The sequence below is a fragment of the Mytilus galloprovincialis genome, unplaced genomic scaffold, assembly GCF_965363235.1.
Source record: "Mytilus galloprovincialis unplaced genomic scaffold, xbMytGall1.hap1.1 HAP1_SCAFFOLD_57, whole genome shotgun sequence".
Taxonomy (NCBI): Eukaryota; Metazoa; Mollusca; class Bivalvia; order Mytilida; family Mytilidae; genus Mytilus; species Mytilus galloprovincialis.
In genome coordinates this window covers 34,979-107,067 of record NW_027468000.1, presented here as the reverse complement: position 1 = coordinate 107,067, position 72,089 = coordinate 34,979, and the positions used below count along the sequence as shown (strand labels likewise).

The window sequence follows — 72,089 nt, the reverse complement described above, 5'->3', positions numbered from 1 at the left end:
TTTACAAAAACCAAAAATAAAATAATATGCCAGACATGAACCAACGGCAACCACTGAACTACAAGCCACTGACTTGGGATTTTCACAGAAAGAAGATGATGTGATAAGCATGCATGTGTGTGTACGCTCAACCTCCTAAACTGAAGTGGATGTAAGCAATTATAGGCAACAATCAGGCCTTCAAAAACAAGAAAACCCCTTCCATATAGTCGACCGATCACTAAAAGGCCCCGACTGGAAAATGTGATTTTTTTTTAAACTCTAACCAGAGTGCATGTTTATCAGCTTACAGAACTTGAAAACCAAAAAAATCAGTTATAAATAAAAATACGGATAAACATTTTTTTTAAGCTATCTTAATCATAAACAAGCTTCTGTCCTAGTTTATTAGAAATCCAGGATAGTTAAGAAAGTAATTTAAGTTTCAAACACTTTACCCACAGAGTAATTTTTTGTGGTTTGTAGATAGCTATTGCAACAAAAGTCGGAAGGCTCAACAAAAATGTAATAAACTATTATACTTTGCGAAATATGTGTATCTTCTATTATATCAGTATGTGTTGGTTAAAATAAAATCTCTATACATTTTTTACTATTTCAAAATATCTTTATAAAACATTTCAACAGAACTTAAAAAAGTGAACTTACGGAACAAGCAAACGAACTTAAAAGAAACAAAAATAAGAAGAAAATACACTCTTACATAGAAGTAAAAACTATAACAGTCAGAAAAGCAAAATAGATATGACAGTAATAACTATACCATAAAAAAACCAAGAACAACATGAAATAACATAACATATATATACATTCTTTATAAGTATACTAGTGTATTCAAAACGGGTCAAGGTTGAATGAACATGAATTTCTATATATTACTGTCAACTGAGTGTGGCGCGTGTTGATAAAATATAAAATAACTTTCTAAATGTGATTATAAAATTGTTTATTTTTAAAACGTTGACTTATATATGCAATGCCTTTTGTGTCAATTGTATCATTCCATCAGGTCCTTTAGTGCAATTTTTTGTTCTAAGTGCACTAAGGGGGACTTTTGCGGTATTTTAACGGACACCCCAAAAAAGAATTAAAGGACAAAACGTTATTATGTGGATTTTTTTTCGGAAAATGTTTCATTTGTCAAATATTTGAGAACAAATCTATTCTTTTTCAATTCAATACATTTTAGGTAAACACTTAGAGTTACACATACACGACCCTACATTTTTGATAGAAAAAAATGCATTTTCAATATCGTATAATCTTTTTAACTATATTAAATTTGCGGTTTTGTGATATGTGCATGTAGTTTGAACAACGTCGTCAATAGTGTTTGAAAGAAGCTATAAAACATGATTTAAAACCTTATACACCACATACGGAGGTACATGTATGATACCATTACGAGTGAACGTATGATATAAATGTGAAATAGCCATTGTAATTGCCACGTTATTTTATGGATCGTTCATTTTATTACCTTTAGATTATTAACAAGTGCCATCGAACTTAATCTTTATAGACCGTATATTCAACGCATACATACGCTAATTTTACAGTTTAGAGGTAGAAGACGAAGAAGAATTATTTATAATAGTGCAATCTGAACAAGCAAATAAATAAATACATATTTATATTTATATTAAACAAGTTTTTTATTCAAATGAAAGATAGGATAAGCGCATTTACAAACAAATGTACATATACTCAGTGCTACACTTAAATTTAGGTCATACATATGTATTGTTTAAATCTATGAGGATCTTGACGGGGTCCTTCATTTCTGTTTTTATTATAGTTTTATCACTCTCACTTCACGGCCTAAGAGCAGTTTCAGAAGCTTAGTTCAAACGGAGACACGGTTCCTTGATGCGGCCTAAAGAGGATAACGAAATTAACTATATAAATGATCTTACATATAAAATATTTGTATTTTGCGTTATTGATCGTTTCTGATGAAGTAAAATCCAGAAACGTGAATTGGACGTATGAAATTTATAAGATAAGATAAGATAAGATAAGATAATTTTATTAACCAATCAAGGTGCCCAAAATTTGAGCTATACAATTAAATGAATGAATTCCTTTTTTTTTTTAAAATAATATCAACGAATGATTTTATGTTTCATAATTAAAAATAATATACTTTTTTTATTTTAGCATTTATAATACAATGTATCTTCCACATAAAAGGGCGTAACTCCTAATATCATTCTGACACACTAAACGGATCTTGACCCGATCTGAAACTTTTAAACGTTACTTTTTATGATTTGTCTAGGTTTGTCCAAAACAGTCTTAACAGACTGGATTTAACGCTAGAGCATATCAAAAGGCGTAAGAGAATGCCGACTAATAGCCAGTCAAGATCGTTTAACTAAACCTACCCGTTGTTATCGCAAACTAAAATTTATCTCATATATACAGGATACATGTTCATTTATTACAAGAATTTTTGTACGTCAAGGTGTATGATAGCACGATAATATACGAATCGTAACAACGCTTCAATATGCTCGTCTACTATATGCTCTTCCACAATTTACGCCTGTTTTGCTCCAGCGACCGGTATTACAGTTTAACATAGTTTAAAAGCTCATTGATCTGTTACTTTATTTACAATTTTGAGCAAGACTTAACTGTTTATTATTAAAATTCAACAAATGTCAACATTATCTTCATCAATTTTATTATTTAACAAAACATTGTTTTTCATTACAAACAATTTCATATATTAATATACAGCTAGTGAATATTTGTTGTCTACCGAAAATATAAGATTTAAATTATATACGCAATCAATAATTTCTGTGATGTTACTTTTATTTCCGTTACATATCTAATTTACGAGTACAAAATAGTAAAACAGAAAAATAGAAACGATAAATATTCAGGAATACCTAAAGTTTCGTAAGCAATTGCAAGGTATCACACGTTACTTAGATTCCACGAGTTTTCATAGCAATTAGCAATTTTTAAAACGAATATGTGAGATAAAGATCTACTGCATTTTGGCAAATTCAAATTATGTTATACTACTATTTTATTTTCAACAGATTCACATTTCTAAAACCGTGCATCAATATTTTAATGTGTTTATCTAAATTTCTTTTATTCATTTGTTAAAAATTGTGAAGCATGCGACTTAACTGAGAATACACGCATATAACTAAATTCGATTAAATTTGATGAAAAAAAAAGATAAATAAATGAAGTTTGTCTTGCTTGAGTGATTTACCTGTACAAAGCTCGGGTCTCAACGATGTTTAAAACGAATTGATGCCAGTTTGAAATAGTTTAACGGGGGCGTGGCCTAATAGTTTGACGTACATTACCAGCAATTTGATTTTAATTGATTCACCGCAAAGAAATCTATTTGACTGGCGTTAAAATGAATTGAAATGAATTGAAATGAATTAAAAATATTTTTTAATTTTTGTCAATCTTTATCAAATAACAATTAATCTCATTTAAATAGCGTTAACACGTTTTTGTCCGTTCAAGCTAAATTCGGGTTACTAGTGATAGTACTATCTTTCTACACAATAAAAACCAATTATACCAAGCATGTTTCATTAGATAGACCATCTAACATCATAGTACTATCTTTTTACACAATAAAAACCAATTATACCAAGCATGTTTCATTAAATAGACCATCTAACATCATAGTACTATCTTTCTACACAATAAAAACCAATTATACAAAGGATGTTTCAATAGATAGACCATCTAACATCATAGTACTATCTTTCTACACAATAAAAACAAATTATACCAAGCATGTTTCATTAGATAGACCATCTAACATCATAGTACTATCTTTCTACACAATAAAAAACAATTATACCAAGCATTTTAAAAAAAATAGACCATATAACATCATAGTACTATCTTTCTACACAATGAAAACAAATTATACCAAGCATGTTTGATTAGATAGACCATCTAACATCATAGTACTATCTTTTTACACAATCAAAACCAATTATACCAAGCATGTTTCAAAAGATAGACCATCTAACATAATAGTACTATCTTTTTACAAAATAAAAACCAATTATACCAAGCATGTTTCATTAGATAGACCATCTAACATCATAGTAGTATCTTATGTCGCAATAAAAACCAATTATACCAAGCATGTTTCATTAGATAGACCATCTAACATCATAGTACTATCTTTCTACACAATAAAAACCAATTATACCAAGCATGTTTCATTAGATAGACCATCTAACATCATAGTACTATCTTTCTACACAATAATAACCAATTATACCAAGCATGTTTCATTAGATACACCATCTAACATCATAGTACTATCTTTCTACAAAATAAAAACCAATTATACCAAGCATGTTTCATTAGATAGACCATCTAACATCATAGTACTATCTTTCTACACAATAAAAACCAATTATACCAAGCATGTTTCATTAGATAGACCATCTAACATCATAGTACTATCTTTCTACACAATAATAACCAATTATACCAAGCATGTTTCATTAGATAGACCATCTAACATCATAGTACTATCTTTCTACACAATAAAAACCAATTATACAAAGCATGTTTCATTAAATAGACCATCTAACATCATAGTACTATCTTTCTACACAATAAAAACCAATTATACCAATCATGTTTCATTAGATAGACCATCTAACATCATAGTACTATCTTTCTACACAATAAAAACCAATTATACCAAGCATGTTTCATTAGATAGACCATCTAACATCATAGTACTATCTTTTTACACAATAAAAACCAATTATACCAAGCATGTTTCATTAAATAGACCATCTAACATCATAGTACTATTTTTTTTACACAATCAAAACCAATTATACAAAGGATGTTTCAATAGATAGACCATCTAACATCATAGTACTATCTTTCTACACAATAAAAACAAATTATACCAAGCATGTTTCATTAGATAGACCATCTAACATCATAGTACTATCTTTCTACACAATAAAAAACAATTATACCAAGCATTTTAAAAAAAATAGACCATATAACATCATAGTACTATCTTTCTACACAATGAAAACAAATTATACCAAGCATGTTTGATTAGATAGACCATCTAACATCATAGTACTATCTTTTTACACAATCAAAACCAATTATACCAAGCATGTTTCAAAAGATAGACCATCTAACATAATAGTACTATCTTTTTACAAAATAAAAACCAATTATACCAAGCATGTTTCATTAGATAGACCATCTAACATCATAGTAGTATCTTATGTCGCAATAAAAACCAATTATACCAAGCATGTTTCATTAGATAGACCATCTAACATCATAGTACTATCTTTCTACACAATAAAAACCAATTATACCAAGCATGTTTCATTAGATAGACCATCTAACATCATAGTACTATCTTTCTACACAATAATAACCAATTATACCAAGCATGTTTCATTAGATACACCATCTAACATCATAGTACTATCTTTCTACAAAATAAAAACCAATTATACCAAGCATGTTTCATTAGATAGACCATCTAACATCATAGTACTATCTTTCTACACAATAAAAACCAATTATACCAAGCATGTTTCATTAGATAGACCATCTAACATCATAGTACTATCTTTCTACACAATAATAACCAATTATACCAAGCATGTTTCATTAGATAGACCATCTAACATCATAGTACTATCTTTCTACACAATAAAAACCAATTATACAAAGCATGTTTCATTAAATAGACCATCTAACATCATAGTACTATCTTTCTACACAATAAAAACCAATTATACCAATCATGTTTCATTAGATAGACCATCTAACATCATAGTACTATCTTTCTACACAATAAAAACCAATTATACCAAGCATGTTTCATTAGATAGACCATCTAACATCATAGTACTATCTTTTTACACAATAAAAACCAATTATACCAAGCATGTTTCATTAAATAGACCATCTAACATCATAGTACTATCTTTCTACACAAAAAAAACCAATTATACCAAGCATGTTTCATTAGATAGACCATCTAACATCATAGTACTATATTTCTACACAATAAAAACCAATTATACCAAGCATGTTTCATTAGATAAACCATCTAACATCATAGTACTATCTTTCTACACAATAAAAACCAATTATACCAAGCATGTTTCATTAGATAAACCATCTAACATCATAGTACTATCTTTCTACACAATAAAAACCAATTATACCAAGCATGTTTCATTAGATAGACCATCTAACATCATAGTACTATCTTATGTCGCAATAAAAACCAATTATACCAAGCATGTTTCATTAGATAGACCATCTAACATCATAGTACTATCTTTCTACAAACTAAAAACCAATTGTACCAAGCATGTTTCATTAGATAGACCATTTAACATCATAGTACGTTCTTTCTACACAATGAAAACCAATTATACCAATCATGTTTTATTAGATAGACCATCTAACAGCATAGTACTATCTTTCTACACAATAAAAACCAATTATACCAAGCATGTTTCATTAGATACACCATCTAACATCATAGTACTATCTTTCTACAAAATAAAAACCAATTATACCAAGCATGTTTCATTAAATAGACCATCTAACATCATAGTACTATCTTTCTACACAATAAAAACCAATTATACCAAGCATGTTTAATTAGATAAGACCATCTAACATAATAGTACTATCTTTCTACACAATAAAAACCAATTATACCAAGCATGTTTCATTAGATAGACCATCTAACAGCATAGTACTATCTTTCTACACAATAATAACCAATTATACCAAGCATGTTACATGAGATAGGCCATCTAACATCATAGTACTATCTTTCTACACAATAAAAACCAATTATACCAAGCATGTTTCAAAAGATAGACCATCTAACATAATAGTACTATCTTTCTACACAATAAAAACCAATTATACCAAGCATGTTTCAAAAGATAGACCAACTTATATCATAGTACTATCTTTCTACACAATAAAAACCAATTATACCAAGCATGTTTCATTAGATAGACCATCTAACATCATAGCACTATCTTTCTACACAATAAAAACCAATTATACCAAGCATGTTTCATTAGATAGACCATCTAACATCATAGTACTATTTTTTTTACACAATCAAAACCAATTATACCAAGCATGTTTCAAAAGATAGACCATCTAACATAATAGTACTATCTTTCTACACAATAAAAACCAATTATACCAAGCATGTTTCAAAAGATAGACCAACTAACAAATACAGTAATTTTTTCATTTGTAAAGGGGCATAACTCTAGAAAAGTAATAGTAGAACCATCAAAATTTGAATTTCATCTGTATTTTGTTGCAATAAAAATTGTGTATAAGTTTTATAACGTTAGGTTGAGGGAAACTTAAGTTTGAGAAAGAAAACGACGAAAAATTCAGCAATTTTTCAATATGTTAACAAGCATACATTTATTTTTGGCATTGCACAAGTCATGTCTTCTTTGACTGTTCATGACGTTGAAATACTAAATCTCTGGGATCTGTTTTAGTTGATTTTAGTCTCTGATGCATGATTTTTTTTTAATTAATTGTTTTTGTCTTTTCAGTAACTAAGAGTACTCTCAAATCGTACTTTCTTGTTTATTTGACCTGTTGATACTATTTGTAATGCTCTTTAGTTATTTAATGTTTACTTATTCAGGGATGTAACTGTTCTATATACCAGCTTTGATAAGTGTTTGATAGTACTATACATTTTCTCTAGTAAGGTTAAAGTTATGCCACTAAAATTCAAACTTGATCCGTGTTTTGCGTAATAAGCATTGTGTATAAGTTTCAAACATTTGGTCGAGTCAAACTATAACATCCATAGCTAAGGCTGCGGCATAAAAATGTTGGTTATCCCCATTATTATTCAATCTATTGATAACTTACGTTACTATCCTTATAAATCTATCTATAATCAGCTTGCATGTTAAATAGTCTAGAGCTGTTCCATTGAATTCGTCTTCTTTTTCTGTTTCTTGAGGAAGTTAAATCAACCTGTTCAGTCACTATAAAGTGTTACAATTCATATTTAGACGCAACACATAAATAGTGACCAAAAAGGTACCGCAATCTCAGGATGAACGCTTAAATAAAAAAAAAAAAATGAACACACCTCTTATGTCTCACCCCGCAACATTCTGTATGTATGTTTCTATCCCTAGTCAGGAGTCGGTCATTCAGTGGTTGTCCTTTGTTTATGTGTTACATATTTGTTTTTGATAGATTGGACTGTTAGATCTCTCGTTTGAATTGTTTTACAATGTCATTTCGGGGCCTTTTATAGCTGACTATACGGTATGGGCTTTGCTAATTGTTGATGGCCATACTGTGCCCTATAGTTGTTAACTTCTGTGTCATTTGATCTCTTGTGGAGAGTAGTCTCATTGACAATCATACCACATCTTCTCTTTGACATAGAATATTTTAACCTTCGTTCTAAAAAACACATGTCCAAAACTGGAATATGATTTGATTGCGTTAAAGATCTGAACACAGACAGAAACACTAACATGACTAAATCCATATATTTTTGTTCAAGCATAATTGATTTGAAGTCATACTCTCCTCGTACATACTTGAATTTAACACGAGATGGATTGTATGAATAAATGATATCATTATTTTGAAACTTTCGGATGCACAATTAAATTTCCTAATGGTGCACATGCGCAGAAGCATAACCAATTTGATTAAGATTAACCCGAATAATCCAGTTGTTTCATTCGGATTATTCCAATTATTAATGTATCAAAGGCAATTATAACAACAATCAGTGAGAATTATTATTATGACCTATTAATGCTCCAAAACAAGCCATTAACTTTTAATTATTTTCATGTGTTTTCAAAATTTTGAGAATTTATACCATTTAAATATCTGAAAAGGTTTATTTAACTTAAATACCCATAATATTAATATTTTAGTATTATGCGTCCTTGATAAAAGTAAGGAGAACGAACCCAGGGCCTTACTGCTGATTAATGTTGATGTTTGAGTTCTTTTATATACGTTATAATATGAATATACCCAATAATCTAGAAAACTTGCAATAAAAACATAATCAACCTAGTTGTTTTATACTCATCTAAAATAGATATTTTTCAAAGGTCTTTTTTATTTTTTTACCGTACACCTTTTACATTTATTGACATTATAATAAAAATCATAAAAATTTATGAATTACAATTAATATATATCTTTATTTTTATTTCTTATATACATGATAAATATATTTTTTATTGGGGCCGGATCGATTTTACATATGGGATGGATCGACGTTGGGCCGGATCGACTTGGGCCGGAACTACGTGGGGCCAGATCGACCAAAAAGCTTATTCTTGCTGTGACACTTTCCTGTCGCAGAAAGGGATCAAGGCAAGAAATAAAATAGCCTTTCATGACTTCACAAAAATAACATATTTTATATTTTTCCAGCACCAGCAATAATTTTATCCCTCTATACAGGTTTAAACACCATATAGAGGGTTTGTTCCCAACCGGATAAATAAAACTTAGATATGATGTCTTCTCCTTGTACATTTTTTGTACTTAGCTACAAAAGGACAGCAGGAGTCTACATGCCAGTTTGTAGAATTTGAAGCGTTTTACGTTTTTGTGGTTTTATCATACGTTTTTGTGGTTTTATCATAGAGTATTGACCCTTTGACTGCCATGGCATTGAAAAACGTTTTACCTTTGACTGCTAAGAATCGGCCTGGCTTCGAACTTTATCAAACAGCGCCATGGCAACCCTGACAACAATTGATAACGTCACGCTATTCTGCATGGTACCTGTATATGATTGCTCGTGTGGTGACACCACAGTATGTCTGCTTCGTTCATTTATCACTCTCAAGTGTCGAATGTTTTTACTGTATTTGTGTTTTTTTTTATATTTGATCAGTCTTTTAATTGGTGTTAATTGCAATTTATTAGTATTTGTAAAAACTGATAGCCTCATTGACTTTAATGGTATTCAGAAAATCTGTGCCACATGGCCAATATTTTGGCCTTAAAGTTATTTCTCAAAAATGCCACGGCCCATTTTAAATCGTTTGTGTTGTATGAAATAAACCATAATTAGTTATGGTGACAACACCAGTGTTTAGTTTAAAATATTTAACGGTTTTACTTTGATTGACATCAGAAGAAGTGTGACGTCTTTTGCATCACTTTTAAATTCACGACAGGCTCCCGTTCTAGAACAAACTCTATGTGTAATATGCTTTATTAAACTCAAATGTTCGGATTTGTGTATCAAATTCCATTGTCAAACTTTTGAAGAAGAAAATAAAAACAATAAAAAAACTTCGGGCTTTGGAAAAGTTTTCTGATTTTGTTCTACATGCCTTTAGTTTGTATAATATCAAACATCGTCACAGCAAATGGGTATTTCGTCAATTTCGGTAAATGATAGAGCGAGAATATAAATTTATTTGTGAAAATTGCCACTGTGTGAAATTAAGTTCCTACAATTACAGACAGGCAAATTTTCTTTGTCTTGTTTTACTTTTTAGTTGATGATAAAATTGAAAATGGAAATGGGGAATATGTCAAAGAAACAAGAACCCGACCAAATATGTTAAAGGATGGCTTCTTAAAGTCAAGTGGCAAATAAATATGCATATATTAAGGACGTGAACATGCCACTTCTTCATTTACCAAGACCTAATTCTGATTTTTTGAAAAGAACATTTAAACATTCTGGTCTTATTACCTGGAATAATTTACCAAATAATATTAAAGAAATAGATAATTTAGATACATTTATGACCAACTGTTCAAACTATTTTCTAACTGAACAGAATAAAGATGCATGAAACTAATGTATTTCTTTTTCTTCTTCTACTGAATGCATATGTGCTTATTTAACTGTATTATGTATTTTATATTGTATGTATTTTTGTACGTTTTTTATTTGTATTGATAGTTTTTGAAGATTAACATGTAATTGTTAAATGTTTTACCTTCGTTAAATAAAGAATTTTATTATTATTATGTAAACAATCGCCATATTGCTTTGTGACGTATTGGAATTTCCACAACAATATATATTTTCGAATAACAGCCACTTTAACTCGCTTTGTAACTACGATGTACACCTTATCTACTAATATATATAAATAACGTCACATAATCTGTATATCTGTGTGGACCTAATCTACCATGTACCTATCTGATCATGTGACATGAATATTAATACACAAATTCTTGTTCAAATGTATAATTCCATAATATTTAAATAAACACAATTTCTTTTATGGTTGTGAAAATATTGAAGTTTCAAATATCAAACTCATGCAACACACATTATTTACATTTACCACAATTGATATTCTTTACAAAACAAAATCGAATAATACTGCATTCTTTTATACTAAATAAAATATCTGATATATAGATTCACTTACGTTTGCATGCATTTTATTCACATTCGAGAGATATTTTCCTTTTCGTGTTTCAACACATCATCTCATTGTCAACTCATTGTCAACATTGATGTAAACAATCACCATATTGCTTTGTGACGTATTGGAATTTCCACAATAATATATATATATATTTCGATTCACAACCACTTTAACTCGCTTTGTAACTACGATGTACACCTTATCTACCAATATATTTAAATGACGTCACATAATCTGTATATCTGTGTGCATCTTATCTACTATATGTATGATAACTTTTTAATTTACAGTAATTTTTGGGCCGAATAAGGGCCTTATTGCTCCTACTCCTTTGATTGGTTAAGTTCCAATGATGGTTATTTTCTTGTATGCAATCAAATGTTATGTTAAATTTTTTCTATAGTACTGGACAGGATAAAACTTTATCCATGCCAAGTATATCTTTATTTGTAACAAAGATAAATTCTGCACATTTTTTCTAAAAGTGCAAATTTAACAAAGACTATGGGCGAGTTGTTGTCGCTTTGACACATTCCCCATTTCCTTTTTCAATTTTAATAGGGAAAAATCAATGGTGGTATTACACCTAGAGCAAATCTGACATGTGTGGGTAATCTTCTTTTATTGAAACTACTGAGACACATTTAACCATACTTGAACATAATAATTAATATGTTTTTTCTTTAAAAAATGTATCAGATGACCCTCATGGCCCACATGAATAAAAATGGAACATAGGGGTAAAATGCAGATTTTTGTATATATCTCTGAAACTAAACCATTTGGAGCAAATCAGACAGGGGGCAGTTGATGGTTTTCTCAGAGCATGGGTCCTGTGTAATTTCGCGGAGAAGATTTTTTAAAAGTTAACGGACATTTAATATGGACGACAGACAACAAGTGCTGCCCATTGGACCAAGATCGTTTTTAACCCTTAAAGTACACCACTTACCATTTTGTGTACAACATCCCAGGAAATTAATAATATTTTCATGGCATCCTATTAATTTCATCACTTCCATTTCTTGCATTAAATCTGTCAATTCTCTATCGGTTGCATCCTCTAAAATATTTAAATAATATTGACAATTATTAATGGATAAAACCATTGGTCACATTCAAAGAATACTGTGGATTCATTCATTTTCATGGATTGCTTAAAACTTGCATAATCGTGGATATTTGATTTTGTAATTTTTCCAATCTCTGTATTCAAAGCCTATTCAAAATATGTTATTCAATGAACATTTGAATTCAATGTTCACCTGTACCCACGAAAATTGGTATCAAACTAATGTTAATGAATCAAAAGTAATTTGTCCCAACCCAGGACTATATGTCCCCATTCAAAAACATTGATCAGGAACCCTCCCCTTGCAGTGGCATAGCTTGCATGTATGCTCAGATGCTCAAGCATCCACATCATTTTGACAAAACAAAAATAAAAAAAACAACAGTTTAACTCGGAAGTATCAAAATGTAACAAGGCTGAGGATATGAGGATAACATCCAGTCATTTTCGAAGCAGTATGCCTGGTCTTTCATTTAGGATAATTTAGTTTGATACATGAATCGCAGAATAGTGTTTCAAGTTAACTTTTCTTCGTATAAATAGTCTATGTCATCAGCTAAGGCAAGCGGAGAGGACTGATACGCAGACCCGTGGACATGTTTCATCTGAAATTGAACCTAGTGGAGGGATGGCTTCTCATTTGACTATAGTAACTAACAACTAAAACACCATATCCTGATATCGTTTCTTGCGACATTGTAAACGACGTGATAAAACAAATCAATTTGTAATAGATCGTGATAAGTCCTAGGCTTATGAATTCCCGTTTCTATTTAGGTTCAAATACTAATTTTATTTTTATTCAGTAAAGAACAAAGATCCAATATTCCCCGCCATGCACATTACATGTCATATTTTATCTATCAAAGGCCAAGGAACAAGGGAATAACTAAAAAAAACTTTTATTTCTTTTTCTTTTTTATTTTTAATATCTAAAAAGAAATAAAAGCTTCACAGCAAATGAAATGGGATTTCCATTACAATTTATATTTCAAAGGGACATTACTAGTTAAAAATATTTGATTACGAATTATTTTCAAAATTGTCAAAGACATTGCTTATGATATGAGTTTCACTTAATCTGACATGAATTGTACACATGAGAGTGCTAACAATACCGGACGATCGGACGCCCGGTATTTTTATGTCTCCTGCATGCGTTTAGCTCAGTAATAAAAAATCAAAGGTTGTAGACTCAAATTCCTGGAAAGAGAAGTCACTTCAGTTCCTATACTCAGAAGTTCCTAAATTATACAGAAGTGCCGCTGTAATGGAGTCCGTTTAAACGGTTTTTGATATGTCAAATAGAAGATTGGGGGGGAAACTTTACATCAAATATTTATGAATTGAATGATGGTAGTTTCAAGAAAACAATAAAATTTGGTTAAAAATATAAATATATGAATTGGTGGGTATTTTGAATTTAAACAAAAATCTAACTAGTGTCGGATTCTGGGGGAGTACATGTGCTTAAATAAAAAATATTTTCTGCACAAAAAGGTCCAAAACATTTTTCGGCTCGCTCGACTCGGCAAAACATCCACATCATTTCAACCCTGGCTACGCCACTGCCTTGGATCCCCAATAGAACAAGCAGAGCTTGCATTGCTCACAAGTTTGTTTTTTTGCTTAAATCTTTCATCAATGACTGTTTTTGCTTTTCAATTTATATTTAATAATAAGAGGCTTACAAATGCCAATACAATGTTCATTGTATCTGTCATATTTTCATTAAAAGCAAATAAATGCATTTTACCCATTTGTTCCATTTTAACCATAGTGTCTTTGTTTCTTGAAGTACAAGGAAATAAAATACAAATTTATACTAAATTCATTTGCGAAGATTTATATAGTTAAAAAAAAAATAAAACAACTTGTGTAATTTTCCTTAAAGGTCAATAACTCCGTAACGGGTCAATTGACAATTTTTGTCATAAAAAACATTTTTGAAGATGTTACTTTGCTGAACATTTTTTGCTGTTTACAGTTTATCTTTATCTTTAATTAATTTCATACAAAAACTAAAAAAAATCCTTAAAATAACCAATTTAGTGGCAGGAACCCAACAATGGCACCCATGATTGTCGATGGATCAAAACTTCGGATACAATTTATAAGCATGATACCAGATAATTAAGGAAATTTTTGTTTGTTAAAGTTTGAAATCTTTGGCCCAGTAATTTCAGAGAAGGTTTTTTGAAATAGTTAACAACAGATGATGATGGACGCCAAGTCATTAGTGATAACATAAGCTCAAATGGTTATAGCTAACAAGAATGTGTCCCCAGTACATGAATAGCCCATCCACACTATCATTTTCTATGTTCAGTGGACCTTGAAAATGGGGGAAAATTTCTAGTTTGGCATAAAAATTACAAAGATTATAAAATAGAAAACATGAGCCCTAAGTTTCAAGTTGATTGGACTTCAACTTCATCAAAAACTACCTCTACCAAAAACTTTAACCAATCCTTTAACCTGAAGCGGGACAGACAGACGGAAGGACAAACGGACGGAAGAACGAACCAATGGATGGACAGATGAACAAATGGACAGACAAAAGAACGAATGAATGGACGCACAGAACAGAAAACATAATGCACCAAAATGGGGCATAATAAATGGGACATTAAAATGGGTTTTAATCGATCCTACAAACTATCCATGTTTATGTAATAAGGAGTACTGTCTTTTGGTATGTATAACAAACACATTTACATTTATACCCTGTGTGTTATACATGACTACAAATATTTTCTTAGTTTTTTTTCAGGTCCAAAATTGGACCAAGAAATTTCCAATTGAAGTGAAAAGTAAGGATTTTTTTTGCTCAAACCTTGATTGTTTTTTATGTGTTATAATATTAATATTCTTGATTTGTCATGTTTTATTCAAATAAAATACATTTTATATCTTTGTTGTTACGTTTTTCGTGTAAATTTGTCAATATGTTTTGCAATCCGGAAATTTGCCAATTGTCTTAATATTGAAGACACAATAAAGCTTTTGTTATTGGTTAAATCAGCCTAGAGTTGTGTTCCTTGTTGTCATAACTTATTGTTTTGTATGTGAAGAGTTGAAGAAAAGTGTATGAAAATTGAATAAACAACACTCATTTTGAAAAGATAAACCATATAATATATCAGGTGATCACAAGTCATGTTGGTCAGTCATGTGACATAATATTGTAAAGTGATGATTTATTCTATGAGAAGTTTATTTTTATAAATACGTTTTTACTTTGTAACTTTTCAACTTTTAAACAACTGTTTAAAACCTTTCAAGAAATTATGATTGAAAACATGATTATCACATAATTGTAACCTGAACAAATTTAATTAGGAACAAGGTCAACCTGTCACTGATTTGTTTTGACATTCATTAGACCTGGGGTTGAAGTCATAAAACTTTGCTCAGTGCTCGGAGCACAAAAATCTTGCTCAAAACATAAAATCCAGCATTTTGATTGGTTTTTATTTGTTTAAGTACAAAAAACTGACTCAAATATTTATTACTTCAAGGCCTGTTGATTGAGGTGGGATAATCCAGATTAACAGCTAGAATCATCAAACACAAAAATAAAAGTATTGAGATTTTAACAATTCATTACAGCACTAATGACATTAATTGATTTGTAATTATTTCATGTATTTTATTGTTTGAATCAGAACATTAATTGGATATTTATAATCTTGTCCTTTATACTCAAACAATTCATCCTTTTAACTGTGATTTTCAAAAAATTATCAAAGTTCAAAGCCCATAATTATAGCAAAAATGAGCCAAGCGAAACAAAACTGAAACTTAACAATTCCTAGTTGTGGAATTAGGGAATGACAGAATGATGGAATGACGGAATGACAGAATTACGGAATGACCGAATTACGGACATGGATAAAACTATATGGCACCGACATCTTTGTTGCGGGCCATATTCGTTGCAGGGCCATAACAATGCAAATTTTTCAATAAAGATAAAAAAGATGGAAAAAATTCAATTCTTATTTCCCAAAATTTTATGCTTGTCTAATAAAAAAAGAAAACCTAAGCATAAATCCAGTTTTCATTAATACTATTTGATTTTTGATCTAAAATATATAAGTAAATTTTACCCTTCAACATCTTGACTGCTATGGCAGTTGTTGGAGCTTTATTTAAACCAACAGTTTCTGCTTTAAAAACTTTACCAAATGCTCCTTCCCCAAGAGGTTCACCAAGTGATAACCTATAACAATAAATAAATTATTTCATCTCATATTCATTTAGATATTGAGATACTGATTGATGTAACCATATATATATAACTAAATAAAATTCTAATAGTTGTACACATTTTCTTAGATATAAGAAGATATGGTATGAGTGCCAATGAGACAACTCTCCATCCAAATGACAATTTATAAAAGTAAACCATTATATGTCAATGTACGGCCATAACACAGAGCCTTGGCTCACACTGAACAACAAGCTATAAAGGGCCCCAAAATTACTAGAGTAAAACCATTCAAACGGGAAAACCAACGTTCTAATCTATATAAAACCAGAGGCTCTAAAGAGCCTGTGTCGCTCACTTTTGTCTATGTGAATATTCAAGGACATGACAAAATTGTGTTTTGGTGATAACTAAGATTTATGAAAAATGGTTAAATATTGACTATAAAGGGCAATTACTCCTAAAGGGGTCAACTGACCATTTCGGTTATGTTGACTTATTTGTAAAACTTACTTTGCTGAACATTATTGCTGTTTAGTTTATCTCTATCTATTATAATCATGATAATATTCAAGATAATAACCAAAAACAGCAAAATTCAGGGGTAGCAACCCAACAAAAGGTTGTCCAATTCATCTAAAATTTTTAGGGCAGATAGATCTTGACCTGATAAACAATTTCACTCTATGTCAGATTTGTTCTAAATGCTTTGGTTTTTGAGTTATAAGCCAAAAGCTGCATTTTACCCCTATGTTCTATATTTAGCCCTGGCGGCCATCTTGGTTGGTTGGCCGGGTCACTGGACACAATTTTTAAACTAGATACCCTAATAATGTTTTGGCCATGTTTGGTTAAATTTGGCCCAGTAGTTTCAGAGGAGAAGATTTTTATAAAAGTTAACGACGATGGATGACGGACGCCAAGTGATGAGAAAAGCTCACTTGGACCTTCGGGCCAGGTGAGCTAAAAACAAGAAACGAGAAACACATATAAATTATATAAACAAACTACAACTACTGTACATCAGATTCCTGACTTAGGACAGGTGCAAACATTTGCAGTGATGGATTAAATGTTTTAATGGGTTAAACCATTTATTACTTAATGATTTACAATTTTCAGTGTTTTTGAACAATTTTGTACCGAGACACATGTTTTTTTTTATCTAGGTAATGTGAGAATGTTATATTTGCTCTTTTAAAAAATTACCAGAAAATCAAGTTTCTCACATTGTATTGCATGATCAGACCTCTACAACAACATTTTTTTCAACTTGTTTAGGAGGACTTTGCATTATAAGTTGATTCAAGGAACAAAAGAAATTTAAAACAATAGAACAGAAGTTAGTTTTATATCTTTTGAAATATTTTTCAAAAATTATGAGTCAAGAAAAACTGAAACTAGTCATGTCACAGAACTTAGGATCTACTTTTTAACAATGCCAAGTCAAATCAGACTTGCATATGAGGCACCGTCTGATAGGCATGTCAATGTAAATTCATTGGATTTGTATCTTGTTTTTATTTTAAAGTCGAATTTTTTGTCAGCTTTTTCTAGTTTTATCCATTTCATACAGTAAGTACAGAGTGAGTCATGGATGATATTACGACACTCATTCCAATTTATAATTGACTGGGGAAGATAATTAGGTCCTTTACTGAGGAATTATTTTAACTCTCCGTCTTGAAATATGTTAAGATCTCCTGTTATAACATGGGAAATTGGTCCATAAATGTATTTGGAATTACTGCAATTACATGAAGTAGGTGTATTTTCACTGATATTAAAATCTTTACACAATTGGCTATAATTTAACACAAATTTCCATGTAGATTTCTTGTAAATATAACAAATAAGAGGGAGCTCAGTATTATCAAAATATCCAGGAATTTGTTCTTTAACAGAATGGTTGTTAAAAATACCAGCAATATTTACAAAATCAAAACCTTTATTGACATACTTTATTTTAATAAAATGTTTTTTATGATCTTCAGGACGATCAATTTTAGGAAACAGTTTAGAATAACAATATGCCATTATAATTTGAACAATTTCGTACTTAGGACTGCTATATGAAATTGAGTTGCAATCCTCTAAAATTTTATTTATCTTATTAATCGGTAATGAACAGAGCTTTGTTAACAGATAATGTCTGCTGTTGTTTTTTGAAATAGAAATTAGGTCCGAAATATTGGTGTGATTGGTCCGAAATTTTCTTTGATTGTGATTTTTTCTACGACCATGAGAATGTTTTTTTTTCGAACAGTTTTAGAAACAATATCCAAAATGTTAACAGTATCGGTTCTTGATATTTTTTAATCTAATTTAATTCAATTATTTTCCGTGATTGTACACTTTGATTGAGATTCACCAGGCTGCTTATTTACTTCTTCCAAAGGTTGAACTGCTAAATATTTGATAAGATGACTGTGCTTCTTAAGGTGTTGATAAATGATACTTTTGAATTTATTGGGTTATTTTCTTGAGTGCGTTTAGATAAATATCGACCAGTTTAACCTACGTACTGAATACCGCATCCTGGTTTGTTTCATGTGAGTAAATAAATAAGACTGTTTGTTTTTCAAGTTATATCAGTTTCAAATTTTAAAGAAAATGAGCGACCATTAAGTGTGGACCTTACCGTATTGTTGGTGGAAAGACAGGGACATGTTACTCATTTTTTGGCATGACACTTATCGATAGAATGGTAACCACGATTTTTATTTTTAAAAATGTTAGCGATGGTAGTATTTTTAGATAGGCGATTTTGAAGATTGAGACGTGTAATTACCCTTTGAACGAGTTAAGTATTTAATATTTTTCCATTTCTAAGCTTCCTATTTGTTTTTTGTTTGTGAATTATATTAGAAAGGAGCAAAGACTGGTGTCCAGAATATGAACCAGCATACAATGAATAAAGTTATGAAAAAATGATAAATCTGTTCAGCTAAAGATGTCAAACGCTATCTGTATTACAGTGAGTTGACTATGAGTGTTACCGTTTACCTGTAGCTATTGTTCAACCAGATTGAAACATTGACAATACAATAGGGACATTTAAATTGACCAGTTGGTTTGGTAGATTTAAATCTACCTTGATGCTACCTGTACAGTTTTTTATTCACCTAACCAAAACTTTCAGCATGCTTTTTTCCTGAAGTATTTCTTATCCTATCACTTCACCTGTTTAATTGTTACTGGTGTAGTATAACTGAGATATTTTTTTTTTTAAACTTCAAGGCTTCACTTTTTATCTTTGTTGAATAACATAATATGCATTCAGTCTAAATTAGCTTATACATGGTATGAATAATGCTAGAATATGACTACTTATATTTGATAACTAGACACAAACTTATTTCATGTTCTTACATCAACTTAACACTGTGAATTTGATAAAAAAAAAAAAACTTTTCTCATGTTTTTTTTATTAGAGAATCCTAAAACAGGTAAAGAAATTAACATTTTTATAAGTCTTTTTGTTATGGAAATGGATGTTTTCCCTGAAATAATTAATCATTCAAATGCCAAAAAACATAACATTTAGACAGATATTTTTTTTTTACTGTCATTTAAAATTTTAGAAGGGGGCAACATATATATTTTTATAAGGGAATTTAATTACATGTCATATAATTCTCTACATTTCCTCTTTAATGTTTTCATAGCCAAATACTATGAGTGCTTAGATTTCTTGTATATTGTTGAAAAAAAAACTTTTAAAAAAAATATTTGTTCATGCTTTTGACTGTATAACTAGATTTTCTCTCTTTATCAGTATTCTGTTAAATTTCCCATGAGATATATATCCCTAAAATCAGGTACAGAATTTTGCAATATTTGATTATTTCCATTATCACATTTAAAATGAGTATCCTCACTTTACAAATATTTTGGATAAGTTTATTCATATATTTTCACTATATCACTTGATTTTATTATATCCACAGTATTGAGTTTTTATTTCATTTACATGTATATATTCCAATCAAACAATTTTAGATCCAGAACTTTATAATGATTACTTCCAATTTCACATTCATATTATCCCAACATTAGGAATATTTTACTTTTTCATTTCACTTTATCACTACATTAGACTATATCCACTTTATGAATTTAACATTTTGTTTCATTTCCATGATAATTCCAATGATATATATTCCATTTAAACAGGTGAATCACTCTTATAATATATCCCAAAATTTATAATGAATGTGTTGCAATTATTTCTCCTTCTTGCATTCAAGTTTGATTTTTTATAACCTTTTAGATAACTTATTCCATATTATGCAAATTGAATTTCCTTCAGTGAACACAGTATTTTTTCCACAAAAATCCTCTTATAATAAATTTCAAAGAAAAACACTGCAAATATCATAATCCAAAATGAAATCTTGAAGGGACATTATAAAGAAATGCACAACATATATAATCCATCTGAAAATTGAAACTGAAATCACCTGGGTAGCTCTTTCATGTGTCACTGACAAATGGACAATACTATGTATGAGGGTTACAAATTTAAAGAATCATTTATTATTTAAAAACAGTTTTGATTTTCATGCATAGTTATATGCAGTTAACAAAATGTTTTACTGAATAAGATTTTTTAGTAAATTTTAGAAATATTATCAATACTGGCCATTTAAAACAATGAAAACCTAAAAATATTTTTACCCTTTCAAATTTTTGATAGAATAATCCTAGGTAAAGAAAAATTACAGGAAAAAATCATGCTGAAATTTTGGGTTAGGTGAATAATTTTTTTTACAGGTAGCATCAAGGTAGATTTAAATCTTACAAACAAACTGGTCAATTTAAATGTTCCAATTGTATTGTCAATGTTTCAATCTGGTTGAACAATAGCTACAGGTAAACGGTAACACCCATAGTCAACTCACTGTAATTACCCAAAAAAGATAGGGTATATCAGGGTAGCGACTGACGTCTGACTAAATATTCTCGCTCGGACACACACTCCATAATCTAGTATATTATAAGAGCATATAAACCTGTTAAATTAAATTAATATTGATATAGCTTTTACTTGTCTGACCTTTTTATCCTCCAGTACAAGACAATCAGACAAGTGTTATTGTTGAGCCCTAATGATTCCAGTATATATATGAGAAAATGTTAAACCTTGGAAAAAAAGAGTTTTTGGAAAAACTTCTTGTTATATTTCATACTACAGTGGTTACAATATCTATTGAATTCATCTGAAAATTGATACAACCAATCAAATATCAGGTCATTATACAGCTTTTAACCAAAGAAACAATCTGGATGTCAGAAACAGTGAGCAATGCTATTTGTGGGTCGACAGATACAAGTTAAAATGTTGTCATGAGTCAATATATATGTCTTTACAGTATGATAACTTTCATGGAATGGTCAATGTTATGCTTTAACTTACTGTTCCCGTCTAAATTCCCAGTGTTTGTCCAGAGGGAGATCATACTCTGACATCATGGTCAAATCAGATGACAAGCGTCTTCTTGGACCAGGTTCAATTCTGATTGTGGGTAAAACAAATGGTTGTGTACCATCATAAGATTTGTATGGATGGTAATTCTCATTCTGGAATTGATGCAAAACATTCTGATATGAAATTAAAATGTATACCTGTTTCAAATTTGTGTGCAAATCCATGTCATTTTTTTAATTATCATGATTTTTTAATAGAAATAAACATCATAAAAGTTTGAAGAGCACACAGACTATCGCTAATAATAAATGAAGCAAGTCCAGATGCAAAGCTGTTATAAATATTCAAATCTAAAATTGACAAAAACTTCCTTAAAACTAAATTAGATTCTGTCTAGATTGAATATCTCTATTTTCATAATCTAAACATTACTGATGAACATTTAATGAATCTCAATAATCTTCCTTTCTTAAGACTTACTTTGTAACTTTTACACCATATAAAGACAACTTCCTCATAAAACTTCATTTCCTAATTATAACCGAATAAGTCAAACATATTCTTTTTTGTGCACTTGTATTTGAACTTATCAGTAATAAAATATGTTTGAATATTGAAACTAGCCTGTGTCATGACAATTACTCTCTTGACATTTCTATATTTGCTGGACTGAACCCTCTTGTAACGTCTATAACATATAAATATCAGGAGTAACAGGAAGAGAACAACTACTGATGCGAAACCACCGATAATGTAGATTACTATTTGCTCTTTATCGTTTGTTCCTCCTGACCTAATGTCTACTGCTTCTGCTTGTTCATCTGCAATTTAAGTATTTGTAATTAAAAAGTTTTCAAAAGATGAAATAATATGTTTGAAAGGAAATGGTAAATATGTGTCAGCTCAATAGCTGGCTTATCTACAATATTTATAACCAATTCAATCCTTTTTTCCTCCTCATCAAACTTTTAATTGTTAAAAGTCTTTATTTTAGGAATGATTGTAATATTTTTTTCTGTCTATGAAGGAATAATATCATTAAAAAAATGTGGTGCACACTGAATAACCCACTACATAAGTTACTCTAAAGTGTGTATCAAATTCAACATTTTTAACGATGAACGCCATGATTATTTTTGGTGTTAAAACTGCTTATTCTCCTTTTTTGTAAGTGTTCTATACTTTAAGCACCTGCATAGCCATTTTTACTTGATAGAAATATAAGATAAGGGGGTTTCAAATATTTATTTATTACATATATAAAGTTAAGATAAAGTGATCAGCCATCATATATAGTTGGTAAAAAGTATCTCTGCTTAAGCTACATAATGTCAACTTTGGTAACACTATTGAGCAGTGGCTTTCTGGTAGGTAGCTGTCTCAATATGTTTAATAAAGTCATTAGGGTCACCATAGTCAGCTTGGCAAGAAGTGTAGTAAGCATGATCTTGACCCAATGGCACTGGACTTGTACAATTTAAAATCAGATCTCCAGGCAGAGAAAATATGGCTAGATAATTGGTTGTTTTTAATTTGCTGCTAGGGTATTTGGTAATAACAGAGACATACATGTATAATACATTATATGTCTATGGGATAACATAGTTTGCATTTCATCAAATTATAAAAATTTAGAATTTTCAAAGACAAACATACTTATACTTAGGTATTCCATTGGTTTAGATAGAAAACAAGCCATAAATATCGTATTTGATTTCATTAAGACATTTGTCTTTGAGGTTCAGTACTATAACTGTTCAATGTTTTCAACAGCATCAAATTAAAGTCTTTTTTTTTACATCTTAATCCATTGTCAGTATTTCACTTTTAATCATCCAGACGTGTGTCTTAAACTAGCTAGTTGATGACCAGGTAATTGCCAATAATTTGTTATTGCTGTATATATAGTCTAATAATAAACACCTTCATTGATTACTCGAAGCTATTTACCTTACGACACAAAAACAAGAAAAAGAAATGGTGACCTTCTGTTTTTACAGACTTTTCCGATATCAATTTCGAGTTTCTCAAGAGTTTTACCCTGTCAGTTTTAATTCTGTAAACAAAAATGTTTACTGAAACTTTTTCGATGTTGACATTTTCAAAAGTTGTAGATTTCAAATTTTAATGGGAGGGATGGAAGAGGGTCTGAAAAACAAGAGATTTCGACTCCCATCGGAAGAATCACATGTATGACATACAAAATTTAATTATTACACAATACAAACTAGACTAGACTAAACTAAAAATGGAAAAACCACCAACTAAGTGAACACTTCCTAGCATAAAACTGTAGGACAATTATCTGTATGCGAGCTCCCCTTATGCAAGTAACTACTACAAAAAATGATTAAGAGCAAATATTAAACAAAATCAAAACCCTGACCACATGCACACCTTCAATACATGTACAAAGACTACAAACAGACATCAGAGTGAAAACTTCCTAGAATTCAAACTGTAGGAGGAGTTAAGTGGAATAACTGTAAACCCATAATGGGAATGACATACAGAGATACACTGACAGGGGTAAAATAATATGACGTTTCAGTTGTGGCGGCATTAAAAGAATTAATTTTTAAGAAAAAACTGTACATTTCCAATTTTCATGATGCCAAACCTCCTATTTTTATGACAGTCTATAAAAAATTTATTGATAATGATGTAATCGAAAATTGATAATTAAATTCTCCAAACGATTAAATCATTTTTATGTGAATATTTTGCTCTAAGACGTATTATTTCTTGGTGAAAAACAAACATTTCTCATTCTTATCTAAGCCTTTACCTAAAACTGTTAGCCAGGCAGTCTGGTAATATCTACCAAGTGGAATAGAAATCAAGCAACCATACCATCCAGCATTATCTTTTGTTACATTCTTTATTGTCAGTATTTCTGGGTGACTTAAATTCACCATGGATTGCTAAAATATCAAATAAAACAGCATTAGAGGATGAGTATATAAAACATTGAAAAGCAAAATTTTCAAAAAAGTGAACTAAGACAATAAATTATCAAAAAAGTGAAAAAAGAAGAAAATATTTCAATAAACTAGACAATTAGAATCACATTATTTTCTTAAGTCACTTGAGATTTGTCATGCAGTCAGTTTTTTTAAATATACACATGTATATATACTATTGTATAACACTTTTTAACAGCAAGATAAACTTATCAACAGACAATAAGAAATTAAATTTAAAGAAACATTCACATCAAGATCATTCAGACACACCATATCTGTAAACATTTCATGACTCAGTGAGACATTTTTCAAGCGACATACATTTTGGTGTGAAAATCCCAATGCAACCTTCTACTTGAGGTATTAATAAGTTGAAGTTATGAAATAACTGTTTCACAAATGATATCGGATATGTTCCTTATGTTGTTACTACAATCCCCTTCCCTTTCATGAATGTGACCTACCAAATTAGACTATTTACCGGACTTGTTATTACATAAGCAACATGACGGGTGCCACATGTGGAGCAGAATCTGCTTACCATTCCGGAGCACCTGAGATGACCCCCAATTTTTGATGGGATTCGTGTTGCTTATTCTTTATTTTCCTATGTTGTGTCATGTGTTCTATTGTTTGTCTTTTTTATTTTTAGCCAGGTGCATGTTGTCAATTTATTTTAGTTGATTTATAAGTTTGACTGTTCCTCTGGTATCTTTCGTCACTCTTTTTTTGAAGTCTAGATTGACTATATAGATAAAGATAGAAAAATACTGGTCTTGGCCCGTAATTCCTAAACAGTTTGGACCATCACCACCAAAAAAAAATCTGAATCTTCCTTTTGTGGTTTTAATATAACTAAAAAGTATGTGAAGATTTATGGAATAATCATAAATAGTTTCTGAGATACGGCACAACATGTATTTTTAATAAACATGATCACTCTAAAATAAGATAAAGAATCATCACAAAAAAGTAAGCAGATCTTCAGATTAATATAACTTACCACTGAACCATGAAAATGAGGTCAAGTTCAGATGACACCTGCCAGTTGGACATGTACACCTTACAGTCCTTCCATACACCGAATATACTAGCCATATTGCTTGTAGTATCTGAGATATGGACTTGACCACCAAAACTTAACCTTGTTCACTGATCCATGAAATGAGGTCGAGGTCAAGTGATGACTGTCTGACAGACATGAGGACCTTTCAAGGTACGCACATATCAAATATAGTTATCCTATTACTTATAATAAGAGAGAATTCAACATTACAAAAAATCTGAACTTTTTTTTCAAGTGGTCACTGAACCATGAAAATGAGGTCAAGAACATTGGACATGTGACTGACAGAAACTTCGTAACATGAGGCATCTATATACAAAGTATGAAGCATCCAGGTCTTCCACCTTCTAAAATATAAAGCTTTTAAGAAGTTAGCTAACACCGCCGCCGCCGCCGGATCACTATCCCTATGTCGAGCTTTCTGCAACAAAAGTTGCAGGCTCGACAATTAGCATCCACAGATTTTATCAAAACATTATATGATTAGGCGTTGTTAATTAAAGTCTATTTTTGCTAATGAGAGTAATATTAACATGTCGGGATAAATTGAGTTATTTTGTGTTTTAGTATAAATATCGTTGCAAAATTTTGGAAGAGCAGTCACCCTTCGGAAACCCAAACTTGCACTGCTAAAGTCTATTATACTGGACCTGTAGGACTGACGATCAGTCTTCCAGTTGACTTTGTAGTGTTTGGACAAAAATGTATTTTTTGACTCCCCTTTTATTTTTGAGAATATTTTAAGATAGCAGTCAGTGTTCTGGAAGCGTAACCTCACACTACTCGTCATGCTTATGTCATTATACTAGACCTAAAAGATTGTTTTACCAGTCTACTAGTTGACTGTGCAGTGTTGAGACAAAATTTATCTCTGAATCATAATTTAATTTTAGAAAATACTTTTAAGACTTTTATATTTTGATTTTGAGATTAAGTTCATTTTATGATTTAGTAAATTTGGCATTTATTTTATATTTTACATTGTAAGGAGAAAATAGTTTTACTTTGGATTTTTTATTTTGAATTGATACTATGTACTTTAATTGGATTATTATTATTATTTGGAATTGTTTCATAATTAATTTATTATCATCATACGTCTAAATTATTATAGTAATTAAAGTATGAAAACCTAGTGATTTTTAGCCTTATGTTACAGTTCTATGTAATATAGGCATTTTCTAGTAATATTACTGTTTTATGTAATATGGAGACTATATTACACATTTCAGTAATATAACAATATTACAGGTTTTAGTAATATAAGAATTATATTACTATTTTTTGTAATATTACTTTTACTTGTAATATTATATAAAAAAGTAATATTACAGTTTTCAGTAATTGCCTGGACTGTGATAACAGCAAAATAAAATTTCATGTAGACAAGAAAAGATACCAAAGAAGACATCATAAGTCTTAGCTTGTGTCTCATTCCCTTTGATGATTACAAATAAAATATGTTTATATTAAGGGGGCTCTCCAGTATAAATCTTTTTTTTCTTTCTAATATATGATTTCTTTATATTTTTCTATAAACATGATAAATGAACTTTATTATATACTTAATAGAACAAGAGGCTCTCAAGAGCCTGAATCGCTCACCTGGTAAATAATGCCTTATTGAACATATTGAACCATGCCAGGCAAACATGTACAGCTAACAATTCTTCAATATTAGAAATACAAGTTCTACCATGTTTACACGTTTCCTTCTAATATAATATGCATACAAGAAGAGCGGCAGGACGTTATTTTTATTACATTATAGTTACAATAAAAGAATTTTAACAATAAAATTGTTATTGTTACATTATTAAATTGTTATTCTTTCGAATTTCTTCATTCATGATTTGAATTTATTCCACTGCTGAGAAGGGGCAAGGGGCTCCAATAACAGCAAAACAGTTAAATGATTTCATTAATAACAGTTAGGCATGGACCATTTAACTTGTAGGGGGACATGGGTTTTTTTCTGGTCAGAATATTTTCTATTTTTTGGAAGTAGCACAACAAATTATTTTTTTTGCAAATTGCAAATTGAAAATTTCAGGACAGGTAGACCTTGACCTAATAAATATTTTAACTTCTAGTCTTATTTGCTCTAAATGCTGGAGTTTTTTAGATATAAGCCAAAAACTGCATTTTACCCTGTGTTCTATTTTTAGCCATGACGGCCATGTTTTTAGACAAAATAGAAAATAAAACACAAACTTTATTTTATACACCCTACTGATCATTCAGTTGAAGTTTGGTTGAATTTGGTTGAGTAGTTTTAGAGGAGAAGATTTTTTAAAGTTAGCAAATATGATGAACAAATTGTGAAAAAATTGTCATTAAAGGACAATAACCCCTTAAGGGGTCAATTGACAATTTTGGTCATATTTAACTTATATGTAGATCTTACTTTGCTGATCATTTTTGCTGTTTACAGTTTATCTTTATCTATCATGATATTCAAGATAATGACCAAAAACTGCAAAACTTCCTTAAAATTACCAATTAAGTGGCAGCAACCCAACAATGGTTAGTTTGATTCGTCTGAAAATTTCAGGGCTGATAGATCTTGACCTAATGAACATTTTTACCCCATGTCAGATTTGCTCTAAATGCTTTCGTTTTTGAAAACTTTCAAAGGGAAGATTATTTCGTTACTTGTACACTTCAAATTCAGTTTATATCTAGTTAAAATGAAGTTTTTGAGGTAAGTGCTATTTCTTTTTAAATCCTGTTGCATTTATCGGACATTTATGGTTTTTAGAAAGTAAAGATGGTGGCATACTCCTTAGTTACAATATTCCATTGTGCTTTTGGTGGTAAATATAGTAGTCATCAATTAAATGATGTTAATTAATAATCGCTTATGATTGCCTGAAGAATTATAAGGATTAAACACATTTTTTCTAGAGGTTGTTGATGTGTAAACTGGGTCTCTTACTCACAAACAGGGTTTACGCTGGCAGTTGCCATTTTCGTATTTTGAAAAAATAATAATTGTGGTGAATAAATTCCATCATTTGCAAAAGAATTTAATCTTGTTTATTTGGTTTGTTTTGAGTTTCTCAGACTTTACCTGATCAGACAATACTCTGAATTGACCTTAAGCTTGTTAAAATTTTGACAAAATATCAATAATCAGGTGATTGCATTTAAGATGGTACCTAACACAACAGGGAGATAACTCTGTAAAGTCATCTAAATGTTTTAATTACGTTGTGTTGTAAAAGGAATATTTAGCTTCTCAATGATCAAAATTGGTGTTTGTCAAACTGCTATATAACCAGTGTAATTCTTCTGACAAAACAGTTGGTTCAAAATTTTTGAAATTTTTATATTTTTGTTAAAGGGTCAAAGTACATACTTGACAAAATTTTATGAAAATTAAACGAGCCATATTAATTTTAGTGAAAGTGTTGGGTACCACCTTTTAAAATAGCTATAAGCAACAAAGAACTAATCGATGAAGGTGTTAATTGTATTGTTTGACAAAATGATATGATTAAATGACATATATGTCACATGTCACATAAAGGATTTTACCACTTTGCGTCGCACGTGTTTAAAGCCAACTTTTGGCTTTGATATAGATAATTGATTTGAAATGGTCTTTTTTCATTAAAGTCGTTTTGGCGATGCATGTGTTTCAAGGATAGTTTTTACGTCTCAACTTTTTCATATTTTTACGTCAACTTTTTCATATCATTGGTTTGGAATAGAAAACTGTCCGGATGAAGGAATATATTCAACAGGTTGAGATCAACAACTCAAATGCATGTTAACCCTTCAATGTATTTTTTTTTTTTACTACAAATGTAATGAGGGATCCATTTAAAGTGATACAAAATTTGTTTTGTTTTAAAAAAATAAGAAACCTTTCCTAAAGAGCTTTACATCTATCTGCAATTATAAGGTCAGACATGTCCAGGAATTTATTTTCTTCCTGGACTTGTATCTCTTCTTTAAAAGTGAAAGTAAGTGGACCCCTCTTTAAGGTAAGTTGTTCCAAATATAATGGACCCCCCCCCTTCCCTATAAGCTAAAAAAGCAAAGAGCTTATTTTAAACCAGATGCTCCGCATGGCGCAGCTTTATATGACCGCAGAGGTTGAACCCTGAACGGTTGGGGCAAGTATGGACACAACATTCAAGCTGGATTCAGCTCTAAATTTGGATTGTGATTAAATAGTTGACACAGCATAGGTTTCTGACACAGAATGAATGTGGTCTAATAAACTTAAAATTTGTTTTTTGCCTTTGAGCAATTCACTATGCTGTTGAATATAAATCCTCTCAAAAATATGTTTGAAGAAATTTTCTTTTTATTCATGAAATCTGAAATGAGAAAAAATGACCCCCCCCCTCCCTTCCCCCCCAATTTTTTTTTCACATATCCCTTTCCCTTATTCCAAAACTGATCTCAATCCAAATTTCTAATGGAGTTTGCAACAATAACTACTCATTTAAATACATCATAAAATATTAAAATGTAAAAAAAGTGCTTGTTATCACTGAATGGTAAAGATTGTTTTAATTTATCAGTTGGTAGTAAAAGTGAATATACATTGTATATTGTATAAAACAATGATTTAAGTTGCTTCAACTACTATTCTGGACAAAGAAAGATAACTCCAATTGAAAATTTCTTGCTATTGTGCAATATTGTGCAATTAGATATTTCTTGCTATTGCGCAATACTGTGCAATTGAAAATACTTGCTATTGCACAATACTGTGCAATTGAAGATTTCTTGCTATTGCTGAATACTGTGCAATTGAAAATTTCTTGCTATTGCACAATACTTAATATAATAATTTTGGATCCTGATTTGGACCAACTAGAAAACTGGGCCCATAATAAAAAATCTAAGTACATGTTTAGATTCAGCATATCAAAGAAGCCCAAGAATTCAATTTTTGTTAAAATCAAACAAAGTTTAATTTTGGACCCTGATTTGGACCAACTTGAAAACAGGGCCAATAATCAAAAATCTAAGTACATTTTTAGATTCAGCATATCAAGGTGTAATACCACCATTGATTTTCCCCTATCAGTCTTTGTTAAATTTGCACTTTTCAAAAAAATGTGCAGAATTTATCTTTGTTTCAAATAAAGAAATACTTGGCATGAGTAAAGTTTTATCCTGTCCAGTACTATAGTTAGAAATTCACATAACATTTAATTACATATAAGAAAATAACCATCATTGGAAGTTAATCAATCAAATGTCTCCCCTTATTTTATCTGTGTACAAGGTTTAGTCACCATGTAACCTCAAGATTACAAAATTTTCTATAGAAATCCAAAATAAAAAATAATGGTGTTTTGAAATACCCAAGACATATGTTTATGACACAGAAATGTTTTTACTGTAATAAAATGTAGGATTAATTACCTACAACTGTCAAATTCAAGGGAATATTTTTTTAGACCTACTTTTGTATACAACCGGATGTGACGTACCATGATTTGGTGGTATTACACCTAGAACCCCAAGGATTCAATTTTTGTTAAAATCAAACTAAATTTAATTTTGGACCCTTTGGACCTTAATGTAGACCAATTTGAACACGGGACCAAAAATTAAGAATCTACATACACGGTAACATTTTTTGTAGATTCGGCATATCAAAGAACCCCAATTATTCAATTTTTGATGAAATCAAACAAAGTTTAATTTTGGACCCTTTGGACCCCTTATTCCTGAACTGTTGGGACCAAAACTCAATCCCAACCTTCCTTTCATGGTCATAAACCTTGTGTTTAAATTTCATAAATTTGTATTAACTTATACTAAAGTTATGGTACGAAAACCAAGAAAAATGCTTATTTGGGCCCCTTTTTGGACCTTAATTCCTAAACTGTTGGGATCTCAACTCCCAAAATCAATCCCAACCTTCCTTTTGTGTTGATAAACCGTGTGTTTGAATTTCAATGATTTCTATTTACTTATACTAAAGTTATTGTGCAAAAACCAAGAATAATGCTTATTTGGGCCCCTTTTTTTACCCTAATTCCTTACAGTTGGAACCAAAACACCCAAAATCAATCCCAACCTTCCTTTTGTGGTCATAAACTTTGTGTCAAAATATCATTGATTTCTATTCACTTAAACTAAAGTTATAGTGCGAAAACCTAGAAAATGCTTATTTGGGCCCTTTTTGGCCCCTAATTCCTAAACTGATGGGACAAAACTTTCAAGATCAATCCCACCTTCCTTTTATGGTCATAAACCTTGTGTTTGAATTTCAAAGATTTCTATTTACTTAAACTAAAGTTTTAGTGCGAAAACCAAAAGTATTCGGACGACGACAACGACGCTGACCCCAACGTGATACCAATAAACGACCAAAAAATTTTCAATTTTTGCCATCGTATAAAAAGTAGTGTTTAGTGTTTCTTCATTACAATTTACAATGTAAACTAAAAGATGAGTTTGAGAATAATCATAGACAACAATAGGGCAAACTCATTTTGGTTGGGGGAGGGGGAGAAGATAGAAAGAAGGGAAATTTCAAACAAACAGTATATTTATGATACTTGGCGAATAAAATAATAAAGTGGCGAAAAATATATTGTTCTGGCGAAAGAGGTGGCAAAATTAATAATTGACCCAGGGGAAACCCTGCTCACAAACTTGACATATATATACAAATCTGAATATTTAGTTTGTGAGTTAATCGCCCCGGTTTACACAGCCATTACAGCAATAACCTCTAGAAAAAATGTGTTTAATCCTATAATGTTCATGATGTTTGCAAGTATTGAAGGTATATAAAACTCTATGTTTTAAATTTCTCAAATAAACCAATATCAAGGTATAATCTTAGGCTACATGAACATGCTAATTGTCATCATATTCATGATATTGGATGGCTGTGAGACTTACTGTATCTATCCTAAATTTCTAATCAACAATAATTTTATAAAAATTTAAATTATATAAAATTATATTAAAATTGGATTGTGATTAAATATTTGACACATCAAAAGTTCCTGACTTAAAGAATTTGATCAAAGAACTTAATATATGACATGTATGACATTACATTACCTTCTGTATTACCCAATATTCTAAATCTAAATACACATGGTTAGATTCAGCATATATATCAGAAACCCCAAGAATTAAATTTTTGATAAAATCAAACAAAGCTTAATTTGAACATAAATTTGGACCAATTTGATACAAAGGCTCAAAATCAAAATCTAAATATAGCCAATATGATTAATTTTTATTGAAATCGAACGAAATTTAATTGGTCTCTGAAATTTAAGAAAATTTGAAAACTGGACACAAACACTAAAATATGGATACAAATTTCATTTTTTCTTCTTATTAAAATCAAACAAAGTTTAATTTTGGACCCTTTGGATCTAAATGTGAACTAATCTAAAGGCAATTATTATTAATTTCTTTGTCGTCATTGCTTGTGGAGAGTTGTCTCATTGGCAATCATACCACATCTTCTTTTTTTTATAATATTGGACTTTTTGGACTTTAATATGGATTAATTTAAATTGGTTCAAAAATAAAAAATCTTAATGCAGTTAGTATAAGCATATCGTAGTACCAGAATAATTAGTTTGTGGTGTAATCACACAGATTAATTTGGGATCCTTTGGACCTCAACATGCTCAATGTGGACCAATTTAAAAGTAAGGCCAAATTTTCAAAATTCAAATACATTACAGGAATCCAAATGGTCACCTCATGTACATTAGTTTTCAAAGAGGATCATCTATGGACCATTTCACAAGTGTTGTCCTGATTGGCTCAGAAATTCAGAGGATAAAGTTTTAAAGATTTTTTTTATCATGAATTACTTGTACTTCAATATATATGTACTTCTTATTGGCTATTCAGTTTGAGAGGAGAAGATTGAAAGATGTAATTTGAAGAACAGCAGATGTAAAAATGCCAGCTGCCACTCATCCAACAAGAGCTCACAAAGCAGTTGAAGTTATTATCCATCATTGTCCATAATTACCTTATCACTGGTTTGAGATGCATAAACATATTTTCTTTTCCTAGTATTGTAATGACTCTCTGGATCAAATTGATTTTCCTGCAAAAATTATGAAATTTTAACAAGAAGGCATGCAATGTCATATTACAAATACCAATTATCCCCCTTGTAGTTCCAATTTTCTGCTTACAGGCAGTACATGTACATTGTGTAGGTGTTTGATAGATCTGAAAAGTGCTCAAATATTACAAGTTATCACTGTGAAGCTCATACATAAAATAGTCAGTATAAGAAGTAGTTTCAGAGAAACATGTGACTGAAATTGAGTCACTGAATTTTTTAGGACCAACTGGCCAAGGACAAATGGAGTGACACAATATAGCTCCTACTTTTAGAGTTAACACAGTTCTTTTTACAGATCATTACATAAAAAAAAAATTTAAAAATCATTTGAAGTCCTTTTCATGCTTTTCGGGCAGATCATTACATATTTTTTTTTTTCAATTTCATTTTAAGTCCTTTTCGGCCAAGTTTTCATTTATGCCAATCAAGGTTACTTTTTTTTTAATTTTTGATCATTTCCAGATCATTGACAAATTAAAACATGAATATTTAATCAAAGCATGCAAAGTATTAACAAGAATGTGTCCATAGTACACGGATGCCCCACTCGCATTATCATTTTCTATGTTCAGTAGACCATGAAATTGGGGTCAAAACTCTAATTTGGCAATTAAATTAGAAAGATAATATCATAGGGAACATGTGTACTAAGTTTGAAGTTGATTGGACTTCAACTTCATCAAAAACTACCTTGACCAAAAACTTTAACCTGAACGAACAGACAGACAGACGGAAGGACGGATGTTCGGAAGGACGGACAGACGCACAGACCAGAAAACATTATGCCCCTCTACTATCGTAGGTAGTAGACCATAAAAATGTAAGAACTTTACATTTTTGATATATTAGATTTTTTTCATGACTTACATGTACATGTACTGGACTAGACAATCATAATGAACTACATGTACATGTTTATAGCTACATGAACTAAGAACATTTTTTTTAAAAGTTTTGTTTGTACATGTACATACATCTATTAATGGCTCCGGTGGTACTTGTAGCTGAGCTGGTAATTCTCTTCCTCAGTCATACATGTAGCATTCTTTTGACTGCATCTCTTGTATATGTTGTAGCAGACTATACATAATCCTGTGCAAATTGAAGAAAAAAATCATATGTCATAAGCTGTCCATGTTATGCAAACATTTGAAAATCATAATAAACAATGATAAACTGCAGCTAATATTTTCCACCTGAAGTAGAAATTAAAAAAATATATATCTATCATGTTCAGTTCATCAAAAAATGTTTTACCCATGTGCATATATACTACATACATGAACATGTATGTATATGTGTATACATGTATATTGTCATGATTGTGTTCAATACTATAAAATTGTGATAGGAGTAAATCGGTAAAAAGATTGTGAACAGCTGGATTCATATTTATGATTAACAACATTAATAATAGGTTTTTTTTCACTATTATATTATGAAGAAATAGCTACATTTGTAGTACAATTATTTATGGATCTCAGAAAGGCTGATCCTGAAGTCCCTTTCTTACAAGTGCAGTGTTATCCCCAGAAGATAGCATCCCATTTGGCGTAAAAAAAAATTAACTGTGTCATTTGTCGCGTCTCAGCGATGCTCTATTTCCATTGATTTCCTTTATGTTATACATGTATATGTTTATATTGTTCAATTCATTACTGAGAATACAATTAGACTAATCACTAATACCATGAATACAGTTGTTTCAGTTTGTTTTATTTATTCATTTATAGTTACAGAATTATTTTTTGCCTCTTGTGCCAAATAAAAATATATATATATGGTTTCAGTTACTATAAGTCATGAACATGATGAAAGTAAAATGAATGAATGATTTATCATAGTGCAACTTGTATATATATACAATGATAAACATATAAATATCTAGTACAAAAAAGGAACCTTTTTTTTTATATCAAAAGAGTAAAGAAAGTGTTATAAATAGCAAAAAAATCTCAATTTAAAAACTTTTTTCTTCATCATGTCTATGAAATTCATTGTTTCAAGGTACCCAATTGGGCCAATGATTTAGTTCCAGTTGTTTCTAATCTTTACATCAAAATGATATATATATTTTTGACAAAGTTTTCAGAAAAATAGTCTTTTTATGCGAAGTTCTCTATCGTGAAAATGCGGATTTTTGTCATATCTGGTCCGGTTCCGAACCGTAGTGTGCAATGGCAGCCAAATTTTTTTTTAACAAAAATGAGTCCAACAATAAACAATGTTTGACAAGAGATTGGGAATGAATGACGCTTTTAATGGATTAAATGGATTAAACGTAAACTAAAGCCAATTATGATCACTTTATGAAGAAGCATAAAATGTATTAAGCTCAAAATCAAATTGTTCGCTCTCAATAGAAAAGTAGTACCGGAAGAGACAGAAAGTATTTTTTGGAAAGTTGTAAAAATAAACCAACAAACCTTTTTTTAAGAGAAAAATGGTTTCAATCTAAGATTTTCGTAATACAAAACGTAGATTTCAATAAATGCGACGAAAATATTCATGGGACTGACGGAAGGACAGACAGAGGTAAAACAGTATACCCCCCCCTTTTTTAAAGCGGGGGTATAATAAGGAATGGGTTGTCCAGAAATTTTTCAGTATTTACGCAAGAAGAGTTAATTAAGGAAGAGGTTGTCTAGAGATATTCACTTAATTTTATTCACATTTTTTGGGGTTGATGTAAATATTTTTTTCTCTCATATAAACTAAATGTGTATTTTTAATTATGTATAAGAGGTAATGGATATTTTTTATACATTTTTTAACCAGTTGAACATTTTGCAGGATTGTTGGTTTAAAGGGAAACTTCGCAAAAAAATCAAAAATTGATATTATGTCCATTCTGTATAAAAATGCTCAAATTTATAGATATTAAAGTTTTATTCCGCTAGATAAGAGATGATTAGAGATCACCATTGATTTTAAATTTTGAGTATCAATTGTCTGCATTCCGCTATTTTGTCATCTTCTCCGATAAAAAAATCATGATATGTCTATAAACCACAAAGATTTGAAGAAAGTAAAAATCTATTTAAATATTTTTTCCAAGGGTTTATTTGGAAAAATGTAATATATACTCGTTGTCAATAGTAAAGGACAGATTGGAACATACCAGATATTGATTTAAAAAATGTACGCACTTGTTGTCGATTCGTTTATACGCCTGGATAGAAAGTTACGGAACTATAGCGTAATTTAAAATATATACATGTATACATTGAACATAAGAAAGGAACATACATTTTGTGTAAATTTGGGTAAAAGTTTTGTAAATAGACTAGTCAACGTATGCCAACGGTATGTAATCAACCAATTCGATAGACTTTTGTATACCAAAAGAAGAAGAAGAAGAAGAGAACCAATTTGATTTAAATACAGGTCGATATATAACTTGCTTTGGTTCATCAAAGTTATGAACATAGTAAAATCACAGATTTATATATCAAATAGATTGTTCTCGAATAAAGGAAGAAATTCGTCATCATCACAATTGTTCCGACATTCATGTAATATATATATGCAACTGGAGGTACACTGATAATCCCCAAGGGATGTGAATATTTTCTAGGAAAACTATTAAGTATTACGTACAGTTTCAAATCAATTTCGGGATTTATTTTCTTTCTTGATATTCAATGACAGCAACTTAAAGAATAAACTGCTTGTCCGCTTTAGGGGTATTCTTGCCAGTTGAACAGACTTATAATTACATTCAAAAATAGGGAAAGATGACATTAAATTCGTTGTCTGTTGTTTTTAAGTAAAAGTTAATTGAATCATCAAAGTTAATATCCTTTGGTCTTGAATGTATGTTAACTAATTAATGTGTTTTTATAGGCTAGCTCAAATCCTCATCCAAATAATATAATCTATATGTAATAATCCCTTCCTTCCACACAGAGATTTAATGCCAAGCAGTAGACATATAGGTACTAATTAAGTAATTAAATGAACAATAGATAACAATAATTAATCATAAATGTGAAAAGATGTGAAAACAAAAGTATTCGTACATATTATATTCCGCTTCGGTAGAGTTATCTTCAGATAGAGTTATCTTCAGATAGTTTCAGATATTAATTAATACATGGCTTTCAAAAGTCTAACTCGTACATTTTTTTGCCTAATTAAGACAATCAAAATGCTTTGGTTAAGCTATTTCTAATTTCTAAGTTCCCCTTTTTTATGAGACATAAATCAAGGACAAGCGGTGTATATCATTTCATTCTGACACATGAATTAGGTTTCCCGTCTTTAACCAAAAATTGTTTATTTCTTAGTAAATTAACTTATTTGAATTCAAATAAATAATCATGATAATAGCACCAAATATAATTAAATAATTCCACGGCGATCTATTTTTATTCGTCACCAACTTGAGTATGTACTTTAAATGTGTGTATTACATTGTAAATGCTCCCTTGTTTTATAATCCACTGATCCGAATAGACAGTCACACCTGGCAAGGTGTGCCCTAGAGGCGTGGTTAAATACTGAAGTGCAAATAACAATTTACCTTTCAACAAGCCATCTACGAGTATTGCCACAGAACCGGGAATACACACACAGTCATAGCAGAGGTAGTAAAAGGTCAATCAATAAGAGTACACCAACATATTGTCTTAACAGATTATTGTACGTTAATTTATTCACTTAATTAGTCCGAAAATGCATTAATTAAAAATAAATTTATAACTTTTTGTGTTGTCTACAAAAATAATTCAAATATATACGTTTTACATAGAAAATTTATCTCATGAATGTGTACAATTGCACGTCTGTGTGTTTTATCTTCTTATTATCAGATGGTTATTAGATAAAGCATAAGTCATTGGTGAGCTTACAATTACGTTAAAATATGATTAAAAGCCAAGACTTTTAATGATTGTATTTTAAATCCCAGCATGCAAAAACCAGGCGAAAACATCACGACCTACAGGAAGTAGTTAATATTTTTTCATTAATTATTGCAGGGCTTCGTTGTTTCTTATGAAGTTTTTGAAGTAACTATGTTATTAATTACCTGAAAAGAAAAATTATCAAAACGTCAGTCATAGAATGTTGGGAAAACTTTAGATAATAAACTTTTGCATTCTAGCTGCTTGATGCGTTTTAATGCATGCTAAAATCTAGTCCAAGTAATTATGACGTCTGGCAAGGCTATTTTATTTTTTTTCTGGGACGACTTCCTAAAATTAGGTGTCAAAGTTCCCCCCAAAATTTGCTCTCAAACTCCAGATGTAAAAAATGGCTTCGGCGTTATGACGTCGTAGGAAGGCGTCCCAGAAAAAAATTAAAATAGCCTTGCCAGACGTCATAATTATTTGGACTAGCTAAAATCACTGATACATGAATTATTCCAAAACAACTACAAGAACATACAAACAGATCTTATTATCATGGATTTTGCTAAAGCTTTCGACAAGGTACCACACAAAAGATTACTATACAAAATGAAATACTTTGGCATATCAGATCAAATCATTAACTGGGTAGACTCCTTTCTTTCAAACAGAACACAAACAGTACTTTTAGAAAACATGTCATCTTCAAAAATACCAGTCTCATCAGGAGTCCCACAGGGTACAGTGCTAGGACCGATACTATTCTTAATTTACATAAATGACCTCCCAGATTACATCCAACATAGCAAAATCAGACTCTTTGCAGATGATAGTATAATCTACCGACAAATTAAAACTCAAAACGACTGCCTCAAGCTTCAAGAAGACCTAGAAGCTGCCATACAATGGGAAAAAGATTGGCTTATGTCTTTCCATCCAGACAAGTGTAACATCATGAATATAACAACAAAAAGAAATCCCATCCACTTTTATTATAACATGTATGGACACATCTTAGAATCTGTAAAACATGCAAAATACTTAGGCATCACCATCTCAGCAGACCTAAACTGGAACACCCACATCCAACAAACTGCTGCAAAAGCAAATAAATCTTTAGGTTTCATCAGAAGAAACCTTAAAGTCCAATCGCAAACAATTAAAGAAAGAGCGTACCAAACACTCATAAGACCAAAGTTGGAATACTGTTGTACTGTATGGGACCCATTTACAAACGAAAATATAAAATCACTGGAAAAAGTACAAAGACGGGCAGCAAGGTATGTGTGCAATAGACATCACAATACCAGCAGTGTGTCTGAGATGCTAGATACCATGAAATGGCAAACATTACAAGAACGTCGACTACGAACAAGGCTTATTATGTTCCACAAAATTGTAAATGAAAACATAGCCATTCCATCGCAAAATGTATTACAACAGAGTCAGTCTACTACAAGATCCACCAATAAAGAATCCTACAGACAAATTCATTGCAATAAAGACAGCTATAAATTTTCTTTCTTCTGTCAAACCATCAAAGACTGGAACAAACTAACCCCTGAAATTACCAAAAACAGTACTACAGAAAACTTCAAGGATGCACTCACACACGACGTGCTCCTTGATACTTACCCTCATCTGAAATAAACAGATACTCTTGTTTTTATCTTATACCAAAAAAAACTAAAAATAAACCAGATGCTCCGCAGGGCGTAGCTTTATACGACCGCAGAGGTTGAACCCTGAACGATTGGGGCAAGTATGGACACAACATTCAAGCTGGATTCAGCTCTAAATTTGGATTGTGATTAAATAGTTGACACAGCATAAGTTTCTGACACAGAATGAATGTGTTCTAATGAACTTAAAATTTTTGTTTTCTCTTAGAGCAATTCACAATGCTGTTGAATATTAATCCTCTCAAAAAAATGTTTGAAGAAATTTTCTTTTTTATTTATGAAATTTCAAATGAGAAAAATTGAACCCAATTTTTTTAATCACATCCCCCTTTCCCTTATTCCAAAACTAATCTCAATTAAAATTTCTAATGGAGTTTGCAACAATAACTACTCATTTAAATACATCATAAAATATTAAGATGTAAAAAAACTGCTTGTTATCACTGAATGGTAAAGATTATTTTAATTTATCAGTTGCTAGTAAAAAGTGAATATACATTGTATATTGTATATAACAAAGATTTAAGTTGATTCTGGACAAAGAAAGATAACTCCAATTAAAAAAAAATCTTGCTATTGCACAATATTTTGCAATTAGATATTTCTTGCTTACTATTCTGGACAAAGAAAGATAACTCTAATTAAAAAAAAATTTGCTATTTCACAATATTGTGCAATTAGATATTTCTTGCCATTGCGCAATACTGTGCAATTGAAAAGACTTGCTATTGCACAATACTTAATATAATAATTTTAGATCCTGATTTGGACCAACTTGAAAACTGGGCCCATAATAAAAAATCAAAGTACATTTTTGGATTCAGCATATCAAAGAACCAAGATTTCAATTTTTGTTAAAATCAGACTAAGTTTAATTTTGGACCCTTTGGACTTTAGTGTAGACCAATTTGAAAATGAAGAATCTACATACATAGTTAGATTTGGTATATCAAAGAACCCCATTTATTCAATTTTTGATGAAATCAAACAAAGTTTAATTTTTGACCCTGATTTGGACCAACTTGAAAACTGGGCCAATAATCAAGAATCTAAGTACATTTTTAGATTCAGCATATCAAAGAACCTAACTGATTCATTTTTTGTCAAAATCAAACTAAGTTTAATTTTGGACCCTTTGGACCTTAATGTAGACCAATTTGAAAACGGGACCAAAAGTTAAGAATCTACATACACAGTCATGACAGTTAGATTCGGCATATCAAAGAACCCCAATTATTCAATTTGGATGAAATCAAACAAAGTTTAATTTTGGACCCTTTGGGTCCCTTATTCTGTTGGGACCAAAACTCCCAAAATCAATACCAACCTTCCTTTTATGGTCATAAACCTTGTGTTTAAATTTCATAGATTTCTATTTACTTATACTAACGTTATGGTGCGAAAACCAAGAAAAATGCTTATTTGGGTCCCTTTTTGGCCCCTAATTCCTAAACTGTTGGGACCTAAACTCCCAAAATCAATACCAACCTTCCTTTTGTAGTCATTAACATTGTGTTTAAATTTCATTGATTTCTATTTACTTAAACTAAAGTTATTGTGCGAAAACCAAGAATAATGCTTATTTGGGCCCTTTTTTGGCCCCTAATTCCTAAACTGTTGAAACCAAAACTCCCAAAATCAATCCCAACCGTTCTTTTGTGGTCATAAACCTTGTGTCAAAATTTCATAGATTTCTATTAACTTAAACTAAAGTTATAGTGCGAAAACCAAGAAAATGCTTATTTGGGCCCTTTTTTGGCCCCTAATTCCTAAAATGTTGGGACCAAAACTCCCAAAATCAATACCAACCTTCCTTTTGTGGTCATAAACCTTGTGTTAAAATTTCATAGATTTCCATTCACTTTTACTAAAGTTTGAGTGCGAAAACTAAAAGTATTCGGACGACGACGACGATCCCCTATAAAGGAGTTATTGCCCTTCATAGTCAATTTTTAACAATTTTCTTAAAATTTGAAGATTTTCAATAACATTTTCCACAGAAAGTACTGTTATAGATAGAGATAATTGTAAGCAGCAAGAATGTTTAGTAAAGTAAGATCTACAAACACATCACCATCACCAAAACACAATTTTGTCATGAATCATCCATCTGTGTCCATTGTTTAATATTCACATAGACCAAGGTGAGCGACACAGGCTCTTTAGAGCCTCTAGTTCTATAGTACACTGCAAATGTGTATGAATTACAATAAATGAGTATTCATTATGATATAGCTACCCAACAACATAACATAGAACTTACCTGTATATGCATTTTAATAACAGCTTTTCCTATTAATGTTGCACCAAAAAATGTCCAAAATGGAATGAGAAAATGACCACATGTTATTCCTGCCAAATCAAACAGAGGGTTTGGTATCTGTAAAAAAAAGTAAAATTTATAATCAAAACAATCAAAATTGAATTTATACAAATTCAGAGGCAATCCAGTTTCACAATGAAGTAAGCTTAAATAAAATCTATGCTTTTTCAATGTTTAAAAGATTACAATACCAATTTCTAAAATTAGCCTATATTTAATATTTTATCAATAGATATGTACCAACATCTGAGCATCTGCAACTCATATATTTAACTGACAGACTTCTTATACAGATTTTAAAATAGAATTAAAGAACAAAGAGGCACAGATTAAAATAAAGCATGTTTTTTTGTCTGATAATGGACAAATTGACCATGTTTATAGAAAAAATGTTTTGTCGTTTGGAAAAGTTTTTCCAGAAGTGATGTTTTTAAGATTAATACCTGCATAGGGGCCAGCTGAAGGACACCTACGATGCGGGAATTCTCGCTACATTGAAGACCCATTGGTTGCCTTCGGCTGTTGTTTGCTCTATGGTCGGGTGGTTGTCGCTTTGACATATTCACCATTTCCTTTCTCAATTTTATACTGTAAACCAACTTATTTTCGCGGATACTTTATTTCGCGTTTATCTCCAGCTAGTCTACTTCACGGCGATTTAATTTCGCGATTTTTTAGTTAACTTGATATAGTTTAATAAGGAAAGATCCAAGTTATACATATTCGCGACGATTTAATTTCGCGTTATTTTTCTTCCCCCAAGAGTCGCGAAAATTAATCGGTCGCGAAATTAAGTTGGTTTACAGTATTCAGAATTTCAGACACAAATTAAAAGTACCATTTATTAAGATTAAACCTTACATAGAAACCCCAGTAATGTTTATCTAGCTTAGTACTTACCGATTGATTGATTGATTGTTGGTTGCTTAACGTCCAGTGGCAAATATTTCATGCATATTCAGGACGAGAACAAGTTCACAATAAATACAATAGGTAGGTCTTGTCACAATAGAGGCCATCTGGGATGATGGTCGGGGAAATTTGGACTGCCACTGGAAAATGAGGGTTTATTGGATAGGGAAAGAAATTTTGCCTTGCAACAGGCCACCTACGGACCCCTCAAAGAGTTGTTGCAAGGGTTCTTTACGTGCAAAGAGCGTGGCACTCTCTCTACACGAGACATCGGATTTAACGTCCCCTTTCTGACCGGACGTGACTGCGAACTTGATACATCCCGCACAGCCAAACGGACACCCCACTTCAGCAAGCGTTTTACTGCCAGTCGAGAGAAGACCAAGTGACCATATTTCTATTCCCCAGTCACCCTTGGGGGTCAGTACTTACCGATGCACAGGCTAAGATACCAAAGAATCCAACTTTCTGTACAAGGTTATGTACAGCTAATTTAGATTTTTCCATAAATCCCTGAAAATAAAAAATAAAACAATAGACAAGAATATATTAAAAATTCTTTTCCAATTATCATGCTTGAGATAACAGAAATTTCAAATCCTTCTTGTTTGTTTACTATTTAAATGCATTTGGACACATTTAATTCTACTTTTTAACCATTGTTAACTCTAGATCTACTTGAAATATGAACTGATTTAAAATAAGGGATAAATTTTTTGTTGCTAATTTGCTTCTAGCTATATTTTCCTCGTTTTAGGTCATATGCTCTTATTTTTTTTTTTATAAGTTTTGGATTTTCAAATATTTCCACCTAAAGCATTGCTGAAGAGTCATTTCTTGTCAAAATGCACATCTGGTGCAGAAAAATTGGTGCCTTTAATGTTATTAATTACAGTAATAACTAACAAACACAGTGAACAAAGCTAACAAAGTCCTACCCTCTAAGCACTGTAAAAAGTGTGACAAATCAAGCCAACATAACAAAGAAGCAAAGTCGTGAGTTTTGTTAAGACGTAGCATATGGTTATTTATGTGCTCAATATCATTATGCAAGAAACATTCTTTAATTTTTTTAAATGAAATCCATTTCAATGCTGGTTCAGAAACAAGATGCCTAAAAACTTCTGAAGATATAGTAGTCCAAATATGAGACATGAGAATGAACAGACAAACAGACCAACAAGTTAAACATACAATTACTATATACAGCTCCCTTAAAAAGGGAGGTATAATACCTACACTGTTAGTGAATTTTAAAATGGATATCCCCAAAACCATAAATAATATTATCTTCACTCGGACAGTAAGAACAAGATAACGTTTCTTTGTTTACACCGTCAAGTAGTGTTCAACAACTGTATCTATATAGATTCCTACACTGCATCAAGTGTATTACGATATTTCTCCACTCGAGACAGTTAAATTTTATTATTTAAAGCACGAGGCTTAAAATTTAACTGTCTCAAGAGGAGAAATATTGTAATACACGAGTTATAGTGTCGGAATCTGTTTCTCTAATGATTTTTATCCTTCTTTTTCAAAGATTTTCAGAAACTTGTGTTCTTTATATGCGACGTCATCAGGCATTGCCGCCTTTTTTCATGGCGTCACAATAGGACAATTCAGAAGAAAAAAAAACCATTTAGATGTCATAATCAAATTTCGACTAATCATTTGCCGAGAACAGATTTTTCACTAGTGAGGAGAAATATTTTTCTCACACCGGTCAGGAAATGTGAAAATAGCACAAAAATTAGAGAAAGTATCATCAATGTCTGTGCATAGATGTTAAAGAGGAGTTACACTTACAAGAGACAATTACCATAAAAAGCTCAGTATGATAAGTCCCCATTCCCTTTTTGCAACAGGAATTCAGAAAAACCTTTTTGTCACTCAGTGAAATTCTTCAACTTTCAAGATCATGGTCGTTTAAAATGTTTATAGTTCAAAATGTTGAAAAGGATTCTAGAACACTGTTATGACTGTACAGATGCTAAATAAACACAAAATAAAAAAATAAAAAATATTGGAAAGTTTTTGTGTAAATTGTAAACAATTTCATTGTAAGTATGTAAAACATGTAGAAATCCGATCCATAATAAATATTGGGGAAAAAATACAACTTGATATTAGGTGTTAGCTTTTAGTAAATTACTGTTAAATTTATTCATGGCTTGAACGTGTGATGACCGTAGCCAAATTATCCGCCAGCAGCTGTCTGAAACACCAAATCCAATAAATAACTTCTTACGTAAAAATGTAGTTTATACATCATTATGCAATGCTATGAATAGAAATAAGAAATGTCTAATGAATTATATTACATTTTGATATTTATTAGTAAATATTTTTAATTGAATATTAGTATGGAACAGATAATCATTAAAGAATTTGAAAAGAAATAAAGGTGCCCTCTACTCTTTCAGAACATTTCGCAAAGTAAGCAAACATCACAAAATTCTTGCCTTAAGTACTTCAAAATTTGCACTGCTGCCCAGCAATTTGAGATTTGCAGTAAGACTATTGATTTTGCAAGCCCGAGTACGGTGCCACATATTGTAATATTGAAGTAGGTTCAATTATCTCCCCTATCATAATACGACCAAGATTATATTCCTTCATGTACATTGTCAGGTAGAGTTCTACAACTGTGTAAAGTGACCAACAGACAGATAGGTAGTCTGATTCCTAGATTTAAACCTCAAAAGCTTAGGTTGTTGGAAGGGGAGTTTAAAAAAGATAGAATGCCACTTACATTTTAAATCGTGTCAATGGTTTCACAAAAATTAAACAAAATGCACAAAGGACAAAAGTAAAAATTATAAAATAGACAGAACAAGAATGTGTCCAAAGTACACAGATGCCCCACTCGCACTATCCTTTTCCATGTTCGATGGACTGTGAAATTGGGTACCGTATAAATCGTTAAATAAGCCGCAGGTTTTTTTCTCTGTCTTTGTCCCTGCGTGTTATACTCGGGTGCGTGTTATGTAAGTATTATTTTCTGTTTTCAGGACGACGGTGAAAGAAAAAAATATCTGGATTTGTTTTCTGGAGACAGTCAGATTGTCAAGTGCTTGCAGTGACTTGATAAATTGTTAATGTTGCATATTTTGTTATGAATAAATAAATATATTAACTAAATCGTTTGTTTTTATTTCATTCAATCATTGTTGGTTTACAGGAAGTCGATAACCATGTGTTTAGTGTTCATTTCGTAAACAAAGAAAGATAACTGTGTCCATACAGGATATTAATTGTGTATTTATCATAAATATGTAGTTGTTAGTTGATTTAATGTGTTTTAATATAAAATTTTCTAATGAAATAATAAAGAAAGTGATTGTGTGTCTTGCCAATATTACAAGTTTCTTTAAATGACGATGGTGATGCATGTGCTTAAATCGACACTTTAAAGTGCTTCATAAACAAAGAGAGATAATCGTGTTTGAGAAGAGGTACCAAACAGGATAAAATACTGAAGAGTAACTGTCGTTTTATTGTGTTTCAAAACGAAATATCTTTACGAAATATTATTGGATGTTTAACTAAAAAAAAAGAATACTAATTTTTATAATTTAATCTGTTAAAACATTTATTTATTGCCGTCTTCTTTTAATCCCCCTTGTCATTGCTCATAACACTTTCATTTAAAAATAGACAATGACTTGCAAAAAGTAAATTGTTTTGTTTGTTGTATTCATCCAAATTAAAATTGAAAAATGTTTGTTACGTTCAGAACTTCAACTTTTATTTTATAGACAACAATAAAATTCTTAAGATTGTTTTAATTAAAAAAAATCTTGACTTTTGGGTGAACAGTTTTCACACGTGGGTACAGGTAAGTAGGTCATAATCAAGGTAAACAATGGCAGTTTTATGGCTTGGGTGACCTTTCATGCATACATTTTTAAGATTAATTTAAATCCTTAATGCCAATTCAAACAATAAACAAGCAATCAATACCATACTAATTTTAATCAAAACAACAAGGTTCAATGGACACCCAAGCTGTCAACACATGGCCATTGTTGACAAAAAACATCAAACGAAACTGGCATAATTAAAACAATGAGAAAAGTATAATTATTTTATTACGATTTTTTATTTTAATATGACACAAATAAATATATTCAAAAATACTCTCAACTTTCTCACCAATCTGAAAATAGAAATGAAACAAATTACGGTGTGAGTTACAAAAGGAGAAAATATTCATGACACTATCAGGTCAGTAGAATAAATATACGTTTTCTTCAGTGTGCGCTTAATATTCAGGTGCGTTTTATGTAAGGACAAAAACAATCTTCCCCCCAAAAAACGGCCGTGCGGCTTATAAAACGATGCGCTTTAAATTCGAAAATATACGGTAATAATCTAATTTGGCATTAAAATTAGAAAGATTATATCATAAGCAACAAGTGTACTAAGTTTCAAGTTGATTGGACTTCAGCTTCATCAAAAACTACCTTGACCAAAAACTTTAACCTGAATGGATGCACAGACGAACGGAGCCACAGACCAGAAAACATAATGCCCCTCTACTATCGTAGGTGGGGCATAAAAAACAGAGTGATTACTAGAAGGCACCCACAAAAACATGAAAGGCCAAAAATAACAGTACACACTCTCACTCGGACCATAACCTGTGAGACTTACTAATTCTTCAGGATGCTCTTTTTTCTCATGAATGAGTTCTTCTATTTCTTCAAACTCATCGTCATCAAGATCTGCCCCTGACAGCCTGGCTGCCCTTGCCATAAAATAGGGCGGCAATTCTCCAAGTGCTGTCCCAGCACCCTGAAACATAAAGATATATTTTTTTAATCTCTCACTCTATAATATGAATTATCCAATAATTAGTACTTCTTGTATGGTGTGGTATAAAAAATATTCTTGCATTTTTGTGCCTGTCCCAAGTCAGGAGCCTCTGGCCTGTGTTAGTCTTGTATGATTTTTAATTTTAGTTCATTTATATATTTCGGGTTTAACATCCATTATCACTGAGCTAGTACACATTTTTGTTTAGAGGCCAGCTAAAGCATGTAATGGGCAGTCAGGGGACTTACTTAAATAAGTGATTTTCTAAATCACTGATTCAAGTAACATTATTGCCATAAAGGTTGGAAGTTAGAGTTGTCTTTCTTTAATAATCACCTATTTAAGTAGTACAAGTTAATCACTAGGAGAAGTGATTTAATTTTATTGTAGCTTTAAATATAGAATACTAATGATCCAGGGACTAATTATGTTTCTAAAGTATCAGAACCAACATCTGTGTTGTCTAGGATGACCAGGTCATTTCAGGTGATGACCTTGTACTGAATCTAGGATAATGACATAAAAATCACTTGTTTAAGTATCAGACCTCAATTTCCTTCCCAAAACTCACTTCTTTAAGTATCATTATTTTAATAACCCCCACTAATTTCAACACCCCCCGAACAGTGAAATTTTTATCGCGAACAGTAGAATTTTATTACATAATCTGAAAGATGAAACCTTGAACTTCGTAGGAAAAATACTCCCACTGCTGGGGAAAATCTTTTAAGAAAGTATCAGTTCATTATGTACATGATGTAAAGCCATTATTATAGCATTTTTTCAACTAAAATAGAATTTTCAGCTAAATGATAGCATCAAAGGCATAAACCTTGCTACTTAAAAGAAGCAAAAAGTTCATTTTTTTTAATTTTACTAATTAAAAGATGTTATTTAAACCTATGTGTTTAAAATTTTGAAAAAAACTACATAATCCCAATTTGTGACAAAACCTCAAATTTGCTACTTAAATAAGTGATTTAAAAATCACTTATTTCAGTAAGTCCCCTGACTGATGGGTGCGGGATTTTTCTCTTTGTGTTGATGACCCATTGGTGGTCTTTGGTGAATATTGCTCTCAGGTTGGGTTGTTGTCTCTTTAACACATTCCCTATATCCATTCTCAATTTTATCTAAATATATATGATGAGTTTCTTTATTTGCTATGATAGTTTAGGAGACAACATCATTTTCATAAAGGTTGAATATATGACATACCCACATAATAGCTTCAAGTCTGACTTTATTCATTATAGTCCATAATGATACTGTGCTGCCATCTGTAACACCTTCCGGACAAACAATTCTAAAAATACAAGATTACTTAAATTTAATCTAGTGTATGAAATAAGGGATCTATATACATTTATTCATATATGACATTATTTGTTAACACAGTTTAAAAATTAAATCTGTTCATCAATATATTTTATAAATTACATAAAATAGGCCGTTAGTTTTCCTCGTTTGAATTGTTTTACATTGTCATTTCGGGCCTTTGCGGTATGGGCTTAGCTCATTGTTGAAGGCCGTACGGTGACCTATAGTTGTTAATTTCTGTATCATTTTGGTTTCTTGAGGAGAGTAGTCTTATTGTCAATCATACCACATCTTCTTTTTTATAATAAATATTTAAGAAACTATATGTCATACAACTAATAGGGAAAGAAACACAAGCAAATTAAAGAAAAATGCTATTTCAACATAAGAAATTTATTAAAAAAAATCCAGAAAATTATAAAATTCAGAATTGATTCCTATCATTCACAAAATAAAACAATTCAAACAGGAAAATTAATTATATATAATCTTCAAAATATTACTGAACACAAAACTTTGTTTTTGATGAAGTAGAAAAGTATCAAATGAAAAATAACTTTCCAACTACTTAAAGATACTGTTTATATTGGAAGGTTAAAAATTTAGGAAGATTAACACAATCATACTATTCCGTGAAATTTAAGAGTAAGCAAGTCTTTCAGAAACTTTAAATCAAAATTTTATAAAGCATTCACTGAATCCATTGATACATGTATCTTACTAAATTAAGAAATATGGGAAGTATTAGCAAACAAGAATGTGTCAATAGTACACGGATACCCTATTAACACTATCATTTTCTATGTTCAGTGGACTGTGAAATTGGGGACAGAACTCTAATTTGGCATTAACATAAAAAAGATCATATCATAGGGAACATGCTATAAGTTTCAAGTTGATTGGACTTCAACTTCATCAAAAACTACCTTGACCATAAACTTTAACCTGAAGCAGGATAGACAGACAAATAAACGACGCACAGACCTAAAAAGGTACTGCCCCTAGGTGGGGTTTAAAAATTTTAAACACAACATTTTTAAATTAAAGAACCTTAGTGAGCGCGCTCACATACCCCACGTCCCCACATTGTCATTGGAGAAATAAAATAAGTATGAGAAAAAAAAATTGTATAAAAAAAAAAAATTGAATCATAATTTCCTGTCGATATACACATCTACATAGTATGTCCTTATTATCTGAAAAGGTTTCATGAAATTCTGTTGTGTGGTTTGAGAGGAGTTGCGATGACAAAAGGTTGCAGTAGTATATTGGGCAAATAAGTTCAAAGGGGCGTAACTCCTGGGAAAAAAATTGAATCGTAATTTCCTGTTGATATGCACATCTAAGTAGTATGTCCTTATTATCTGAAAAGGTTTCATGAAATTCTGTTGTGCGGTTTCAGAGGAGTTGAGATGACAAACTGTTGCAGTAGTACATTAAAGTAAATAAGTTCAAAGGGGCGTAACTCATGGGAAAAAAAATGAATCGTAATTTCCTGCCGATATGCACATCTACGTAGTATGTCCTTATTATCTGAAAAGGTTTCATGAAATTCTGTTGTGTGGTTTGAGAGGAGTTGCGATGACAAAAGCTTGCAGTAGTATATTGATCAAATAATTTCAAAGGGGCGTAACTCCTGGAAAAAAAATTGAATCGTAATTTCCTGTCGATATGCACATCTACGTAGTATGTCCTCATTATCTACAAAGTTTCATGAAATTTTGTTGTGTGGTTTCAGAGGAGTTGAGATGACAAACTGTTGCAGTAGTACATTAAAGTAAATAAGTTCAAAGGGGCGTAACTCCTGGAAAAAAAAATGAATCGTAATTTCCTGTCGATATGCACAACTACATAGTATGTCCTTATTATCTAAAAAGGTTTCGTGAAATTCTGTTGTGTGGTTTGAGAGGAGTTGCGATGACAAACTGTTGCAGTGGTACATTAAAGTAAATAAGTTCAAAGGGGCATAACTCCTAGAAAAAAAATTGAATCGCAATTTCCCGTCGATATGCACAACTACATAGTATGTCCTTATTATCTGAAAAGGTTTCATGAAATTCTGTTGTGTGGTTTGAGAGGAGTTGCGATGACAAAAGCTTGCAGTAGTATATTGATCAAATAATTTCAAAGGGGCGTAACTCCTAGAAAAAAAATTGAATCGTAATTTACTGTCGATATGCACATCTACGTAGTATGTCCTTATTATCTACAAAGTTTCATGAAATTTTGTTGCGCGGTTTCAGAGGAGTTGAGATGACAAACTGTTGCAGTAATACATTAAAGTAAATAAGTTCAAAGGGGCGTAACTCCTGGGAAAAAAAATGAATCCTAATTTCCTGTCGATATGCACAACTACATAGTATGTCCTTATTATCTAAAAAGATTACGTGAAATTCTGTTGTGTGGTTTGAGAGGAGTTGCGATGACAAACTGTTGCAGTAGTACATTAAAGTAAATAAGTTCAAAGGGGCGTAACTCCTAGAAAAAAAAATTGAATCGCAATTTCCCGTCAATATGCACAACTACATAGTATGTCCTTATTATCTGAAAAGGTTTCGTGAAATTCTGTTGTGTGGTTTGAGAGGAGTTGCGATGACAAGAAACAGGACTGACTGATGGACGGACGGACGGGTCAAAAACATTATACCCTCCGCAACTTCGTTGCGTGGGGTATAATAAACTTTATACATACTCTGTTGGATACGGTGGTTCTGGAAAGTTTGTAGATTTACATTCATAAGCTGCTAATGTTACTGCTGAAATATGTGGTCCCTGAAATAATACAAATTAAAGAACCTTAGTGAGCATGCTCACATACCCCAAGTCCCCACATTGTCATTGGAGAAATTAAATAAGTACAAGAACTAGAGGCTCTAAAGAGCCTGTGTCGCTCACCTTGGTCTATGTGCATATTAAACAAAAGAGTCACAAATGGATTCATGACAAAATTGTATTTTGGTGATGGTGATGTGTTTGAAGTTCTTACTTTAGTGAACATTCTTGCTTCTTACAATTATATCTATAATGAACTTTGCCCATTAGTAACAGAGAAAAATATTTGGTAAAAATTTACATAAATTTACCAAATTAATGAAAATTGTTAAAAATTGACTATAAAGGGCAATAACTCCTTAAGGGGTCAATTGACCATTTAGGTCATGTGGACTTATTTGTAGATCTTACTTTGATGAACATTATCGCTGTTTACAGTTTATCGCTATCTATAATAGTATTCAAGATAATAACCAAAAACAGCAAAATTTCTTTAAAAATTACCAATTGGAGGGCAGCAACCCATCAACCAGTTGTCCAATTCATTTGAATATTTCAGGGCAGATATATATTGACTTGATTAACAATTTAACTCCTTGTCAGATTTCCTCTAAATGATTTGGTTTTTGAGTTATAAGCCAAAAACTGCATTTTACCCCTATGTTCTATTTTTAGCCGTGGCGGCCATCTTGGTTGGTTGACCGGGTCACGCCACACATTTTTTAAACTAGATACCCCAAAGACGATTGTGGCCAAGTTTGGATTAATTTGGCCCAGTAGTTTCAGAGGAGAAGATTTTTGTAAAAGATTACTTAGATTTATGAAAAATGGTTAAAAATTGACTATAAAGGGCAATAACTCCTAAAGGGGTCAACTGACCATTTCGGTCATGTTGACTTATTTGTAAATCTAACTTTGCCGAACATTATTGCTGTTTACAGTTTATCTGTATCTATAATAATATTCAAGATAATAACCAAAAACAGCAAAATTTCCTCAAAATGACCAATTCAGGGGCAGGAACCCAACAACGGGTTGACCGATTCATCTGAAAATTTCAGGGCAGATAGATCTTGACCTGATAAACATATTTACCCCATGTCAGATTTCCTCTAAATGCTTTGGTTTTTTAGTTATAAGCCAAAAACTGCATTGTACCCCTATGTTCTATTTTTAGCCGTGGCGGCCATCTTGGTTGGTTGACCGGGTCACGCCACACATTTTTTAAACTAGATACCCTAATGATGATTGTGGCCAAGTTTGGTTCAATTTGGCCCAGTAGTTTCAGAGGAGAAGATTTTTGTAAAAGTTAACGACGACGGACGACAGACGACGGACGACGACGACGACGCCGGACGCAAAGTGATGGGAAAAGCTCACTTGGCCCTTCGGGCCAGGTGAGCTAAAAACCAGGTGCTCCGCAGGGCGCAGCTTTATACGACCGCAGAGGTCGAACCCTGAAAAGTTGGGGCAAGTATGGACAAAACATTCAAGCGTGATACAGCTCTGAATTTGGATTGTGATCAAATTTTTGACATTACATGGGTTTTTTTTTACACAAAACAAATGTCAAGATTTTACAAATCAATTAAAGATTTCTTCTATAAACTTTTTAAATCTAAAATTAAATAGTTGACACAGCATAGGTTTCTGACACATAATGAACTTAAAAGTTTTTTTTTGCCTTTGAGCAATTCACTATGCTGTTGAATATTAATCCTCTCAAAAAAATGTTTGAAGAAATTTTCTTTATATTTATGAAATCTGAAATGAAAAAAATTTAAACCCCCCCCCCCTTTTTTTCACATCCCCGTTTCCCTTTTTCCAAAACTGATATCAATTCAAATTTCTAATAGAGTTTGCAACAATAACTACTCTTTTAAATACATCATAAAATATTAAAATGTAAAATAAAGTGCTTGTTATCACTGAATGGTAAAGATTGGTTGGTAGTAAAAGTGAATATACATTGTTTATTGTATAAAACAATAAAAAAAATACATCATAAAATATTAAATGTAAAAAAAGTGCTTGTTATCACTGAATGGTAAAGATTGTTTTAATTTATCAGGTGGTAGTAAAAGTGAATATACATTGTATATTGTATAAAACAATGATTTAAGTTGATTCAACTACTATTCTGGACAAAGAAAGATAACTCCAATTAAAAAATTTCTTGCTATTGCACAATATTGTGCAATTAGATATTTCTTGCTATTGCGCAATACTGTGCAATTGAAAATACTTGCTTGCACAATACTGTGCAATTGAAGATTTCTTGCTATTGCGCAATACTGTGCAATGGAAAATTTCTTGCTATTGCCGAATACTGTGCAATTGAAGATTTCTTGCTATTGCTGAATACTGTGCAATTGAAAATTTCTTGCTATTGCACAATACTTAATATAATAATTTTGGATCCTGATTTGGACCAACTTGAAAACTGGGCCCATAATAAAAAATCAAAGTACATGTTTAGATTCAGCATATCAAAGAAGCCCAAGAATTAAATTTTTGTTAAAATCAAACTTAGTTTAATTTTGGACCCTTTGGACTTTAATGTAGACCAATTTGAAAACGGGACCAAAAATTAAGAATCTACATACACAGTTAGATTTGGCATATCAAAGAACCCCAATTATTCAATTTTTGATGAAATCAAACAAAGTTTAATTCTGGACCCCGATTTGGACCCACTTGAAAACTGGGCCAATAATTAAAAATCTAAGTACATTTTTAGATTCAGCATATCAAAGAACCCCAAGGATTCAATTTTTGTTAAAATCAAACTAAGTTTCATTTTGGACCCTTTGGACCTTAATGTAGACCACTTTGAAAACGGGACCAAAAATTAAGAATCTACATTCACAGTTAGATTCAGCATATCAAAGAACCCCAATTATTCAATTTTTGATTAAATCAAACAAAGTTTAATGTTGAACCCTTTGGGCCCCTTATTCCTAAACTGTTGGGACCAAAACTCCCAAAATCAATCCCAACCTTCCTTTTATGGTTATAAACCTTGTGTTTAAATTTCATAGATTTCTATTTACTTATACTAAAGTTATGGTGCGAAAACCAAAAATAATGCTTATTTGGGCCCCTTTTTGGCCCCTTATTCCTAAACTGTTTGGACCTCAACTCCCAAAATCAATCCCAATCTTCCTTTTGTGGTCATAGACCTTGTGTTTAAATTTCATTGATTTCTATTTACTTATACTAAAGTTATTGTGCGAAAACCAAGAATAATGCTTATTTTGGCCCTTTTTTGGCCCCTAATTCTTAAACTGTTGGAACCAAAACTCCCAAAATCAATCCCAACCTTTCTTTTGTGGTCATAAACCTTGTGTCAAAATTTCATAGATTTCTATTTACTTAAACTAAAGTTATAGTGCGAAAACCAAGAAAATGCTTATTTGGGCCCTTTTTGGCCCCCAATTCCTAAACTGTTGGGACCAAAACTCCCAAAATCAATCCCAACCTTTCTTTATATGGTCATAACCCTTGTGTTAAAATTTCATAGATTTCTATTCACTTTTACTAAAGTTAGAGTGCGAAAACTAAAAGTATTCGGACGACGACGACGACGCCAACGTGATAGCAATATACGACGAAAAAAATTTCGTCTTGGTACCTGTTTTGACGCGGACCAGAAATGACGCACCAATTTAGTTTTGGGTTTTATATTTCTAAACAAAAGCTGTGACGTCATCGATAATTACTATTCATAACATGATGGTGAAGGTCATATGACTACAACATAGATGCCTCAAACTCTGTCCAGAAATGTTATTATTGCTTGAATTAGTAAAGATAATGCAATTTCCGCCATTTTATTAAGGTCAAAAACAGTCTACCCTTCCCAGAATGATTATCAGTCCTAAATCCACTTTGGCCGGCAAAAGTATGTAAGCACATGCTGCCCCAGTTTGTGTTTTTCAAATCATATGACTGTCATGTGACATGGTTTTACATTTAAGCGGGAATCACTGTAGAACAAATGATCGTCGCTTATATTATTTTCTATTGTTTATCGATTTTTTTCATTCATTGTACAAAGTATACATTGATAAATGTTTTAATGTCAATGTTGTTTTATGAATGCAATTACTTCTTATTTTCGAGTATATGGAATATATATGTCACTTTGATAAATTTTGAACAATTTTATATAAAATTTGAAATAAAATATAGGTTACAATTAAATTAATGAAAAAAATTGTGTTGCTATCAACGTGATCATAAAAGTGACTGTAAATGTCAAAATTTGTTATTAAAATTAAATATGTTGAATAGTGTTAACTTTAAATTATCCGGATTGAAGCAATTTTTCGAACATCAGGTACACTGCAAGTGGTTTTTACTGGTTTGTTTATAGTGCGTCATTACTGGTACCCATCATAAGTTGACAGTCCGTTTGTAATGTTAGCAAACATGATTTTTATTGCTTTTACTGTTTCAAAAATCAACTGTTTAATGATTGAAATACATTAACAAGTGATCAATCTTTCATTCTATTCCGGGTTTCTTTTTCTTTTAAATGGTAGATTAAATGCAGAGACAAACACAACGTTAGGTGCGTCATTACTGGTTCCTCGGGGATATAAAAATGTAATATTTAAAAACTAAATAAAAAAATTGTATAAATTAAAAACAAAGAAAAATTGTAAAAATTGAAAATATGAAAATATATGACCAAAAACAACTTTGAATAAGAAATATTTTGTTAATTTATATTTTGACAAAAATTATCAACATAAATTTATTAAAAAACATTTACCAGGCATGCGCCGGAAAGTAAACATCAGTACGTTGAGAAGAGAAGAAATCCAACCCCCAAAATAGATCATGAATTTATACATTTTTAGAATTATTTATATTTATTTTATCAAATATTATAGGATGCCGAATTGACTTTAAATAGGTGCTGATTTGACTAGTTCCGATTTAACAAGGTGCCGATTTGAACAGGTGCCGATTTGACTTGAAGTTGTACCCATTATAAATTGCCTTCCGACAGAATTTCGGCTGTAAAATCTCGTCTCTGTCCACATTTCAGTCCTAACCTTTTGAAATGTGATGTAACATCCCCCTGGCAATCAAATAACTCTACTAAATGTGTGCCATGAAGATGTAAACATAAAACATAAATTGATAATGTTACAGACAGCATCCATGTTGTATACAGCGCCATCTATAAATAGTTCTAAAGGGAGATAAGGTAAACTTCTTCTTCTTCTTCCAAATTTTCACATCCTTTGTAGGACAACCACACCGTTACGGCGTGTAGAACAAAACCCACCACCATGAATGTAGGAATATAATATGTACACTATATATTGAATAATGATATCCTCCACTAATATATACAGGATCACTTCATGTTGCACAGAACGGGCAGATTTAATACTGCTGTTCCTCAATCCCAATCTTAACCAGCGCATACCAAATTTAAAGCACAGAGAACTTGAGAAAATACGTCGAGGAAAACGCACCAGAGAGGAAAACTGCACATTGGGACAATTCGTGCCAACAGGCCATAAGATTGAGGATTGAGGACGTATAGAAGAGGGACGAAAGATACCAAAGGGACAGTCTAACTCATAAATCTAAAACAAACTGACAACGCCATGGCTAAAAATGAAAAATACTAACAGACAAACAAAAGTATACATGACACAACATAGAAAACTAAAGAAAAAACAACACGAACCCCACCAAAAACTAGGGGTGATCTCAGGTGCTCCGGAAGGGTAAGCAGATCCTGCTCCACATTTGGCACCCGTCGTGTTGCGTATGAGATAACAAATCCAGTAAATAGTCTAATTCGGTAGGTCACATAGCTTGTAGTATGCATTCTTAGTTGCGTTAAAAATTGTTAGGCTAGTTACCGGACATATATACAGGGGGGATTACAGTGGCGGATCCAGAACTTTTCATAAGGGGGCCCGTTGACTGACCTAAGGGGGGCTCCAGTCATGCGTCAGTGATTCCTTATATAAGCAACCAATTTTTCCCACACAAAAGGCGGGCGGGCCCCCAGGCCCCCCTGGATCCGCCTATGGGTTATATATGTTTACGTAGTAAAATAGTAAAAGATAAATGTTGTAAAATAAATTACTTCACTCACATTCACACGGGTAAAAAGAATAACAAGCTTTCAGCATTTAAATCTAAAAATAGTTCGCTTTTCACAATATAGACTAAGGATCTAAAAGCTAAAACACTTTGTCTTCTTTTCATCAGAGACTCTGTTTTCATTAACTAAAATCGAATAAAACGTTCATAGTGTCTACATACTTAATCCACGCATAGAATTTGTCGTTTTACATCATAACATCTAATAAAAAGGTTTTTAAGATTTCATCGTATCTATATATTAGCACTTTGTGTGACGTTTACGATCTAGGCACGCACTGTATATGTAAAGCCAATTGTCATGTTTTTATTTACTTAGATCTAAAACTTAAAAACTTGTCTTCGTCTCAACTCGGCCGATTCCGTACCCTCATCTAGGAAGGAGCTAGAGTATCGGATTCTACCGAGGATTGTCGAATGCAAACCACCCTTCAGCTAATCAGAAAATGTTTCACGACTATTTTTCTGACTTACAGTGTTTTTTTTTTTTTTTTTGGTTTTTTTTATAACCTTCTTCAGTTCAAATAATGATAACCTAGAATTTATTGTCGTTCTTTGCAAATCAAAGAACTGTGTTTTGTTTTTTTACAATTTTGGTATGGATACATACAGGATCATAAAGGAGGGGGAATAGGACCTTTATCGGGACTCCGGGATCGGGTGTTTTTAAACTCGGGATTTCGGGATTGACCCTTTCGGGATCCAGGAATCCTTTTTTTCGGATTTCGGGATGTCGGGATTTGCTTTATTTAAATTCGGGACCTCGGGATTTTTTTCAAGTCTGGGATTTCGGGATCAAGACCCCTCCTATCCCCCCTCATAAAGGGAAACTGATAATTTTTTGTATGATATGTGCTCATGTTTTTCAGCGATGATCCTTTTGTGCTGGGTTTTATACTGAATAAAATTAGTTAGTTAGTTTCTATACTTTTTTTTATTAAATGGCTATCCGCAATATGTTTAATAAGATCATTTAGTCTGAGTTGTTTGATTGAGTATCGAGAAAGAAAAAAAATCTGATGTATGCAGCATAAACACGAAAATTTTGATAACTACATGGCAGAGGGAGGGGCAGGACTTTTTCGGGACGTCGGGATCGGGTGTTTTTAAGCTCGGGCCTGATTTCGGGATTGACCCTTTCGGGATCCAAGATTTATTTTTTCTAATTTCGGGATGTCGGGAATTAAATTTCTTTAAATTCGGGACCTCGATTATTTAGATATAGAGGTTGTTTTTTTTTTTTTTATTTTTTTTTTTTATTATTAAAGACAGTTTTTGTACTAGTGTAAATTGATATCATTTACCTGAATGGTCTCAAATATTAGATAGTATCAGACAGTAGAGAAACAACAGTCATATCACATCCCATATATATGATAATAAGAGATGTTTCTGGAATTACGTATATCAAAATATTTAAGTTTAGTGCTTTTCGGTAAAATCCTATTTAATTATTACAGAAATGCAATCTAAAACAAAAACCAAAGGCATCTTTTTAAATAACAAGATACCCAAGTCGGAAGAATTAATATTTTAATTAATGATTAAAAAAAGGAAGCTGAAAGTATCTATTTAAGGTCTTTCATAACAGCGGTATTTGTTAAAGGGACTGAAACGATTAGACGCGTGCTCAAAATCAGCATGCATGATGAGTTGGTTACCGTTATGTGGTTAAAAGCTTGATAAGTGAAATGACAACTTTATTGCACCTACGCCTACGCAGGTCAATTCAGTTCAATGATGCACCGTCTAATAGTTCTCGCACTTATATCATTAGCAACGCCAAAGTAAATACATCAATTGAGTGAAACATTTATATGCAACAGTTTTATCAAACGGTGCGAAAAGATGCAATTTAGTATTATGATTTGTATTTTTATATGTTGAATTTATATGTAGTAGTTTTAGACAAAACCGATTAATAATCTGATTGAAAAATATACCATTTACCTGAATGGTCTCAAATATTAGATAGTATCAGATAGTAGAGAAACAACAGTCATATCACATCCCATATATATGATAATAAGAGATTTTTCTGGAATTACGTATATCAAAATATTTAAGTTTAGTGCTTTTCGGTAAAATCCTATTTATTACAGAAATGCAATCTAAAACAAAGACCAAAGGGATCTTTTTAAATAACAAGATACCCAAGTCGGAAGAATTAATATTTTAATTAATGATTAAAAAAAGGAAGCTGAAAGTATCTATTAAAGGTCTTTCATAACAGCGGTATTTGTTAAAGGGACTGAAACGATTAGACGCGTGCTCAAAATCAGCATGCATGATGAGTTGGTTACCGTTATGTGGTTAAAAGCTTGATAAGTGAAATGACAACTTTATTGCACCTACGCCTACGCAGGTCAATTCAGTTCACATGGTTCAATGATGCACCGTCTAATAGTTCTCGCACTTATATCATTAGCAACGCCAAAGTAAATACATCAATTGAGTGAAACATTTATATGCAACAGTTTTATCAAAAGGCGCGAAAAGATGTAATTTAGTATTATGATTTGTATTTTTTTTAAACTTTACATCAGTAGGATACAGTCCTGCATGATCTAAGCCGTGGAGATTTTTTTCTCAGTTATAAAAAGGCAAAATAAAGCTAGTAATCTGTTATGGCATGCAGATAATAACATGCTAAAACAACAAGTTCTAAGGTTTTGGGATTTTCTAATAACCACTCAAAGATAGAAAAATATAGTACATGTTCTAGAAATGGGACAACTTTGACAGATTATCTATACACATACATTTAATGCATTAAAAAGAATGAAGGAAATTGAAAAGAAACTTCAGTTTTACATATAATATTAGGTTTACATGCATTTAATAATCTAACCATACTCAGTGGCGGATCCAGGGGGGGGGGGGGGGGTTCCGGGGGTGCGCACCCCCCTTTATTTTTGCCGATCAATGCATTTGTATCGGGACATATGTTTTGCACCCCTTTGCACCCCCCTTTGCCCTGGGTTAGCCCCCCACCCTTTCGAAAATTCCTGCATCCGCCCCTGCATACTCATTTTTTCTAATAACCTATAATGAGACTTAATTAATTAATTAACTTAATTAATTTTTGTTGTTTTGTTTTTTTCAATGTAATAATGTCAAACTGTAACCAACACAAGAATGACGTTAAGATTTATACCGAAGACATGAATTTGGATGGTTTCGTTTTCCTGCGTTATGATATAATAGACCAAACATCAAAAACAATGTATGGATATAAGTTGTTTGCTTCACGTCCAATGGACAATATTTCATGATATTCAGGACGATACTAATTAACAAAAACACTCAGTTGTATTAGCATTAGCAAAACTCATATCCGTGATTCAAGATTCAAGATTCAAAGTTTTATTTAGAGTCGATATTCAATAAACTACATAACACAAGCTCTAGACTTAATAACAAAATACAATACACACATACACAATACAATACACACATACAAAAGTCATGAAAAACAACACAATTTTAAACATATAATGCATAGAAAGATACCATAAATGACATATATAAGTTAAAAGCATATAGTACACTTAAAACATAGCACAAGTTAATAATAAGATTGCACAAATCATATAGTCACACAAAAAATAAAAGCAAAATAAAACAGGCATAAACACTATATGCATGCACTCCACTGGCATGAGCTATATTATGAATATTATATGAATGCATGGTCGACTTTGAAACTTTTGCTTATATATTATATATACTTTCTATGTTGAAGTTTGTGATGGAATGTCTGTCAATCAAAGATGGACCCATATAAAGCTGCTCAGTCTTAATATTTGGTATGCAGGTGTAATAATATTAGAACATCTCATTTCTTTGCCGCATAGTACATGGCCCAGCAGGGGCGGATCCAACCATTTTAAAAAGGGGGGGTTCCTAACCCAGGACAAAGGGGGGGTTCCTAACCCAGGACAAAGGGGGGGATCCTAACCCAGGACAAAGGGGGGGTTCCAATTACATGTCCCCATTCAAATGCATTGATCGTCCAAAAAAAGGGGGTTCCAACCCCCGGAACCCCCCTCTGGATCCGCGCCTGCCCAGTCGCCACAGTCCGCATAATGGACTGTTCACCGACTGGAACTTTTCTTCTATGGTACTGGCACGATTTAATTTATGATTATCATGATTATAGGTCCCTTATATTAATGATATATGGTAAGCAATTGGATTAACATCGACATATCTCAATTCACTGAGATAATTTTACTCTACAATCAATGAAGTTTTTCACCAGTTATTTAATCGTGTAATCTTTCGGGGTTTCCCTTACAAAAAATGCTTAACTAGTATATTTATATATATAAATATAGGAAGATTTGGTATGATTGCCAATGAGACAAATCTCCACATGGTCAGAGAACAAATGCACAAGAATTATACAACTTTTAGTTAACGTACGGTCTTCAAAAATGAGCAAAACCCAAACCACATATAGCAAGCTATGAAAGGCCTCAAATGACAAATATAAAACAACTAACGGCCTGACTTATGTACAACAACAGCGGAAAAATATTATGATATATAGCAATAAATGCAAACATACAGATTTATACAGGCTACTAACTTGCTACATGCACATTTAGAATGACGCGGATTTAAACTAGTTTGCGGCCTCAAGAACTCCCTGATAACCTGGGACAGTGCATGGTGAACTAGTACATAGAACATAAGAACAAACTATAAAAAAAATCATTGAAAAGGGCTTAACTCATCAGATTGATCGAAAGCACAAAACAACTAACAGAACACATCCTGGACGTGCCAGGGATTTATTCAACCCCACAACAACAACAGACACATAACGTTACTCGCAGTTACTAACAGTTAGTTCAAAGTCAATAACAAATAATTAAAAAAATATCTAATACAGATCTTATCAAAACGGGAAGCTCCCTTTCTGAATTGTATTGAAAATAGGTTAAAGGTTCCCCATATTAAGTTTTTTCTGGTGCAATTGAATACCTATAAACTGGTATCAATATAAAAATGAATACATGGTATGATTGCCAATGAGACAACTCTCTACAAGAGACCAAATGACACAGAAATTTACAGATATACATTAGGTCGCCACGTGCGCACGGGCTTCAAGAATGAGTAAAACCCATACCGTATAGTCAACCACAAAAGGCTTCAAAATGACAAATGAAAAAAATGAAATATGTATTAAAACAATGAACGGAAAACAAATATGATATACAGCAACAAATGACAACCTCTGGTTTACAGGCTCCTAAGTAGGAACAGGCATATATATTTATATATATATACATAATGTGACAGGGTTAAATCATGTTAAAGGCGCCAAGCATTCATGACCTTGGAAAATGGTGTAACGATTGGAATATTCGATTAAAAAAAATAAAATAATTAAAAATGAGCTTTCCAAAATTTTCTGTACTTGTAAAACGAAGATGTGGTACGATTACCGATGAGACAACTCTCCACAAGAGACAAAATGACACAGAAATTAACAGAACAGTATAATCAATGATCGAGATCTTCATTTGTACTTGTGAGAGAACGAAACGGATGCAATCAACTGAAAACCAAGATATCTTATCCTAATCAATTAATAAATCAATATGTCTACGACATCTTTAGAATTTCACTCATTTCAAGTGTTTATTTCATCGCATGTTATTTAAAGCAAATGTCTAAACTTCTTGAGATAGCGGATAACTGCAAGCTATTTTCTTCTAACTAGAGTATTAATATAGAAAAACATGTATGAGAAATCTGACAAGGACAGAACAGCCCATCTCCGAACCGTAACCACCAACAGAAGTTTTATCTTTAAAGACATTTATGAAGCAACATAATAATGAGAAAATGTAGTAAAATTGCCAATGAAACAATTAGTACAGACGAGAGTCAGATTTTGAACTTTTGTTTAATTTTGTAGACTGGGTATCTCAAATCTTTTTATCTAAAAAAAAAACGAAATGCCTTTAGTGGGAACTCTCGAGCTGAAACCTACACTATTCAGGCTAGCTGGGACAATATACTTTGTTATTTAGTTTTGTCATTTTTGTGCATGGGATCGTTAAAGAGACTGTCAGTGGTTTAAAGCATTGCTTGTCAAAGACATAAAATTGAGAATGGAAATGGAGAATGTGTCAAAGCGACAACAACCCGACCATAGAGCGGACAACAGTCGAAGGCCACCAATGGGTCTTCAATGTAGCGAGAAACTTCCACACACGGAGGTGTCATTTAGCCGGTCCCTTAACAAGATGTATACTAGTTCAGTGATAATGGACGTCATACTAAAATCCGAATTATACACAAGAAACTAATACTAAAAATCATAAAAGACTAACAGAGGCCAGAGGTCCCTGACTTGGGACAGGGGCAAATTGCGGCGGGGTTAAACATGTTTTTAGAGATCTCAACCCTCCAAACATGCTCCTTTTGAATAGCGACTGCTCTCTTTATTCTCAGAATTACTCTTTTCTATTGGAAATAGATATTCTACATTATTAGGTGTCGACTTTAAGTAAGGAATGTAACCTTATCCTTGGAAATGTTATATATCTTCTCATTACTTATTGTTTTCCCTTAAGGTAGCTGACACAATATTAAGATAGTTTTGCTTTAAAATTATCTATTCCACTAGTTGTTCAAAATTATTAGAGTTTGAGCTTTTTCATATCCAGCGGCACATATTACAGTGTAATCCGGATTCACTATTAAACGATTCGGGGAAATTTCTATTGTCAAATTTAATTTCAAATAATAATATTTATGTTTAACAAAACTATGATCTGTTTGTGAAACGTGAAGGATATATAATGATTGGTGTGTTCATTGTTGGTCTTTAACGCCACTTTTATCATTATTCGCTATTTCATGGCATGTAGAGAAAAACTGGGAAGCCTGGAGAGAGACACTGACCTTCGACATGGAATCTGTCCATCCTTGTCAACTACGAATGAAGTGAAACTAAGCACCAAGTGTTCAAACTCTGAACTAAGTAATGAAGCAGTATTTTTCGAATTCACTAATGAAAGAAAATTCAGTTTTCGTTTTATTTGAATTTTTCAAATTGGAGAAACAAAGAGGTTTTAAAAACGAACTGAAGAATAAAAAGGTAGCAAAATGCTAAGTTCTTTCAAAAATATTCTTTTATCGCTAAGAGGCTGGCTTGTCATGCCAAGAAATTGCCTCCGTTGAAATTTCAAACATCCAATAGAGCAAATTACATCGATGATTAATATTGACCTTATGGTATGGGCACGGGACGTTTGCGCTTTTTTACCTGTAAAACGATAGGACATTTGCGCTTCAAATACTATGGACATTTGCGCTTTATGTTTTGATTCACCTGTATTAAATTGATTGGACATTTGCGCTTTTTACCTTTGTATAAGTGAACTTGGATGTTCCAAATTTGCAGACTATCTGCAAAAATTATGTGACAATTGAATCACGATTTACTTGACTCATCCTGCTATGTTTATCTTGTTGAAGAGTATCATTGAACAACACTCAGTGAATTACATTTAGATTCATTATATTGATGATCAGGCATTCCAGTCAAGAACTGAGAAAGAAAAACTTGATTTTTGTATTTGAAATGTGGACAAAATACCAGTCAGAATAGATAACAAGAGCTACTTATTTTGACTCTTTAGGCTTCAGATATTAAGCGAAACATGAACTGTGGTGATGACTGTTCGTGTTTTATGTGTTTTAAAATGTTAACTTTTAGCTGTATATAAACTTTTAAACATTTAAAAAAAATATGACTTGTCGGTCCCAAGCCAGTATAAAAGAGGAAGGAAGTCATAAAAACAAATATTGCAAAAGCGCAAATGTCCTATGTAAAAAGCACAAATGTACATTTTAAAAAAGCGCAAATGTCCTATGATTTGAAGCGCAAGTGTCCAAAATTAAAAGCGCAAATGTCCTATGAAAAAGCGCAAACGTCCCGCGCCGTATGGTATATGGCCGTTTTCTAAGCGATACGTACATGCAGGTCATACATTAAATTAATTTGTTTAGTAAAAACAAATCTTTAACTACTAATAGGTGCCGTAGGAGGTCCACAGAATTTTTAGCAAGGATTTCTTGGCTAGATCAGACAATTTAAGAACAGAAAGCATTGCACTGATGTATGTCCATTATTAATTTTTCAGTAGTCAAAATTCAATGTTAAGTGATGTATATTGAATAATGATATATAGTTTGTATTTCTGTTTTCAAGATAAAAAGTGAAGGTTCAATGTATGGACAACCTGAAAACCAAGACATATATATGATTCGGCGCGGGACGTTTGCGCTTTTTCATAGGACATTTGCGCTTATTTTTTTGGACACTTGCGCTTCAAATCATAGGACATTTGCGCTTTTTAAACAAGAGGCTCTCAAGAGCCTGAATCGCTCACCTGAATTTTTTTGGTTTAATCTCTCATCAATGATTATTTTGGCTTTTCAATTTATTTAAATGTTCTTTGAATCGTCCTATTTTCTTCAAAAGCAAAAAAAAATCATTTTCTCCTATGTTCTATTTTAGCCATAGGAGCTATGTTTCTTGACATACAAGGAAATGAAATATAAAATTTATACTAGATACTCTGAAACTCTGAAACTTATTTAGCCTAAGTTTGGCTGAAATTGATACAGCAGTTTCATAAGAGAAGATTTTTTAAAGTAAGTCAACATGGTGAACAAATTGTGAAAAAAGTCTTTAAAGGGCAATAACTCCTAAAGAGGTCAATTGACAATTTTGGTCAAATTGACTTATTTGTAGATCTTACTTTGCTGATCATATTTGCTGTTTACAGTTTATCTTTATCTATAATAATATTCAAGATAATGACCAAAAACTGCAAAATTTCCTTAAAATTACCAATTAAGTGGCAGCAACCCAACAATGGTTTGTTTGATTCATCTGAAAATTTCAGGGCTGATAGATATTGACCTTATGAACATTTTTACTCCATGTCAGATTTGCTCTTAATGCTTTCGTTTTTGAGATATAAGCCAAAAACTGCATTTGACCCCTATGTTCTATTTTAAGTAACGGCGGCCATGTTTTTTGACGGATCAAAAATCAAAGCACACACTTTGTGCAGGATAATCTAAGGAACAACCATGCTAAGTTTTAACCAAATCCATTCAGTAGTTTCAGAGGAGAAGATTTTTTAAAGTTAGCAAATATGATGAACAAATTGTGAAAAATTGTCATTAAAGGACAATAACCCCTTAAGGGGTCAATTGACAATTTTGGTCAAATTAACTTATTTGTAGATCTTACTTTGCTGATCTTTTTTGCTGTTTACAGTTTATCTTTATCTATAATAATATTCAAGATAATGACCAAAAACTGCAAAATTTCCTTAAAATTACCAATTAAGTGGCAGCAACCCAACAATGGTTTGTTTGATTCATCTGAAAATTTCAGGGCTGATAGATCTTGACCTAATGAACATTTTTACCCCATGTCAGATTTGCTCTAAATGCTTTCGTTTTTGAGATATAAGCCAAAAACTGCATTTGACCCCTATGTTCTATTTTAAGTAACGGCGGCCATGTTTTTTGACGGATCAAAAATCGAAGCGCACATTTTGTGCAGGATATACTAAGGAACAATCATGTTAAGTTTCATTCAAATCCATTCAGTAGTTTCAGAGGAGAAGATGTTTGAAAAATTGTTAACGACGACGACGACGACGACGACGTCGACGACGACGACGACGACGGACGCCAAGTGATGAGAAAAGCTCACATGGCCTTTTAGGCCAGGTGAGCTAAAAAGGACATTTGCGCTGTTAACATAGGACATTTGCCCTTTTGCAATATTTGATTTTTATGACTATCATATCTTCCTCTTTAATACTGGCAGAATAATATTTTTTCTTTATGGTTAAAGGTTTAAAAAAATCATTTAATAGCACATTTCATAGCACATTCATTTCATAGCACATTGATATGTGTTTTTAAAAAAGTCTATATACACTGAGCTAAAGGTAAACATTCTAAAGACCTAAAAACACGTACAGTCATCACAGGTCAGTTTTCGCTTGATATATGAAGACCAAGGATTGGACAAATTTAGCTCTGTTTATCTGTCCAGACTGGCATTTCGCACACATTTCAAATATATATTCAATATTCTCTTTCCCAATTCTTGACAGGGGTGCCTGTTCATCAATATAACGAATCTAATGTGATTCACATACTATTGTTCAATGATGCTCTTTAAAAAGATAAAAATATCAGGATGAGTCGAGTAGAACTGTTCATTATAATGTACAGGGAATTATTCTGGACCATTTGTCGTACTAATGCCAAATATAAGTTAAATTTATTTACGCAATAATTACTTCTCTTTAAAATTACAGATAGACGACAATAGGTGCAAAAGCGCAAATGTCCGGTCAATTTAATACTGGTGAATCAAAATTTAAAGCGCAAATGTCCATAGTATTTGAAGCGCAAATGTCGTATCGTTTTACAGGTGAAAAAGCGCAAACGTCCTGTGCCCATATGATTAAGGTTATTTTTATTTATGTATTTGCTGTTATTTATCCCCTGATTATAAAACATGTCGATTGAGCCACAATGATTACTACATTGGTTACGGAGGACCTAAATACCAAAAACACGCAAGACAAGGAAGAAATGCCCAATTTTGATTATAATGGAATGGATATTTTAAGTAATGGAATGGATATTTCAAGTAATGGAATGGATATTTTAAGTAATGGAATGGACTACAACGACCCTTCAGTCACTAATTACAGATATACTTTATACCTTATTCGAAAGTTTATTTATTGAGGAACAAAAGGTACATAGTTAATGTGTTCCACAACGCATATTAGAGGAGTAACAATACCTACATATCGAAATACGCGTGAACATTAAGAAATAGCTTATTTTAAATGATGAAATGAACTGCTGCGACATTTCATCCCTTAATTCAGGAAAACTTTATGTACCATTTGAGAGTTCATTGCTGTCGCAATGACCATTAGAAGGATTACGGAGGATCTAAATGACAAAAATACGCGTGAAAAGAAAGAATTTTGAAAGCTTATTTATAGAGGAACTAAAAGTATATAGCTAAAATGTAATGCGGGGAGTAACGAAAGACAAAAAAATCGAAATACATGTGAGCATTAAGAAATACAATTGTAGCTTATTTTAAATAATGAAATGGATGAATGCGCCCCATCAGCCCATAATTAAGGAAAACGTTGTAACCATTTGAAAGTTCATTGATAGAGAAACAAAAATGGTTTAGATTATAAATAATATGTGCAGCAACGACCATTAAAGAGGTTGAGGACATAAATGCCAAGATAACAGTGAAGATTTAAAAATAGCCAATTTTGAATGATGGAATGGATTGCTGTGACCCTTCAACCCCTAATTACAGATATACATAATACCTCATTAGAAAGCCTATTAATAACAGAACAAAATGTATGTAGTTAATATGTTCCGCAACGCATATTATAGGAGTAACGAAGGATCTTAATGTCAAAATATGCATAAACATTTTGAAATATAGCTTTTTTAAAATGGACTGCTGCGACTCGTCAGTAACAATATCGTTATTTAGAGGCAGTAACTCAGGCCCTAATTAGCGAAAACTTTATAGACAAAGTGAAAGCTTATTGATAGAGAAACCACAATGACGTTTAATAGGGTTACAAATGCCAAAATACGCGTGAAAATAAAATAAAAATAGCCAATTTTAGATAATGGAATTGATTGCTTCGATAATTCAGATCCTAATTACAAATAAACAAATTACCTCATTCGAAAGCCTATTAAAAGAGGAACAAAAGGTATATAGTTAATATGTTCCACAACGCATATTGGAGGAGAAATGAAGTACCAAAAAATCGAAATACGGGTGAACATTATAAAATAGCTTATTTTGAATCATGAAATGAACTTCTGCAACCCATAAGCCCTATAATTAAGGAAAACTTTATACACCATTTGCAAGGTTATGAATAGATCGAGGAACAAAATTTTTATTGATAATATGTGCCCCAATGACAATTAGAAGGGTTACGGAGGACCTAAATACCAAAATACGCGTGAAAATTAAGAAATAGACAATTTTGAAAATTGGAATGGATATTTTGAATAATGCAATGGCCTGCTGTGAACCTTCAGCCCCTAATTACATATGAACCTTATATCTCATTCGAAAGCCTATTAATAGAGGAACAAAAGATATATAGTCAATATGTTCTGCAATGCAAATCTGAGGAGTAACAAAGGACTTAAAAATCGAAATGAGGGTGGACATTATGGAAAAGCTTACTTTGAATAATGGAATGGACTGATGCGACCTGTCAGCCCCTTATGAAGGACAACTTTATACACCACGTGAAAGCTCATTGATAGAGAAACAAAATTTATCAATAATACGTCCCTCAATGACCATAAAAGAGGTAACGGAGGACTTAAATGCGTGAAAAGAAAGAAATTGCCAATTTTGAATAATTGAATGAATATTTTGAAATAATGACATGAACTACTGTGACCCTTCAGCCCTATAATTACAGAAATAACTTCAAGCTCATATGCATTCGAAAGCTTAATCATAGAGGAACAAAAGGTATATAATATGTATATTGCTAATATGTTCCGCAACGCGGATGAGTAACGAAGTACCTAAAAATCGAAATACATGTGAACATTAAGAAGTACAAATGTAGCTTTTTTTAAATAATGAAATGGACTGCTAAGACTGTCGGCCCCTAATTAAGGAAAACGTTATAACCATTTGAAAGTTCATTGATCGAGAAACAAAATGGTTTAGGTTATAAATAATATGTGCCGCAATGACCATTAGAGAGCTCGAGATTACGGAGGACATAAATGCCAAAATAACCGTGAAGATTAAGAAATAGCCAATTTTGAATGATGCAAGGGATTGCTGCGACCCTTCAACCCATACTTACATATTTA

General features: G+C 31.7%; 2 protein-coding genes across 3 annotated transcripts; both read right to left on the bottom strand.

The window, feature by feature from the left end:
• Positions 1 to 12,310: 12,310 nt before the first annotated feature.
• On the bottom strand, positions 12,311 to 27,003 carry LOC143059999 (fibroblast growth factor receptor 2-like). Of its 2 annotated transcripts, XM_076233520.1 has the most exons (6): positions 26,145 to 27,003; positions 24,964 to 25,099; positions 22,800 to 22,996; positions 22,164 to 22,327; positions 16,644 to 16,756; positions 12,311 to 12,522 (listed from the first exon to the last, which is right to left on the bottom strand). In XM_076233520.1, the coding sequence occupies exons 2-6, from the start codon at positions 25,091 to 25,093 to the stop codon at positions 12,326 to 12,328; spliced, it is 801 nt and encodes a 266-aa protein (XP_076089635.1). In that variant the 5' UTR covers positions 25,094 to 25,099; positions 26,145 to 27,003; the 3' UTR covers positions 12,311 to 12,325. The 2 variants fall into 2 exon arrangements, with proteins under 2 accessions (XP_076089635.1, XP_076089634.1); XM_076233519.1 differs by lacking the exon at positions 26,145 to 27,003 and having other exon boundaries at positions 24,964 to 25,148.
• Positions 27,004 to 33,468: 6,465 nt separating this feature from the next.
• On the bottom strand, positions 33,469 to 58,162 carry LOC143060003 (vacuole membrane protein 1-like). Its single transcript, XM_076233522.1, has 8 exons — positions 58,046 to 58,162; positions 52,900 to 52,979; positions 50,106 to 50,193; positions 48,726 to 48,866; positions 44,499 to 44,579; positions 43,095 to 43,211; positions 35,271 to 35,388; positions 33,469 to 34,272 (listed from the first exon to the last, which is right to left on the bottom strand). The coding sequence occupies exons 3-7, from the start codon at positions 50,136 to 50,138 to the stop codon at positions 35,377 to 35,379; spliced, it is 384 nt and encodes a 127-aa protein (XP_076089637.1). The 5' UTR covers positions 50,139 to 50,193; positions 52,900 to 52,979; positions 58,046 to 58,162; the 3' UTR covers positions 33,469 to 34,272; positions 35,271 to 35,376.
• Positions 58,163 to 72,089: the final 13,927 nt, after the last annotated feature.

What these genes read in the sequence shown, in the direction of transcription:
- LOC143059999 (XM_076233520.1), bottom strand. Translation starts at nt 25,093, where the DNA reads ATGGTGAATTTAAGTCACCCAGAAATACTGACAATAAAGAATGTAACA. An exon ending in TGCCTGGCTAACAGTTTTAG is followed by an intron (nt 22,997 to 24,963) that starts GTAAAGGCTTAG and finishes CTTAAATTGCAG; the next exon opens with ATGAACAAGCAGAAGCAGTA. An exon ending in GAGTAATTGTCATGACACAG is followed by an intron (nt 22,328 to 22,799) that starts GCTAGTTTCAAT and finishes CATCAATTCCAG; the next exon opens with AATGAGAATTACCATCCATA.
- LOC143060003 (XM_076233522.1), bottom strand. Translation starts at nt 50,138, where the DNA reads ATGAATAAAGTCAGACTTGAAGCTATTATGTGG. An exon ending in GACTTGAAGCTATTATGTGG is followed by an intron (nt 48,867 to 50,105) that starts GTATGTCATATA and finishes TTTATGTTTCAG; the next exon opens with GGTGCTGGGACAGCACTTGG. An exon ending in AAGAGCATCCTGAAGAATTA is followed by an intron (nt 44,580 to 48,725) that starts GTAAGTCTCACA and finishes TTTTATTTTCAG; the next exon opens with GGATTTATGGAAAAATCTAA.